This window comes from Uloborus diversus, chromosome 7 (genome assembly GCF_026930045.1).
Source record: "Uloborus diversus isolate 005 chromosome 7, Udiv.v.3.1, whole genome shotgun sequence".
In the NCBI taxonomy this organism is placed as follows: domain Eukaryota; kingdom Metazoa; phylum Arthropoda; class Arachnida; order Araneae; family Uloboridae; genus Uloborus; species Uloborus diversus.
In genome coordinates, this window is record NC_072737.1 from 55,591,604 (window position 1) to 55,663,692 (window position 72,089).

Sequence of the window (72,089 nt, forward strand, 5' to 3'; positions counted from 1 at the left end):
AACTTTTTTTTTATCCTGTCTGGTCCCCGATTTGCTGTTTGTGCCATATGCATTCTGGAGTAGAACATCGAAAATCCGAGGTCCAATTGAATTGGTAGTTTGAAGAAGGACACAAGCGTAAAAATATGGAAATTTGAATTTTAGCAGTAAAAAATTGTTTGAAGGGGTCCTCACAATGTAAGGCAAAAGAAAAATACAAAAACCTAAGCCTTCATGTGTAGAATTGAATTTACTTCCCTTGTTCCAACTGATTTTTGAAAACTCAATTCTACACATGAAGAGATAGGTTTTTGCCTTTTTCTTCTACCTTACATTATGAACCAACCTTCAAACAATTTTTTACCACTAAAATTCAAATTTTCATATTTTGCCGCTTGTTCCCTCTTCAAACTACTGATTCAATTTATATATCTGTCTCGTTTTCCGACTGTCTTTCTCTCTCTCTTTGTAATTTTTAACTAATGAAATTGCAACCATTACTTCGATAAATGTGTGCTGGGAGCATGGAATACGCTTTAAGCCTACAATTTTAAACACTTCCGTGCTGGAGATGCCTCTCCCTTTTTAATTTGATGATGCTGAACAACATTAAAACTGACTTTTCCCCGTATCTCGTACCGTTTCTGAGATAAGAACGCTAACTCCGAGTTTTGACTCCAGGTAGCACTGTAAATGGCTTCATTGTGTAGCCGCATGGTAACTTTATTATTCCTTTTCTTCACTTTTGTAACTACAGATCTTGTCGCTCAGAAATTATTGGGGTGGCACCAGACTTTAGCGGGACACCCTCTATTTAAACTCCACCATTTCAGCGTAATCAAGAACAACATCTCTAAAGTTGCCAGTTCTAGTGTCCGAAACAGGGCGGTTCCGATAAGTTCGGTTTTTAGGCTATTCCCTGCTCCACTATTTGTTAATTTTCAAGCTACTATCTAGTGCCTGAACTTCAATTTTACCTAGCCGGTGCAAACCTCGAAAGTACTGCCCTCACCCATCTTCGTTCAAATTTCTGTATCGAGTTTCAACGGAAAAACCCCCAGCAGAAATAGGGTGAATTTGCCGCCCCCAGAAGTTGCCGCCCAGGACAAGGCCTCGACTTGATTTCCCCTAGCTCCGGCAGTGGTACAATACAATCCTTTTCAAATGAAAGGAAAGAAGTTTTCTTCTTTATACTTTCAGTCGCCGTGATATAATGTTTCGAAATTTTCCCTTTTAAAACGGCGTTTCTAAACAAATTTTTACTGCTGCATTAACCTAGATCTGAATGATGTAGGTGCCTAAAAATTATTCAACTCACAAGTATGGTACACGTTTGATAAATCACGCTATACATCCAGAGGCAAAATAGGAAAGAAAAAAAAAAGGAAACGAAAGAAAGAATAGAAATGAGAATCTTCAAAGTTGAAGTTTTTAATTTAATTTCTTAGACTTCTACTGTTATTTCAAATACACATTATTTTAATCATTTTTGAGACTACCAATGTTAATCAGTTTATTCCAAAACTTGACTATATTGTTTGATTTTAACTTTATTGAAGTCTTTGCTATACTATTCTTACATAGTTACAATATTTTTTCGTTTTATATTTGTTTATAGTAAAATCGTTTATTTATATTTTCATATCTTATGCATGTGTTGCGTGGAATTATGAAATGTGACAAAGAAGCAAGAAAACATTTCTTTTTTATTTTTCAAAAAAATATCTAATTCAAACATTTGGCGTATCACGTTTAAAACAGTACTGAATACCGAAATTGCATTTTTTGGAGCGTAATTGCACTAACAACGAATACATTATTTATTTTCAAAGTACCGTGATAAAAGAAATATTAGCAATGCAATAACTACAAATGGTAAATTTGTTTATGCAGATTTTTGATTGAAGAAAGAATAGTTCATTAAAAATTGTGACTATACTTATGATCAAATTAGCAATCAATATGTTTTTTTTTTAATTAAATGATGTGTTTTTTCCCCGATTTGACATAAATTTATATGTGAGTCGTTTTTTTAAGTCTTAGTGTGCATCTTTCAGAGGTCTCATTTGGCGACATGTGGATTCAAAGTGAGGATAGGCGCCAATCTTCTGACGGAGCAACCCTTTTAAGACAAAGGAGTAGTCTCTTCCCCTTTTTAATTCCCCCTACTCGAGGAATAATTCCTTTCCTGCTTCCACCAGGGTGGCCATGTTCTGCAAATAGCTGCGAAATTAAGAGTTTATTGTTTTTTCATAGGCGCGTGATGAAAAAGGCGGGGACAGGGAAAGTTCCGACTTTCAATCAAAAAACTCATATTTCTTGTGTTAATTAAACTGCAGATGTTTGAAAGCCCATCATTTTCTTATGCAATGCATCTTTAAAAGAATGTATTAACTCGACGCAACTTGGGAGGTAATTCTTTCTTATCAGTCTTAGCACTTGGCAATATTTAGTTGATACGATACATTTTTTAACTATACCTGAATACTTTAAATGATTAATTATTATTAATCTGATGTCATCTGCAGAGATGAATTGAGCCATGCCTCGGAGAAAATGTTTGTACATAAAAACAAATTCAAATTAACATTTATTTGTCCCACTTTTACTCCATAAAAAAGTAGAGTAAGAAGTCCGTTTTGAAGTTTCCGATTTCAACAGAACAGGAAATTTCAAACAAATAACTGCATAGGTAATAAATGAACTAACTACGGTTAACGTTTTTACGAGGAGTTTTTGACTTTTTTGAGGAGGTTTTTGAGTTTTACGAGGTACAAGTATATACGCATAGAAGCGTGCACGTAAGGGGGGGGGGGGGGGTGACGCCTGTTGGCCTGGATCCGAGTCTGAAGGAGACCCAAGAATTTTAAAATGAGAGTTACGGGAAAACAATTTGGAGGAGGGACGTAAAAGTCACTTGTGACGGACCCCAAAATTTCTGTGCACGCCTCTGCATACGCACATACACACTCACCTTACGACAAAACTCAGAATCAACTTCAAGACCCCAAAAAATAAATTTCAGTTGTTCGTTCATTCGTACGTACATTTAAGTGTATGAGATGAAAAAAAATTGTAAAAATTGTTTCGCAGATGATTAAAAGTGAACATTTAATTTGATATCTGCGTGAAAATTTTTCCTAGAATAAAGTGCTTTTACTTTGCTCTAAGAAAGAAACGTGTATTTGCTGGAAACTATTATTCAATCAGTGTAATGTTACAAATCCTGTAAATAGTGTCTGGTAATGTACATACAACCCCCTAGCATTCGATTGCAGTATACGTTCCCTCTATTTCTGAATGATAAGATTCGTGAATGAATAAAAAGAAAATATGAGAAATAGTGGTAGAAAGTTTTAGAATTTTGTAGAACTTTCCAAAGCAGTAAAAAAGCCGTGTGGCATTTGAATGAGAGAGTTAGTTTTGCATTTTAAACTGTCTGAGATTCGTCTGAGCCGTTGCTCTGTTTATTGTGAGGCATTTGCGCTGTGTTTCTGCGTATTTGGATGTAAATACGTGTGCCTTCGTTGAGTTTACGGTGTAAATTGATATTTACTTAACTGCTCATGATTGATTTAGCAGTCGTAACTACATTTCCTGTACATAGCTGTAAATAAATCTCCTGTTCTTTTCTCAAGAACTGTGACGTCAAAGAAAGTTTAAAGTCGCTACGAATGCGCAACAGTAATATTTTTACTGCTATTTTAAATATCCACAAAAGAGGCCAAAAAATTTAAGTGCACTGAATGCTCAAAAGGAATAATAAGCGAATGATTTTTAGAAAAACTTTTCCATTATAGTTTATTTAGCGTCATTTTAACTAAATTTTTCAAGTAGTTTATCAAAAGACGAATAATATTGATACTAAGGACAACAAATAACAATGTCAGAAAGATCGTATGAAACTTACCGGAAAGATAGCAGGAAAAATCTTTAAATCGTCTAGACCATTTACATGCAAATGAATCATTTGTCAGTTTTAAATTTGAGCAGAAATCAGTAGTGTGCTGGTATCGGAGTCAGCAATGCAGACATTTTGCAGAAGACTTTCAGCTTTGCTTAACTTCTCTTGGATTATCCTTGTGAGTTCTAAATGAAATACAAAATTCTTAATTAAAACTTCTTTAATGAAGCTATATCTTTGATTTATTAGAGATATAACAGGTATTTTCGAAAGTACTGGAAAATGTAAACTAGCAAAATGGAGAACAACATAAATTCTCAGAGACTACACACTATCTACTTTACTCCTCAAGAGTTCATTATATTTAAACAGAGATCAAACTCCCATGATTATAAATAATATATGACCTAAGATTATATATTTCACGTCAAAAAAGCAGAGTTTACGAAAAAAAAATTTTCAATGTGATAAATTCTTCATTTCATTACAAATTAGGTTTATTATTGTTATTTCAGTGCTTATGTTCAAGGTGGTTTCCTCTCGTTAAGCTGAAATGTTATGAACTAATTATTCAATTATGAATGAAATGGAACAAGCACAGATTTCTTTTCAAAAAAATGTTTTGAGTGTTCAAGTAATTTTTTAAACAAAAAGTATGTGATAATAATATATGTCATCAAAATTGATGCCAATAACTGTAGCACCCTTTTTACTGCTTACAGTCTAAGCTCAACCGAAACAGAGAAGATGGTAAAAAACAATTGTGTGCAAATAGTAATAAAATAACAAGACTTAAGTTGATGTCTACAACGATAACAATATTTTATTATTTTTAGTTAAGTGCTGTAATGAACGTACGGTATTTAAGTATGCTTTTATCACTCAGCAATCACATATTATATTTTTGTAAATTATGGCTTCTCTATCACATTATTTTTCATCCAACTTCCTAAATTGATTTATGATGATTTAAATTACTACCATTTCATACAAAATACCATTTAAAAGTGTTAGTAAATGATTTGATTCAGGAAAGTTAGATAAGCACTTAAATGGAAAAATCCCATAACTATCAATATCCAAAAAATGTTAAGAACAGTCAGTCTGTTAAAATTAATAACCTTAATATTTAAAAACTATGGTTAAACTGCTGACCGCTTTCGCAGTGATTTCAAACTGAAAAAAAGTAACTTTACGCAGTTTTACGCTACGTTAATGCGAGAATTTATTGCTCTTTTTCAACATAAATTTGTCAAAAATATTTCATATTATGATAATAACATTTCGCATTAAAATAATTGCGAATTTTCGCAAAATGGGGAATGAAAATTAAACTTTACTAGCGTCATTAAATCTTGCTGTTTTAGGTAAATGATTTCAAATGGGAAAAGTAAAACTTTAATAAGCATTTTATAGCTTCTGTTCATTTATTGCCACATTTGATCTTTTAAACACATACCCATTTAGCAGTGCACGTTTTGCGTAATTTTTTAATGATGGCGATTAGGTAACAGTTTTAAAATTCAGGCTAAGCGACAAGAAGAAATATTTAGCAGGTATCATTTGAAAAGGGCATGATTTAACAGGGAAGGAATGTTAAATGAAGTAAGAGTAAAGGAATTGTCGCATTTTTTTTTCTTATTTTCCCCCCTTAATTATATAGTTAACAACCAGATCACGTTTGGGTATTTTTTCCCTGTTTTAAATAGATCTATTTGCGCAGTGGTGATGCAGATTAACTTCAAACTCTTTTTTTTAATTAATTTTTTCTACATGGCTATTTACAGTTACATCCATTGCGTTTGTCACCTTAAAAGGCAAAAAGCTTAAATCTGTTACAACATGCGTATACAGGGTGTTCCGTTTTAACCTGCAAGACCTTTATTTTCGAAACCGTTAGTCCTAGATGTATACTTCCAATTGCAAAAATGTTCGAAATCCGACGCAGAGTTAAGATATTGAAAGTTTGAAGCAAAAATAAAAATGAGTCAAAAATACGAAATTTAACTTTTTATACGGACTCTAGGTACCCCAACTAATATTCAGAGAAATAATCTCCATTGAAAACTATTACTAACACTAAAAACTTGACATTTGTGCCACCAAAACTCAAGGAGATATTCCAGTTTAAAGTTTTAAGGGACCATACAGAAGGTGAGATTGGAACTTATCGCTCTTTCAAAAGAATGATATCTCGTCAAAGTAAGAAAAACAAGATATTTATATTTTTCATTGCTATTCAAAAATAAATGCAAATGTTATGCCCTGATACCCAAAAAACACACTGAAAAACTTGAATAGTTTGAAAAATCACTCTATGCACACATGCAATTTTAAATACTGTTTAACCACTATATTTTCCCCCAAAAGGTGCTATTGACGGCGAGTGAAAAGTGGTATAAGTCACAAAACGCTGCATTTCATATCTTGGTGAATATTGGTCGTACTAAATTAAAACGTTTTGTGTTGGAATTGGTTTTTCAATGGAAATTATTTCCCTAAACATAAGTTAGGGGACCTGGGGCTCGTATAAAAAGTTAAATTTTGTATTTTTTGACTCATTTTTATTTTTACTTCAAACTGTTAATATCTTAACTCCGCATCTGGTTTTGAACATTTTTGCAGTTGGAAGTATACATCTGAGACTAACGGCTGCGAAAATAAAGGTCTTGCAAGTTAAAACGGAACACCCTGTATTATATTCGGATTTTAAAGTCCAAAGTCATAACGCTGAAAAATTTGTATTGAAACCTACGTGTATTTAATCATTTTATAACATATACATTATAGTTAATTGAATCAGCCGCTTTAATGATTCAAATCGTCAAAAACAGAACAAAATCCAGCTTTGTTAAATCAGCCTTTTTATTGAATCACCCGCTTTTTGGAATCAAAACTGTTTAGAACAAGCGTGATTCATATAAGCGTTGGCCACTGTATTTTTATTTTATTAATATATATTGTTATTTTATATTATTATTATTATTCCATGGGAGCGGGGGGGACGGCACTTGTCAGTATCGCCTAGGGCGGCAGAACTACTACAGTCGACCCTGATAGCACTATACAGTTGATGTTTGAGCTCTACTATGCATTCTAAATCCCACTTCTGTGGAAAACTTCGTATTTTCTGCCATCCACTTTCTTTTTCTTTTTTTTTTTAAGCGTCTTTTTCTTTTTGTTTTCCCCTCACCCTTTTTTTCTGACATATTTTTTAAATAACTCAAGTCCAAGTAATTGTTGTGGTTATGATAATTTTATGTATATTTTTGCCATATTGTTTGTATTTTTATGTGCAATTAACATGTGTTTTATATTTTATATACTTTACTGTACCTCTGTTTAAAGAAAGAGAACTTTATAGATTGCTCTTAATTAAATATAGTTTATTCGAATTCTGAAGCAAAATTTAATGGTAGGTTAGTAAATAATAAGGCTGTTCCCAGGCGCGCCCCGATGGGAGGTCACGGGAGATCATTGAGACCTCTCAAAAAATTCTTATTCGGGAAATTCTGTCTGACGATTCGGCAACTTTGGAGACACAATTGCCATATTATAACTTTTAAATGCTCGAACGTCCCTTTTTACTGAATGTACTTCGTGCGCATACCTGTATTTTACCAATCGGTATAATTTGAAATGCCTTTCGACAAATTTAGGATTTCTGACCTCCCGAAAATTTCAGTTCGGGGTTCTTCTTGCTGTACCTAAATTTTAGAAACTAACCGAGTTGAAGTAATTATAAGCTACTTGAAGAAGCATTTTCTGTGAAAAAAAGGCAATTTCATTGCTCCTTTTAAACGACAGTAGTTTTTTCTTTAGTGGCATGAAAAGTAACAAAATTTCTCTTTACTTCCGAATGAACTTTTCTCAAATATCAACTGATAAAACTTTTTATGCTAATCACTAGTTGCGCTGGTGGCTTAAATTTTCTTGCAGCACCGAAAAGCTTTCTTCAAGTAAATTCTAAATCATCGCTTCTCATCCATTATTCTTTTTCCGAACCGAGTTTCTTTGATAGATGGTTTTTAAAAATTCCCCCGATTATTGCATCTCAGTTTAAAATTAAACTTGCAAAACTCTCTTTGAAAGCATTTTCATTTGCCGATTTTTTTCCTCCCTCGCTTCCTCTCCTTCGAACGAAACCCTCTCTCTGATGTTTCTGTTTACACTGTAATTTGGCTTCCAGCACCGAACCCTGGAATTAACTGCAACCGAAACTTCTAACCCTCATCCATCACTCGTCGCAGCTCCGATACTAAGTTAGCATTTTGTGCTGCCCATCGATATGAATATCGAAAAGGCGCAATCGATTACTGTCGCTGCTCTTTTCCAAAAAGCGACTTTGTAAATAAGTGGAGGAAAGGGGGTGGGGGGCTACCCCTCGTGCATTTACCTCTGGGGGGCAGAATGCTCGGTGATTAATCAAGGTGGGAATTCTCGTTGCCATGGTGACTGACGATCTATAAAATGGCATTCGACACGAAGAACGGAACCAGTTTCATTATGCGGAACTTTGGGTTGCCGGATTAAATCCCCGCACACTGTCCTGAGAGCACTTTACCTACAAATCATACGCTATAAAGTTGGTAATAAATAATATCCTATCCGGGAGTGCAACAATTCTGCTATAGAATAGTGTCTTCTTGCGTTTTAATTAAGTTTTAGAGGGGTTGGCAGCAGGGCAGTTTCGTTTCACCATTAGGGGGAAATTTACGACTTGGAACTTTCTGCGGTCAGTGCGAAGTAGGAGGATAAATGACATATTTCAGCATTATTTCAGCTTAAGTGATGAAAATTGACAGTTACGAGTATTTGAGGGAGATATAGAGTATTACTTCCTTGCTGGATAATTGGGATGGCGCGTGCGTGAATGAAGAATGGGGGAAATTAAAACTCTACAAGCAGTGTGGGGCCATTGGGTGCTGTTGGACATGCCATGTTTTCTCGATATAATCAGTTAAAAGTACTTATGTAGCAATCACAATGATGTGCAGAAGAATTCATTGGAGCAAATTGATTGGTTGCGTTATATTATACGAAATCGTCGGATAAATGACGAAATAATTGCTTAATTTTTTCGACTTTAACACTTTTATTTGTGAGAAGTCATTACAACCAATGTATTTAATTTATAGCAAAAATTGTCTTTTCTGACTTTTTCCTTTAATACAACTATTGCTATTGTTTACCGCACATATTTTGAGCTCGACTGATTATAACGTGTGCACCAGAGTTCAACTTCAAAAGGCGGATGAAAACTTTTATCAAATAAGATTTTTTTTTCAATGTAAAATACTGAGCTTATGAATAAACCGACATCTGATAGTCTTCTTCTCTATAAACTTATTCATATCTCATTGAAAAAGGGCTTTGTTGTGACCCCCGAAACACGTGTAAGAAGTAGTTAGATCTATTTGAGCAATTTTTTGCAGCTTCGTTATGCTTAAGTTAGTGTTTTGTATTTATTTTGTTCAGTTAATTTATTTTTGACCTGAATAATTTTAAAATGGCGTTCGGATTTCGCTGGGTGACTAATAAATAGTATTTAAATGTTAAGATTTGGGGAACACTACGGTAACAGATGCACCAATTGTTGCAAAACCCGTTTTACACAGACTCTAGATATGCTAAATACTATTCGACGAGTCATTCATTTACATAAATATATATATATATATATATATATATATATATATATATATTTTTTTTGCTATAAAGGCACACTAATCTATGAATCATTCATTTGCATAATTTATTTTTATTTTCTTTGCTCGAAAGCAGCGCTAATCGACAAATCATTCATTTACATTCACCTATTTTCATTTTCTCTGCTTTTAAACAGCTGCACTAATCGACAAATCAATTCATTTACCCTAATTGATTTTTATTTTCATTGCTATAATGTATCCTTAATATGCGAATAATTCATTTACATAAATCTATCTTTGTTTTCCTTGCTGTAAAACACCAGCACTAATCGACAAATTATTCATTTGCATAATTCTATTTTTATTTTCTTTGCTTTAAAGCAGAACAAATTGCCAAAACATTTTCAAAAAATAATTATTATTTTTTCTTTTCCATAAAGCATAAGCACTAATTGACGAATCATTCATTCACATAAATCTTTTTTAAGTTCTAAATGAAAAATTTTCATTCATTACAGTAAACATACAGTTTGTTCATGGACGCAATGCGTAGAAATTTCAATAAATCCGGGTAGCCAGCTTTTGATTTACGCAGATACGGACTCCAACAAATTACTTTATATTGAAATTGCGAATTCAATATCGCTTGGGAATGCGCCATCGCAATTTGAGCTAATCAGAAATTGTCCTATCACCACTTCCAAAGAGTTATGTACGGTAAGCTTGTCTTTGAATATCGAACCCTTTCATATTCACTTTAAGTTGAAGGTAGTTATCGCATTGACGGCAGAGTGCATTAATTTCTGTTCGAATGTTGTTTTATTAAACTTTTCATTTATTCCAGCCGAATTCGGGTATCAATATCTGTTTGAAATATATTGATGTGAATCTGAGACGAAATGTGAAATAGGAGAATTTGATAATGGGAGAAGAGGATATACGAACTTAAAATAAGGTTTGTTTTACCTTTCATCTCTATGTTATTAAATTCCTTTCAACTCCATATTGTGCGTTTGTCAGTCAGGCACAATCTCCATCGCACTGTCGTTCTGTCTGAGATTGATTTAAGACCTCCAAAGAAAGTCCTTCCGTCGGATCTCATATGGACCGTTCCGTGCCAGAGAAATTAATTAAAATCGAAATTTTAACGACTTAAGATCCGAGTTGACACGAAATTTGACAAGATTCCGCCAAGTCATTGTCAAGTGGTTCTGAAATAAGTCGCCAATTTCCCAGCAGCCGTCTAAGGCGGCTATCAAGCGGGATGTGTGCGCTTGAAAGCCAAAATTCCCGACACAAAAGTTTCGACCAGTCTGTAGCCATAAATTCGCAGCAATCCCGCAAACTATTGCTAGGATAATATTTTTGATTACCTGGATATCAGAAATTTTCAACAAATGAATTTTATACAGCTGTATTTTAAGCTACTGCTGCTTTAATTTTTTTATTTTATTCTATTGCTATTTTATATCAACTACTTTGTCAACGCAAAGTATTTAGGCAAGACAAACTTTGAACTTTTCGTTCATGGTTTGGATGTTCACAGACGAACTTACAGGGGTACTTCAATAGAAAATTATTAAAACTATACAATTAAAAACTACATCGATACATCAGTCGCATTGTAAAATATAACACGTTCTTAATCAAACGTTTCTGGTATTATTTTTATTAGATGACTCACCTTTTAATTTCATTTTGTGGAAAAATCGAAAAAAAATTTTTAAACACTCATTGACCAGTTTCTTGTGTGTTTACTTACTTTGGATTGCCGCAGAATTGATGTGCTATTCAGCCTTCCAAAATTGGTAAAAAATGAATGAAACAATAACTTTATTTATTTGAATTGTAAAGTTTCTCAACTCAGAAATAAAACAGCATTTTGTTTCAGTATAAAGTAAGATACTTCATGAGACACAGACTCCAATAAAAAGCAATTTTCACAGCAATTTGTCCGTTTTAACATTGAAATATGATGCCACCAGTTGCAAACTAATAACTTTTCTTTTCCCTGTTCGTAATCTAATTGTGATATTTTACATATAATTTGATTAAAAGATTACTATTTGCAGTACCCTTCCCCCCCCCCCCCCCGAGCGCCCGGTGGGAAATCACGTAAGGTCATTGTGACCTCCCAAAAAATTTCCTTTCCGGAAAATTTTGTCTGACGATTCGGCAAATTTGGAGCATTAAGAGCTTATTTTTTAAAATGCCCGAATATCCTTTTTTATTGGCTAGACTAAAATATGCACACCTGCATTTTGTCATTCAGCAAATAGTAAATTTTCATTTTCCCAAAAATTTTAGCCCCCCCCCCCCCCCACTTTTTTTTCGAAATACGTAACTCGTTTTAGTATACACTTCTAACATGATGGTTTTAACATTTCCACTTCCTCCTTAAGCATTCCCAGGCTCCTTGAGCGCGACATATTCGCCTTAATATTTCCAGAATAAACAACTCTCGCACGAGAAGGGGAGCATAACTTATGTGCAATAAATCGCGTTCCTTCTCATAATGAAACGAAACTGCATCTTCGCCTTTTGCTTCTGGGACTTTCTGCTGGAAGAAACTTCGTGGCAAGAGCTTCGGATTGATTTACGAAGTAGAAATTCGACAGCAAGGGAGCATTCCGGGCTCTGCTCTAAGAGTCGTTTATCTTTATTTGAGTTTAAAGCATCACGCTTAAAAGAATTGCCTTCAAGAATAATTTTCTAGTCAAGAGTAGTTGCAGGGGTAGTAATATGACAGCTTGTTGTCTTTTGTTTTGAGAGAAAAAAATGCGAAGATGTTCTCGTAAGAAACAAATTACTTATTTGAAAATGTAGCAGTTAGTGCTCAGTGTTTTTAATGACTAATATAGTTTTAATTGCCTTTACGTTTCGAGAACTCCGTGAAAATAAACAGAAGTAATGTCATAAGTGGCGCTGCAATATATTGCCAAGTTTTTTTTATAGTCGCCAATTTTTTTTTATGGACTTGAAAACATATCGTCAAATTCGACTGAAAACATGGGTGGGATGCGGAACCCAGTGTGACTTTGGAGACATTTAGCGGAATTCTTTTTGCAGCAGATTCTTTTAGCAGTAGTTGGAAACAAGAAATTGAAACAAAGCTCTTGACGAAATATCACCAATTGGTAGCAATTTATAATAGTTTAGTTTGTATTTTTTTCGAGAGATATTAACGACCTCCCAGAAACAAAAAAAGACTAATTTTTACGTGCAAAGAAGCGTCAACTACTTAAGTCCGTATGGGTTAAATAAGTTTTTTGTTTCTTATTCCGGTGTGTAATTTGTGTATATACGGTGCTTAGATTCCATTTCGTGCCTGTCCTAAGTGGGAATATATTTGAATCGTATATTTCAGAAAGGGCATAAGTCCAACTAAGGCAACTATTCAGGAATCAATAAAAAGTAATTATTTCATTCAGAAATGAACTAAATTCTACGAAAAGTTTTATGACTAATCTAGCCACAAGTAGGATCATTACCACACCTTAAATTGTTTCATTTCGTCACAGAAATTAATTACAATTTTTTTTTTTAATTTGGACTTATGCCCTTTCCGCAAATATTTATCCTGAAAGACTAGTTTAGAGAGATGAAAATGTAAATCTAGTGAAACAGATTTGTTTAAAACTGATTTATGATAATAAAAATAATATTACAAAGTGACAAAAATAATTAGTAAAGTCCATATTCATAAATTCAATATCTAAGAAAATACATCGTGCATTTTTGAGCAATCACGATTGCTTATTGTTCTCATTTGACCGGTCCGTGCCTTTTTCAGCCTCCACCGTCACATGCAGGCGCGACGCCGCCCCCCGGTAGCCGTTCCTAGTCGGTGGCGTCCATGTCCTACACACATACATGCTCATTGCTCATTCACATACGCACTCACACATATACACACGCGCCTTTACACACATGCCAACGTGCATACACACAGGTCTACGCACACACAAAAGCCTACACATACACAACTAATACACACGTCTCCGTTCAAGAGTAGAGGTAGGCTTGGAGGAACAAGAGGCGCGTCTAGAAACAAGTGAATAGGGTAGTAACCATTGAGTAGTGTTCTGTCGCAACTCGTGATTGCGAAAAACATAATTTGAATTCAAAATTTCAGAATTCAAATTAAATTTTCCTTTTTTTTTTCTCTCTTTCTTTCGTCTTGTTTTAGTAAAATAATAGTCTGACGTAAAAAAAAAGAAAAAAAAAACGGAGATAAAAAGCAAAAGTTTTATTTGTGTATAAACCTATATTCATATTCATCCTCCATGGAAATCTTTTTTTCTATCCTTCTTTTGTCTAGTTTTGTGTACTAAGTTCGATGTACATATTAGTATGACTATTCAGTAAGTTCAGTATTCCACCTCCAGCTCAGTCACTCCTATGCCGTGCTGATGAGTGCTAATCAGCACGAAGCTGCAGTCCTCGGCTGGAATTGACTGTGCTGGCGGTGTATTTCATGTAGTATGATTATGTTCAAAATTGCCCTGAATAATCATGTTGATATTTGTTATTTCTTTCAACGAAATGAAAATTTTCCCTTTGTACTCAATATTGGCAAAGGTAGTTCAGCCGACAAGCGTTACTTTGCAATATTCTCTTGAAAACCGTCTGTAAAATAGCTAGCCTGAAACCGTTCCTTTGATGTTCTATCGAATATTTAAGCATCATTAATGTGGATAATTGAAAACATTTGTCGCCCAGTAGAATCTCTGAAAGGGCACCTGTTTAAGCAGTTACAGATTTCATTGTTTTTCAACAGATTTGAACGTGATGTAATTTCCGGATTTAACTTATAAGAGATTGGATTTCACACAGTTATAATCTGTCATTTCTGTTGAACATTCGCTTATCCCAAGATCCCGGTCACACAGGACAAACGAATGTCCTCTCTGAGGAAAGTCATCAGCATTCTTGTTAATTTTCTTCCGAGCTATTTCTAGAAGGCCTCCTGCAGTGCTGTTCTTATTTTGATCAGCGTAAATCTCACTGAAAGCATACAGTTTTTCCACAGTTCCTAGAGTGATGTTGATAAAACCTCTGAAAAGTTAGCGAATTTCATTCGGATTCTGTGATTTCGAGTCCCCCCCCCCCTCTAACCCCCGAACTTACAAACCTACCATGACCAAAATCATGTTAGATCAAAGAAGTTACTTGTTTTTGCTTCATTACGCCAAAAAATCTAATTATTCTATGATCTTGCCATTGCGTCTTAAAACAGTGCCGGCAAAAAAAAAAAAAAAATCTTTACATTTAGTTAGCAATTAAAAACTTTACATGCAAACTTCTTGTCATGATTTTATTTGGCTTGTTCCCCAATTACTTCGCCAAATACTAAATATTCGGCCAGATTTTGGCCGAATATTTGGTACTCGGCCAATTCACAAGGGAGCATGCCAAGTAAAATCATGACAAAAAAAAAGTTATGTAAAGTTTTTAACTGCTAACCAAACTGTTTTTTTTTCTTGCCAGCACTGTACAAACTATGTATAATTTATTTTTATATTTTTGTGAAAGTATCTGTTATACCCATGGAGATATAAGCATTTCTTTCAAAAATGCAAACTTTATTTTAAGGTTTTCGACTCATAGCACGCAGAGTTTTCCGTCAACTGTTACTAAACTTTCAGAATATTTGACAGCATACAACAGAAATATAACACTAAAATTTGAAATTAAAATATTGAAAGTTTGTTGAAATATGAACTTTTAAAGCAGTTGAAATTTCCCTGATCGTGTGCGAAAGATATCAATTTACAATCGTCATAATCCAAAGCCCAGATAGATCCTACACCTTGTGATAAAATTCCAGCTCGGATATCTTAAAAATCCAGTAAGTTATCAGCGATCTAATGAGACGAATTTCAATAATTCTTGGATAGGCGACGAAACGTAAGGGGTCGTTTGCAAACTGGTAACACTTGACTGCCGTCATTTAGTGTGATTCATGATAAAAACAGATTATTTGCGGACGATCCCTCACGAGTCGTCGCCTATCAAAGAATTATTGAAATTCGGCTCATTAGATCGCTGATAACTTTTTGAATTTTTAAGATATCGAGCTGGAACTTTATCATGAGGTGTAGGATCTATCTGGGTTTTGGATTATAAAAGTTATAAATTGCTATCTTTCGCGCATGCGTAGCGAAAATTAAATTGTTTTAAACGTTCATATTTCATTAAATTTTCAATATTTTAACTTCAAATTTTATTATTGTGTTTCTCTTGTATCCTGTCAAATATTCTGAAAGTTTAGTAACGTTTGACGGAAAACTCCGCGTGTCATGAGCCAAAATTTTTTTTTAAAAAATCGTATTTTTGAAAGAAATCCTTATATTTCCGTGGGCATAAGAGGTAAATTCCCGAAAATGTAAAAATAAATTCTACATATTCGTAGTTTGTACAATGCCGGTAAAAAAATCTTTACATTTGATTAGCTGTTAAAAACTTTACATAACTTTTTCTTGTCATGATTTTACTTGGCCCGCTCACTTGTGAATTAACCGAATACCGAATTTTCGGCCACAATCTGCTCAATTACTCGGTATTCGACCAAATCACTAGAGAGCATGCCAAGTAAAATCATAAAAAGAAGTTTGCATGTAAATTTTTTAATTGCTAACCAAATGTAAAGATTTTTTTTGCCGGTACAGTATTTCTTCCCGTCGTGTTTAGTGCAGAAAGAGCATAAGTCTTCCCCCTTTCTACACTAAGCGAAAAATGTGACCCCTAAATAAAGTGCTTTGTTGTACAAGAATTGACTTCCCTGCAGCGCAAGGCGAAGTCTCTACATAGAAGCATGGGAAAACCACAGCTAACTCAATTTTGAAAAAAAGAAAAAAATGTGACTTATGCCCTTTCTGCAGTAATCGATTCATTTTTCTTTAACACTTTTATTGGTGCAGTAGAGTAAAATAACAATCAGTAAGTATTAGACAGCTTTTTAAATGCTATGAATCTTGGAAAATAATTTCTCAAAATGGTGTCTACAAGGAGAGACTTAAAAGCAGTTTCTTCCAATTCCGATTGCCATGCGTTAATATCGCTGACGATTGAGTTGCAAAGACGAAGTCCAGGGTTGTCTTGATGGGAGGTCACCGTGACCTTCAAAAAATTTCCATATTCGGCAAATTTTGTCTTACGATTCGGCAAAATTTGGAGTTCTATTTGGCAAAGCTTGGAGTTATTTTCGGCAAAATTATCATCATTTGGCAAAATTTGGAGTTCTTTTTGGCAAAGCTTGGAGCTCCATTCGGCAAATTTGGAACTCGATTCGGAAAAATTTGGAGTTCCATTTGGCAAATTGAGAATTTCTGCCCTCCCAAAAAATTTTAAGTCCTGGGCGCTCCTGGTCCCCGTTTCTCTTTGTTGCACATGTGAGCGAGTAGCATTATTACCTTTCTAAGGAAAATTCAAAGAAATCCAGTCCATTTAAGAATTTCTGTGATGACAAAAACTCCCGCAATTATTTGAAATTATTAACTCGTGACTCTTCTTTAGATGTCACCGAATGGTGCTGTTATGGTTTTTGCTTGTAAGATCTGCGACTCTTTAGTGGTTTATTGAGAAGTAAATCAAGCTTTTGCGAAGATCCTTAACCTCTTTGCCCCCATGTTTTTTTGGTAGTTGGTATGAATGGAAAGTCTCCCTATAAGTTTCATAGACTTCTTCCTACTAATCCTTCTGATGAGCTCAAATCGTTGAGTTTATTCATCTTCGTGACCTCTAATAGAAAATTAGGACTGATTCTACAGTAAATATATTTATAGAAAACAATCGGCCCTCTTATTTTGTAAAATTCATCAAGAAATGCTCAGCGCTCACAAGCAGACACACGTTCTCTGTAGTAGCCAAACCTGTGGAGACTTTTGAATGTTTTAAAGTTTTATATGCTTACAGATAATGTTTCGTTTAACAAATGCAAACTTGCTTTTTTTCTTCACTTTAAAAATACTGAATTAAATACAAAAAAGAAATTTTAATAGTATCTACAATGCAAAGAATACAGGCTAAGAGTCATTAATGGTAATTTGCTTTCCTTACAAACAGTCCTGCTCGGCAGAACTAAGCACAATAGTGAGTTGTTCAAACTGTAAACATGTCAGGTTCTGCTGTCAGTTACCAAGTTACTTAATTAGTTCAGAGAACAAGATCATTGTATTACTGATTTTTTGAACAAGATCATTGGTTGGAGTTTTCTTTTCTTTTTTTTTTTTTTTTGCATAGCAAATACTTGATTTTTTTTTCTTCTTTCCCATGAGTTCAGTTTAAAGTTTTTTTTTAAATGTTGTATGTGAGTTTGCTTTTTATGAAAGGTATCTTTTTTATTATCACACGAAGTTTCTAAAAAATATTGCATAAGTGTCCACCATTTTTACCATTACTGTGTATTCATTTATCATTGCATCTAAAATTAATAACAGTTTTGTTGCTTACACTGCATTCTTGATATCGTATAAAAGTTCAAGTCCTCAATAAAATAACTAAATTTATGTTCGTATCAATGTTTATTGTTTCCAAGATGATTTAATATTTTTATGAGAAAAATGATGTATTACCCTATACATTTCTTAAAGAATGGCTTTATTCAGAAAACTTTAGATTTGGAGTGGTTTTCCTATATTTCAAAATATCAGCGAAATATCCTTTCATGTGCCTTTCTTGATACATTATCGATGAAACCGAGAAGATATTACATCTTTTAAGAGGATTACATCCAAGCTAGAGACAAAGAGTTCAATTAACTGCACACTTCCTAGCGGCTTAACTTTTACGTTAAAGCTAGCAAGGGAAAGCTAAGCTCTTGTCAGGTATTAGTTTGTTAAGGGTTAACACGCTTAAAGCGTCTACTTCTACATAAGACTACCTCAAAGTTAAACTGAATCGGATTATGTAGTTCCCATTTGCTAACTGTGCAATGTCAATATTAAAAACGCAAAGAAATTATTTTTAATAGCACTAGCTTTTAATTCGAAATTTTATGTTTATATTTTGAGTCTATAATGCTATTGAGATAAATGATTACGTGATTAACTGGAATTGTTTTTTCCTAAAATTATGTTTTTCAGCTCTTCATTATTTTCACAATGAAAATAAAGGAAAATATGTTTCCGAAAGATTGTTTTCAGAGAAATTCTTGAGTTGCTAAGGGCATGAAATAGACTAGGTTTACACCTTTGTTTTCAAAACGCAGATTTTCTTCCTTTTACAAGCAGAGATTCGGAGATTTTTTTAGCAAGTGAAACGTTGCTGCGAACTGACTTTTTGATTCATGTGTCCGCTGGTTAAAATAGTAGAAAAACAAAACTGCCTCAACATGTCAAAAAAAAAAAAAAAAGTAATAATACAATAAAATAAAAAATAATAAGAGGAACCTATCGATACCTGGTTTGTTCGTCAATTCTCCGGCATTCGGGAAGACGTTAGAGGAACATAGATATATAGATAGAGCGATACAAAGATACACTCAGTTTTTAATAGTATAAGAGACTGCGAGTCTCGAGGCCACGTCATGTTATCTCTGCATCTCTATTAGTAGCCAAATTATTGCAAAATACGAGGAAGGCAAGGATTGCGTATTTATTTATTTGTTTATTGCTTAAGTCGTTTTTACCACACCATCACAAAACACTAGTACAAAAATAAATAAATAAATAGATGAGTGAATAAATTTTAGAAAAATTCAACCAAACCACTTTGAAAAAAGCGATTGATTTGAAAAAAAAAATTCATTTGATCTTGATGCCGGTTTAACTACACGATTTTGAAATTATTATTTGAATTTTTTTTTTCTTTGTGATAACTATAGGAAAAAAAATTCTTACTTTACTTTTTAATATGAAGCTAATGTGGAGCGGAAGGAATATTGAGAGGGACCTCAGTTAAGTGGATATAAATATTATGTATTTACTCTAAAATGATTCCACCGCTTAATCGTCCCTTCGGCAAGTAACTAGTTGCACAACTCGTGAAAATCTTCCCAAATACATTTGATTACCAGTTTACATGTGAAGCACGTTTGATGAAGCCATCCTTGTCAACTTGAGTGTGAAACCAACTAGCAAAACAGAGATTGTTTCTCCGATATTATGCCATTTGAATCACTGGATTGGAAAGCGATTTTCCATCAAATCATTTGACCCGTCAGTTGTCCGTCTATGACATTTAAAGTGGAGAATCAACTAGAGAAATGAGAAGAACTTAATGGGTTAATAAGCAACCAGTTTCTGCCTAATTAAACAATATGTAGTCTTTTCACATTCCTGAAGAAGGTTATGACGAATTCATAATTACTCAGCCTTCACACATACTTGGAAGCAGATAAAATGTCAAACGATATCGATTTAAGACTTCGATTAAGTTATTAATATACAATATTGATAACGGCCCGAATTCATATACAAATGAACACTAACTTCAAAACTTGATTTAAGATGCTCGATTTCAAGCAATAAAAGTGTACTAAAAAAACTGAAACTAACTTATCGATACACTATCTGATTGCAATTGTGAGGATTAGAACAGATGATATTCATAAAGGAATCATAACTTCCTTGTGAGACAATGGCACCCCTCTTCCCCACAGATGGGGGGACACGACAACAAACATGACAACAACAACTGCTGCCGTGCTGTTACACAAGTGGAAGTTCATGAAGCAATAAAAAAAAAAAAAAACATAAGATAATTCAAAAAGAGAGGCAAAATATACGATTTGTAATGCTGCAGAAGTTTTTGGTAACTTTTTTTCAAATGCTGTATGGTTTTGGTAAAATTTCTCACATTCGCTATAGCAATAGAATTTTATGCATTTTTTAATAGTATACGACCTCTAAAACGGCTGAAAAATATATTTTACACAAAGACAAAAAAAAAATTGTTTTCACTGAAGCTTTGGATATCCATACATAACTACTTATATATAAAACTTTATTAAAAATGCGATACTGTTCTCATGGCACATTTTTCTCAAATTTTAATTTTATATAGTCTTCCCAATCATATTTTTTAAATTAAAAAATTCAAGTTAAATTTTCTACTACTAAAAACATTTTTTTTTTAATTCTTGAGTAGGTTTCATGTAAATTAAAAACAAAAAAATCAACTCCATAACCATAACAGTTTAGGTATAATAAGGAAAAAACTGTTTTAGCATTACAAAGTGATTTAATGTCAACGGATAAACCATATTACACAACGATTTTTATAGGGTAGTCTGAACACTAAATGAACCCTTAAACACAATTTCGTTTTCAAAAATACATAATTCCATCAAAATCTGCAGCATTTCGTACATGGGGGTAACAAACATATTTATTGACGCGCGTTACTATTTAAGAAAAAAAATCAAGATCTGGAGGAACTTTTCTGGTTCTACTACTGGGATTTTTTTTTTGGAGATTTTAGTAAAAAGTGGTACAGCAACCTAGTAAAATCAGTCTAATCAGTAACCTAGTCAAATCGATGAACTGGTAAAAACATTGGTTAGTTAATAAAAATGTGAGATTTTTGTTTCAAACCAAAGTTTCATTGAGGTTTCGTCTTGGTCTTTTATTCTATAGTCTTTACTTATTGCTCATCATTTGCTTTAATTAAATTCTGGTTCACTTTTTTTGCCTTTCAAAGTTGTTTTCTTTCATAGATTACTTTTCTTTCCGTTTCTTTTTATTGTGGTATGGAAGAAAATAATTGTTGACACATTTGAAAACTTTACTTAAAATATTACCAAGTGTTCATTCACTGAAAAAACTCTTGAGCGAAACTAAATAATCGTTCTACTTACAAATATGTCATAAAAAAGGGGGTTGCCATTTGAAATTTTGAAGCTGGTGCTTATTGTATCATGTGAACACCACTGCATTATAAAATTTTGATGTTAACATTTTATACTCCACATTATTCGAAATATAGCGATATATTTCAGATGAATTTAAGGTAAATACCATTAAATAAGCAGGAATTTGGTTCTCCCAAAGTTGTTCCAGAGGGAGTTTTCCAAAAATTCTTCTTCCCCATAAAATTCCCATTAATAAAAACAACATTCTAAGTTAAGTCATTAACGCTGCGACATAAAATTTCCGCAAGAAGTGTGATTAGAAAGGGTACATTCATCATTCCTAAATTCTTTTCATTTCCCCCATATTTCCATTAGAAGGATATTCGAAACGAAGCATTTCAAAGGACGCCCGGGAATTGCCTTGCAGAGAACTAAACCAAAGCAATTTAACGTTGCACAACAATTTATTTAACAGTTCGATTCTCGCAATCGTCGTTTTTCTACTCGTTCGGTTACCATTCGGAGAGAAGTAAAATAAAACGGCGTAAAATCTGTGATACATTTATATCTTTTTTTTTTCTGTTTTCCGAACGAGTTGCCGTGTATTGGCTCCATCCCAAAGGCTGTTCCAATATTCGACACTGCCTGGATTAAAGGCCGAATAGTACACAATGGAAGCTTTTAGAAATGGTTCGCCCCCCCCCCCCCAACATCGTTCCATTTGTAAATTTGGAAACGCTGCATCGATTTTTCAATCAAGAGCCTTGTTTCTGCGTTGTCGTCTGACAAAGGAACGGGGGGTGAGAGGCGTGGTAATTCATTTTCCATTCTGTGCCAAGCCAGCCCCCTGTGACTGCCCCTTCATATTCGAACTCCAGGAAAGATGGATCACCCCCTATGCATTGCTTTTATTTCCCCGAGTTTTGCCTCTAATGATATCGAATGACACAAAGGGGGTGCTGCTGCGAATTCACTCTTTAAGCGTTCCGACCTACCTCCACCCCTGGATCCTTTGAGGATGCTCTCTGGATGGCACTTTCCTTCACCATCGTTTCTTCTACCGTTCCCCATCCCCAGAGCGGCAGAAGAAAAGAGAGATGGGGGGGGGGGGGAGGACCCCTCGGATTTAATTCCCGTTATGTTTTGAATGGGCGTTTGAACGACGTAAGAGGGCCATTCAGGAGGTGCGAATTGCAAATAAATGGGGATGGAAGCAGGCGTTAAAACAGGAGAGCACTGCTAGGTGCCTGCGTGTGATCCCTTATCTGCGATCAGGCGATGCCTAAGCGGTGTGAGTATTTTAGAATCGTGGAAAGATCACGAGCTGCCTTATTGATTCCAGCTCAGTGTTTAAGAATCTTTCCATGCGTGGTTTGTTCACTGAGTTAGTACGAATAATTTAGGTATTCAATGAAATACCACCTTTAAAATCTGAACTTTGTTTCCTGGTGAAAAACATCAGTAATAATTTTTCATTACCAATGTTTACTGGTGAAAAACATCTGCATTACCGTAAGAGGGGTATTCAGGAGGTGCGAACTGCAAGTAAATTGGGATGGAAGCATGCGTTAAAAGAGAAGAGCACAGCCAGGTCAGGTGCCCGCGTGTGATCTCTTATCTGCGATCAGGCGATGCCTAAGTGATGTAGATATTTTAGAACCGTGTAAAGATCCCGAGCTGTCTAACCGATTCTAGCTCGGTATTCAAGAATCTTCATGTTTGATTTGTCCTCTCTGCAGTTGAAAGTTTAAATGACTGTTTGTACTAGAATAACAATTGATAACGGCAAGACCAGAAACACAATTGTTAAGAAGTGCCACCTTCATACTACCTGAGAGAAATTGACTCCATTAGAATATTTTCAATACCATCAATTACGTAAACAGAGTAGTAAAATACAGTTTTGTTTCTTAAAATCTTTTTAATTAAAAAATTCTTTAAATCATTCAGCCTTACACCACAGGGCGATAAGTACATAGTATCAATTAGTATTGCTCTTCGATATTGTGTAAACCAGTGGCACACAACCATTTTCTGCCCGAGGGCCGCACCTTACACTAAAATCATTTCTGCGGACCAGAAAACAAGCAAATGTTTTAAATATTTCATTTTTTTTCCAAATTAGATGGAAAAATATGGAAAAGGGAAGAAAATTACAAACCAATGTTTGTTTGTTGTTATCAGTTACGTGATGCTTATTTTATTAAAAGCATCTGTTTTTCAGAAAACAATTTTGTAATATTTGGCTACAAAATTGTGACAATTTCACTAATCGTAGTTTTAGCTTTGTAACATGGAACAAAATAACGGGCCACACAAATCAGCTTCTCTGGCCGGTTGTGGCCGATGGACCGTAAGTTGAACACTATCGATATAACCAAATACCCTTCTACATTTCTGCGTACAAAAATATACAAATTATTTCGTTCATAGCAATTTATTTTTGTGTCATATAAATCAGAACCTATTGCTAGCTAGGACTAACTAGCTAACCCTATAGCTAACTAGGGCTGCGGAGTCGGAGAAAAAAATTACCGACCCCGACTCCCACTCCTGGATTTTGAAACGTCCGGCTCCAACTCCGTCCTTTTTATGAAATTTTCGGGTTGAATTGTATTGTAAACCTAAGATGCATACAACGTTAGAAATTCAATTTGAAAATCAAATTATCCAACAGTTGCGATTTCTAAAGTGAGATTATTTAAATCCCATTTTTAAAAAAAGTGAAAAGGATTAATTTGCTCCCATTTCATGTTTAACAAATAGATGATCAAATCCTGTGCTTTCAATTTTTGAAAGGTGTAACTTGAGAAAAAAAAACTTTTTTTGCTAAGTCAAAAAACTTTTCAAAAAAAAAAGGGGGAGCGTTCCCCCCCCCCTCCTCGGGGCGACGCCCATCTGGTGGGTAACATCTCAACTTAATTTTAGAGTTTGTAAAAATTGAAATACTTTAATTCTGAAAAGTTCCCCGATAATAAATCTTAAATTTCATCTTAAAAACATCAACGAAAATATTGCTCGATATTGCGGGGAGAGGTCGGGTACATGTACGTCTGGAGCAAATTTTACACAAAATGCGGCGGTATACAGCTTTGTACGAATAGCTTTCACTATAACCAGATTTCTTGGCTCAATTTTTAATTTTAATTTCATTAGCAGCTTTCGAATTAACTTTAATATGAAGATTTTAGGATGAACTACAATTACTGAGTGTTGTAACCAATAAATCATGTACTGATTTTATTTTGTACTTTTTAGTGATAACCAAGCTTTCTTAGATAAAGTATTTAGATTTAAAAAAAATACACACACACTTTTTTATTTTATCTTTTGGATTTGCGCTTTCGTGTCAACACTTGAATTTACCAAGCACCCTCAGAAGTTTTCCGACTTGCTCAAGCAATACATACATTCAATTTTACTATTTTAAAACTGAGATCGAGGTAAAAATTATATGACTATTTTTATTTGAAAGTGATTACTTTGAAAATGTTAGGCAACATAACTGTTTGCTGACAGTTGCTATCACTTAAATAAAGTTAAAAAATAAGCAAACTAGGATACGGCGTAGGTAGCTGTTACAGAAAGTTCGATAAACAATCAAGCCAGCTGGTTGCCACAATGAGTTATTTTCTTAATAGTAGGCCTTTATACATGTAATCAAATTAATTGGTAGTCATTTTTTTAAAAAGTGCAAGGAGAGTCAGTGAAAATTAAAGGGAAAAAAAGAAACCTGGAGTCGGAGTCTGCATGTTTTCGAACGACTCCGACTCCTTTACCCCAAAATCAGTCCGACTCCGACTCCACAGCCCTGATTGTAACTGCTCAACAACTCTTGTTTGGAAACTAATAAAACTACAAAGACTAGCTGCAAATGGGAAGCGTGGCTTTACGTTATCTCTAACGCAAAACTTGACATCTGCTTTACCAGAATTATCTACGATCCCAAGACCGTGTTTTGTGCTTTGTTACAACAACAGACACAATTGTTAAGGAGTCATGGTAATGCAAATGAATGGTCTGTGCCAACTGGAAATTCATAATAGGGCGTTTCGCAAGCTGATAGTTCGACTCAGCTAGTGCTAAACTAGACAAAACAGGGAAACACAAAGCCTTAAGAGTAAACAATGGAGTCACAAGTTTGGAAATGAATAGAATCCCTTTTAATGCAAAATGCTTCAAAGGATACGTTCCTATGGTTTACTCCCACAAGACCAGATCGTTTTATTTTCAAGTTGGAGCTATTTATAATTTAAGATAGAGTTGCTCGCAATTTTACTTCGTAAAATGAATCGAAGGTTAATGTGATAAAACTCTTTTACTTCATACAAACTCAGATACTCAGAGCGATTTATATAAGCAGACAATCATATTTGACCTTGTATACTATATTCTTAAAACAGTGTATTTAAGAGGTGTTTCGCTGTTATAGCAGAGAAAACAAATGTGCACTCAGAACTGTGAAATTTCTAATGCTGTAAAATACTCTTCTGATTCAAAAAAAAAAAAAAAGTTGCACACAAGATGACTGACGTAACTTTGTCATTGCACGTAGTGGAAGTTTGGTCAAAAATTGAATATAATATATATTTTTAAACGCATCTTTCACGGGAACAAGTAGTAACAATTGCTCAATTAAAGTTTTGAAATAATGTTTTTTCCCCTGACGCTGTTAAACATTTTACGAAGCGAAGAAGTGTTGTGACTATTGTAGCTAATATAGCAAGAGCCCGTGAGTGCTAGACCTACGTCATAGTATAAAAGCCCAAACATTTTCTGCGTAAGCATATCACAGCAGGTAAGAACGGTTTGCTATATATTAAGCTCAGTCGTGGCTGGCTTTGGTAGGAAACAGGCAGCAAAGGTGCGTCAAAAACTGAATCATTTCATGTCAAGTTACCTCCTTGTCTCCAACCGACTATCCGCGATTCGAACGAAATTTTATAGAGGTGCACACCTATACAATTTTTTTTTTTTTTTCAGCTTCCACGACCCAAATCCTGAGGATTTAGGATCAAAAGGGCTCCAAAATGGCGGATCAGCTTTGTGAAACGAGTTGTCATGTTTAACGCGGTTCCCCAGCCATTTTGGAGCCCACTTTTGTTTTCTTTTTAAGGTATCCTAGATTATCATGGTTTTTGTCTTGGAAGCTGGAACTTTGGAAAAGTTAGTTTCAAAGGAATGTCTGCACCTCTCTAAAATGTCCTCCAAATCGGAGATGGTTGGATGGGGACCATCAGGTCAAGCGACGTAGAATGAATCTATGATGTTTAGTTTTTGCAGCAATTTTGCACACCTTTGCTACATTCGATCTACTATTTGGTTTCCAGTCAAAGTCTGTGCGACTTACCTCAAATGAAAGCGAACCATTCTTGCCTGCTATGGTGTTCCTACGCAGAAAACTTTTGATCCTTTATACTATGACGCAGGTCTGGCACTATAACTACTGAGTTTTCAAGCTGTGTTTAGTCAACAGTTGTTCCTTTCCTGGGTTAGCAGTAGCTGTCTATTTGAGATTTAATTTTCTGAAGCAGTTGAAAATACAGCTTCTATAAGAAGGCAACCCATCCGATGCGTTGGATTTTGGGCTGGCGTAAAGTGTTAGTACATGTGTTACCATAGCCGCTGTTATTACAAAGTAAAAAGGACAGATAAACTTTAGAATAAAGATTCGGCATGAGCAAACTTTGCAAAAAAGATGAACTTCTAACTCAATAATGGTTCATTACACAATTTTTTTCTGTTAAGAACAATGTCAATTAAATTTTTTGGTTGTTTTTCATCTGAACAAAGAAAGCATTTCTATCCAATAGATAATATAGATGAAGCAAGTGATCTTCAACATAAATTCAGGTTTCTTTTTTTTTACATTTAACATGAAAAACAATGCTTTGGGGACTAACTTCGATAAATTATCAAAGAGGCCCACATTCTCTATTAGTGTTTGAACATTACTCTTATGGCATCCATTCCGACTGGTGTTGTTATATTTCAGTAATGAACCCAATCAAAACCGGAAGTTAGAGTTTTCCGGAAGTTAGTTTAGTCCACCCTTTGCAAGTTGGCTTTCTTACTACAGTGCTAGTAGATAAAACAAGTACCCAAGTCCGTTTACGGTTAGTTTGCAGCCTCTAACTGTTTACTTTGGGGTTTAGGAACAATTATCTAAGCAAAGGAGCAAGAGTGACGGGATGCATGTCGGTTATGTCAGATTCAAACGTCACCCGTCTCTTTAGTGGACATTTATCAACAGTGACTTTTATCAATGGTGTTAAACAGTTCGAACTTTGCGCTAAGTGTTCATCTGCACAGGCCTCTCTTGCCCATATTTTATCCTGTTTGGGACTCGTCAGACGGGACCTGTTTGGTGATCCTTTACTGGTCTTGGACTTCCTCAAGGTGAATGGATTCATGGACCTGATCTAGCTCTGCGGATCTCGGGGATGAGAAACAACAAATTCAAACTTCAAGATTACTGGAGGAGGCAGAGTAAATTTAACCTGGCAGCGTCGTATTGTTGTAATCAGAGTCTGCGTAGCGTTTGAAAAGCTGCTAGGTTTGCTGTGACCCAACTAAGTTAGCAAAATATGAGAATTTTGATTAAATGTAATCTTATGTCAGATGTGGAAAAAAGTATCTGTAGTTGGGTACGAAATGATAGTTATGAAATATTAAATTATACAAGGCGAGACTAAACTTTTGGGCGAAACTGTAAAGGGTGTTAGAGGGTACGATAAAGTAGCAAGAATTCTGGAGGAAATAAGGTCGCAAATGCAACGTTGACCCAAAGCCAGAAACTCAGAGATGCAAAACATTTCACAAATTTATTACACGAAGAAGATTTTACGCAGCATTTTAGTTTTCAAGAAAGATTTAGAACACTTGTTCAGAGTTACGGCCTGTTCTAGCTCTAATTAGTGCGTCGCAATTAAAGGTAGATTGATGAAAGTTTGTCAAAATGGCTCGTTATTGCGACAGTGAGTGCTCTGTCATTGCGACAAATGTATTACAGCTGAAAGCCGCAAATTTGAGCAACCGCTTCAAACCCTCCTTAAAAACTAAAATGTTGTGTAAAATCGTCCTTTAGTAATAAATTTGAGATCGGATCTGTTTTGCATCCATCAGTTTCTGGCTTTGTATGCCAGTAACGAATCAGCATTGCGTTGTTCCCATATAGTTCTTGTTTCTTATCCTCCCCTTTAACACTCCTTAAAGGTTTGCCCAAGAGTTCACCAAAAGGGCGTAAAAAAAGTTTTTGTTAAAAAATGCAGTTTTCCATCTTTCAGATCATATTTCAAACTTGAAAATCTTAAAAATTACCTTATGTTCAGAAACCCTCCATTAAATACTATAACCATTAATATCTTCAAAAATCATCCTCTGTGTCTTTTCAGATTATTTCGACTAATTTCAAGGAGTGCTGAAGATAGAAAAACGCTTGGAAGTTGATTAATATATATCTGTTATTAGTACTCTTATTTAATTCCTACCTTTTCATCTCTTCATTCGTGAAGAATTTGGATTGTTAGGGTGGAGAAGAATTGCTGCACATCGTTTGCAGAATTGTTCTGACTTGATGACGATGGTCACGCGATTGCAGACGAACAGCGTTAGTTCTGCTGTTCTGGTTCCATGAAAAATGAACCTCGTATGCATCAGAACTCCAAAGTTTGGAACTGCAAATGGAGAAAGTATTGCAAGCAGGATTATTAACGATGCTGTGGCCAGTTGTGGTTTCCTGGGAGTTCCGTATCAAGTTTAAAATTAATAAAAGCATTTAATATCTTTTGCTTATGGGCAGCCCAAAAGTAGTTGTTGGTTGAATCTTCTCATTTGGTTGGAGGTATTTGAGAGTGCATACGTATTTACTATATAACTATCATAATTTTGATTTCTAAATTTGGACGGAAATGTTTTTAAAGAATTACTTTATAACAAGAATTCAAAATCTACAGTCCACGAGTGCCAAGACTAAGTGCCAGCCCGTGGCTTAGCCGTCAAAACGTATACAATAGCAATAACCGTCATCTTTCACTTAAAATTAGAACTATGTAGTGAAACTACACACGTAAGCAGCTATCCCTTCCCATTGATATTAGCAGTGTTTTTTTTGCGGGAGGGGGGGGGGAGTTAACTTACTACGCCAACAGTACAGACTTAGCCGATGAAAATTTAGGAAAATTGCCCCAGCCTTTCTTGAATTTATCCCAAAGCAAGCAACTTATATGACAACTGCAGTGTCTTTCGGGTAGTTCTGGAATCTTATATTGTAATCATACTCGAATTTTTATCTTAGATCAGACATTTAATGAAAAAAAAAGCACGCGGTTGCTTCCCAGCCACCAAAATGAAACAGGTTTCTGCTTGATTGTCACGTGACAATAAAAAAAATCGATAAATAGCATTATTACTCTATTAAAATGGCAACGGTGCAGTAGACATGGAACAATCTTTATGTGTCCGATGCGCTACAAAGTTTTAGTGGAGTTAGAATGCTATTCGTCATTCTTTTTGGCAAAAAGAATTCGTTCAACTAATAGTAACGAGTAACAAAACACTATCGCCCCGGAGAGTCACGTGACAATGAAGAAAGTGTCAGGTCTTTGTGGAGATTTTTGCGTTATTCTAAAAGTGTATAATTTCTCTACTAGGTCTACTTTATCCGAGATTTCCGTAGCATATTGCCTGCATTTGCTCACAAAAATTTTATCAAATAATTAGTACTTAAATATTTTTTCTGACATTTTAATATATCCTCACATCAATCAATTTTTTGATACTTGTTGTTATTCATGTTTATGACTAGTACTGGTAAGTGTAATCTTGTACTTCGTTCAATATTATGAAACATTTTGAACATAGTGTTCCGATTCGTTTTGTATTTCACAAATAATAAAAAAGTTCCGTTTTTCTTTTTTTTAACTAAATTAGAGATAGTTAATCTCTCCCCCTTTGGATGCACGGCATATATGTCTAAAAGGTTATTTTCGTCTGATACATATGAACAACCAAGAGTCATTTAACATAATATCCCATTTCTTTGAATTACTTTTGTTTTCTAATGAACTTCGGAGCAATAGGTTCAACTCAACATCTCTGTTAAAATACAGAGGTACTAACTCACATGCCAGGATGAGTAGAGCACCAACCTGCGAAGAAAGAGCGTTAGCACTACTTGATGGCAACTGTGAGAAACTGCAAAATGTTTTCCTTTGCGAATAAATTATTTAATTTAAACGGTTAATTGGTACCCATGTTACTCCTTGCCTTTATATATTATCTTATTCTCCCAACACAGTTATCGCATTTTTGAGACATCCTCTGTAGTACATTGTGATTATTAGTTTCTTCAAAATACAACCAACCTTTATCAAACCTAAGTTCTGTAGCTACTGGTGATGCTCTTACAGTGACTAAAATCAAACAACTGTTTCGTGGCATTACTACAAAGTAACTTTAAAAACGAATAACCTTACATATATTATGCACATTGCATTATGCACATTGCATTATGCATTGCTGAGTTTTCTACACTGAGGAACTAGACAGGAAAACGCGTTTTCAGACATCAAAAAAAGTTATCCATTTTATAAAGGCTTAATCAGCGAAAGATTTATCTTTCATGGTTCACATAACAAAACTTTTACACGATGTAAATATCAAATTGCATGGAATAGATAAGATCTTTGAGAACATGAGTGAAGAAGGTAGGACATTCAAAATGCGCGCGCAGGTAACTTTGGGGAAAACAGTTTGAAAAATGAAGATTTGACTCACTGCATCGTATGAAAATTACGCACGAAAAATTCTAAATCTTCAGACTGGAGTTACAAGACTTGTAGTTTTCAAATCTTTGAAAGGCAATTTCTCTTTTTTCCTTCGGTGTTTTTTAATAAATGACCGAAATCAATGTGATTAAAACTTGAAGTCATAATTTATTTAAGATGGCGTGTCTGAATTTTACAGATATTTATCAGTCAAGCTTGAAAATACGCAAAAATTGGTGTGGGCTGTAGGGAATCATTTTCCTGTCAAGAATGTGCAAGCAGTAATTTAGACTTATAAAAGAAAATAAATCGCATGTCAAATAAAGAATTAAAGGCGTCCACTATGGTCGCTTTTGCAAAGTAATCACAGCGAGAAATATTCACCCCGACGTAGAAAATACAGTGGCGATCAGAATTTTAAGGACATACAGAAAATTACACAGTGAAAAAATTATTTCAGAAATAATTTAGTGAAAAAAATGCATTTTTATGATCGAAATTATTGTGGAATGCAGATCATTTGAAAATACAAAGCATAAATGTTTTGCGCGATTAATTAAAAAAAAAAAATCATTGCTAAAACTGGATAAAATTATAAAGACAAAGAGAGTTTTGCCTTGAAAAACCCTAACAGTCAATAATATCCCACTTTTTTCAAATTACTTTTATCAGTTTTTGATGTCATAGAAGTTGAAGAACGTACTTGGAAATTTGTCGTTTCCATGTAACTTTGACTATAAATGATTACTAAGGATGCTATTTTCTTGTAAAAGATCACCAATTAGTAAAACTTTAGTTCACATTAGCGATAAATTCATTTAAAATCGTCAATGCACCCGTACTTCACATTCTTGCAAGGTACTATTTTTATTCATTTTGTTATCAATTCATGGGTGCCCATATGCAAAACTTTAACGGGGGGGGGGGGGGGAGAGGATTGGATAAGGCCACATGGAAATCGATTTCAGTACAGCTTGGAGTTATTAAAATTTGACATTTTTAGTATCTTATTCATTAATGGCTGGAAAAGAAATGTTTTTACATTTCTGAAAAGAAAAAAGTGCTAAAAGCAAGGAAGTTCTCATTTCTAAGAAGGGGGCTTGAGCCCCCACTTGCCCCCGTATATGGGCGCCCATGCAGGGAATTTAGCCACTGAAAGCCGTAAGATTTCTGCGGTTATTGCCAAACTTTTTCACTTGATGTGACTGAGCTCAACACAATAAAGGAAGCAACTGGAATCCATTCTTGCATATAAAAGCAGCTAATTGAGGTTGTTTAATTCAGGCATTAACATTATAAATGAGAAAAACTGTTTTCACTTTGATTACAAGCAGCCGTCTTAAATGTCTTTTTTAACGAGTTTCTCGTGCATTCACCCCGAACAAACAAAAGTCGCTGTCAGATTCTGTCATTAATCACTCTTGTTGACTAAGTTGGTTTCACAGAAAAATATCCCTGACGCCTTGTCCTGCTGGACAAAATCAACTCCTACTGTTCTTTTGTCGAACCGCCACAAGGACTTCTTGTTTTTTTTTTTTCCCTACATCTTTTGTCGTCGGCTTTATCTATTGGGAGCATGATTCTCTTTAAATGAGAAATTAATTTCATTAGAGTGGATTTTTCTGAATGACATAGTTTGATAATTATAAAATCTTTGTATGAATGAATACCCTGTATTCGGGATCTAACTTGTAAAAAGTTGCAGTTAAGGTTTCGCTGCTTTTATTAAATTGCAACAATTCTATTGTTTTAAATTGAGTGTAATTAACGTTAGTAAGGAAACATGAGGCAAAGTGAAATATTTACTCTGATTTTAACTCCACTTATCTGGTATTATTTTAAGTATATAGTACCATATGTAGTCTACTCCAGTCAGGAAAAAATACCGTCGAAGATTAAAGCATTTGGTATTGCAGGCAATTTTAAAAAATTGATACTCATATTGCATATTTTGTTGTAAGTCAAAAAAATTTTTTGTTTCTATAAAATGATAAATTTCTTGTTATTAATATTTTAAATATTAATTGAGACCTACTAATATTCAATGCAGTATTGATTTAGTTAATAATGAGCTTATTTGAATTTTAAATAAATTGTACAATTAGTCAAGTTCATGCGGGGCAAAGTGAAATATTTTCATTTACTCACTCAACCATTTAATATAAATCACTTATGTTTCCATTTATTAATTGATTCATTTACATTCCTTCTTTTAGAAAGTTACTTATTCATTCTTTTACTCGCTCATTCAGTTTTCTTCATATATTAAATTGAGTTATGCATTTAATTATTTGTTTATTGATTCATTATCTTTTCATTTATTCATTCAATTTTTTATTTACTGATTCTTTTGATCAAAAATATGTTTTATAATCGAATAGAATATATTTCATTAGAAAAATATTTTGTTTTCACTTTGCCCCATGGAAAAAAAAGGTGAAAATTTTCCACTTTTTTTTTTTTTTTTTTTGAAGACCCAAATTTATTACCAAAAATAAAAAATGTTGTTTCAACGCAAGTTTTATTATAAAATACAATGTTCTTTCTTTATATACTGTAATTTTAAAAATAAATTTCCGATTTGTTCATTTTGAAAAAACTCAGTCATCTTAACCATTTCACTTGCCCCACATCCCCCTACTTTTTTTTACTTCAAATATTTCTAGGATTTAAATAGATATGTTTTCTCTGATTAAAGAAGAGCGTACTTATTAAAAGTACTGTTTTGTCTTTCATCTTTCGAATTGTGCAAGAAAAGAAAAATTATTTCTTTCAAAGAAGAACAATTATCGTTTCTTCTACATCATCAATTATGTTATGAAACATAATTCGATCAAAATAAAAATATCCTAAAATGGCTCCAAAAATATTTCATTTTGTTTTTATTAACTTGATAAATGCAGCCCTAAAAACTGAATTTTTCTTGATCAAGACAAGCTCTTCGAATGTTTTCTGGATTTATGCCAATTCTAATTTTGGAGTAAGTTTGGTTCTTAACGTTTACAAAGGCTTCTTCAATAAATTAATCTTTCATAGGGTTTACACTAGTCTCAGCCACCCTAGAGAAAGCAGGCATTCAACGCATAATTTGTGCTATTTCAAGATTAATTGTTGTTTTCAAATACTTGGCTTATTTTAAATTGCGTGAATTTCCTAGTTTCATACTATTATTATTACTATTGTGTGTGTGTGTGTGTGTGTTTTTTTTTTTTCTTTTAACTACTTTTGAAAAAAAAAATTTCCATCGAGAAAGCAATTTTCCGATATAATTGATATTTTAAAAGCAGTATTTATTACAATCTTTTCGTTTAATAGAATGGTTCTTTCGGTTTTTATAATATCTCTCCCTGTAGGACGACATTCACACACAAATATGTTCATCTATATTGATGCGTAAAAATATTTGTATACACACACATAAGTGTTTGTACAAATATGTTAACATTGGTATAGAAAACAAACATACTATTTGCAAAAAAGCAGATAAAAACTTTGTACTAAGATATGAGTAAAATACTGCCGTGGGAAGATAAAGCGTATAGTATCTTCAAAATTTTCCCATTTCATTTGTTTTTTACATTTTCGTTATCTATTGCACTTTTGCTTTATTGTACAGCTTGCTTATTTGATTCACGCTGAAAACAAGCGTGAAATTCCAACACTAATTTATTGTTGGCATGGAAACCAAAGCACGTTACTTCAAATACAGTATACCCCCGATTTAACTATAGTCAAGGGACTGGAAAAAGTTATCGTTAAATCAAGGATATCGTTACATCGAGGAGCGTAGACATTTAATGCAGTCAGATCAGTGAAATGTATCATTGAATTGAGGAAATCGTTAAATCGGGTATCTTTAAATCGAAGATACTGTATCTCAAAAGCTCATTTCTGCACTTGCTGCGCTTTAACTTCCCACTGCAGAAAAAGAAAACGTAAATACAAGTACAAATAAAAGCCTTCAAAAAGAGTTAAACACTCATTAAACAGCTATTTCAATGGCTATCAAGCAAGGGCGCCCATATAGGGGGCAAGTGGGGGCTCAAGCCCCCCCCCCCCTCCTTTGAAATTAGAACTTCCTTGCTCTTAGTACTTTTTTCTTTGCAAAAATGTCAAAACATTTCTTTTCGAGCCATTAATGGATAAATTATTAAAAATGTCAATTTTAAATAACTCGAATCTGTATTGAAATTGGTTTCCATGAGGAAAATATCCTGATAACCATGGGGAAAATATCTGAGCCCCCTCCCCCTTAAAACTTTGCATATGGGCGCCCAAAGTATCAAGCTCTTCATCAGAACATGAAAAAAAAAAAGAATAGTTGACGAAAATCGAACAAACGGTCAAGCGAACTTGACAGCCGTCTTATTTTACTCTAGCAAGCTATTGTTCTTTAATTTGCATTCTACTTGCTGAAGAAATAAGTAAATAAATAAATAAAATCATAGTGACTTTTTTCGTCGACCGGAAAAACGTTTTCATAAGGTCAATCCCTCTGCATTTCGGCGAGATTTTCCCCGTCCTGATAGAGTCATCACATTCTCTTCCAGACCGACTCCAATACATAAACCTCAAAGCAGGCATTTCAAAGAGAATATTAACCGAACCATCGAATCCACACTAAACCATCCTCTGGAAATGAACCTGTGCAGCACGCGAGACATACGTATCAATAAAAAACCTCTTCCGCCACCGACAGCGCGAAGTAGTAAAAAATGTTTTTTTGAACTACCACCGCAGCAACCTTAAGAATGGGTCTCCATGTTATTATTATTTGTTTTTTTTTTCTTTTCATACCCCCTTCTGTTTTTATGGCCCCATCCAATATCCAAATCGCCAGAGAAGGCGTTTATCGCAGGGGTGTGTTGCTTATAGCACCTGCGGGTACGGTTACGATGCGCGCGTCATTACACCCCCCTTCTATAGTCCGCCCCGGCTTTTTTGGCGGGGAGGGAGGGATTTGAGGATGGAGAAAAAAAATAGAAGCAAGCCTGCTCAATCTTAAAAGGCAGGAGGGGGGGGGGAGGAGGAAAAAGGAAAAAGCGAGCAGTCAATATTTCCTCCGAAATTGCGGCTCTAAATTTTGGAAGAAATGATTCGGAGAAACGAGAGTTTCTCAAAAATGAAAGGATTCGTTGCTTCTTCATGAAAGGAGAGAGTAGAGATGGTGCGATGGAGAAAAGAAGTCATTAAAGATATAATTAGAGTGTGGTTTAAGCATCATCGTATTTTTAGTTGAATAAGAGGTATGATAAATGTTTGGATATCAGCGGAGAAATTTATGTTCCATGAATTTGACATTTTTATTCATACAAATATAATAAATGCACTGAATAAAGTATAGATATGTATTTTCGGGTCCTTCGTTTAACAAAAATTTTTAGAAGAAAGATTAAATTTGGGATTTTCAATTTCGTTGCTAATTGTTTGAGAAAGAAAAATAGCACATCTTTGGACAGAAATATTTTGTTAGGCCCGGAAATATAAATAAAATCTGTTCTTCAAGTGCGAAGCTCTATGCTTACAGCGCTTTTTAGTGGCAGGGAAAACACGTTTTTTGTTGAAGAAAATAACTCTTATTGCATATTTTAGATTTATGTTGTCTTTGATTAGTTGAAGAAGGAGAGTGACACATTTTTTGGTTTCATCTTTGATTAGTTGGGAGTTACTCATGTTTTTACTCATTTTTGATTATGGGTGCTCAATGGATGTTTTAATGAAAACTTTAAATTAATGCCAAACTTAGAGTGTACTTGACAAACTTGAGTGTACATTTTTTGATGGAAACTATTCCTTTTCCATAAACTAACAAATTTTACGTATTTATTTCAGATGAAAATTTGTATCTTGATATGAAATTTAAGTTTTTTTTGTTTAAAACCAGTTGAAAATAACATGGAAAGAACGTTGAGGGTTCTTACGAAAAAAGAAATGCTAGTTAAAATTTAAATTGGAGTGTGATTTTGATGCCATCACTCATGAATTTAAAAATAAAGGTGAATAACACGTTTTTAATGCAACATCTAATTACACACATGTTTGTGATCACAATTAAAACACTTTTTTAGCACAATACCCTACCAGCCCTGTATCGAAAAGTGCAATCACCCTTTAAAAGACAGGTGGCTAAAAGACATTAGCTTAAACTAGCTAATGAAAGCGTTGCGAGCTAATAACAATGAATCAAAATTTGCATTAGTCCCATAGTTGTTATGATATTATATGGTCTACTTGTTAGGACTATTTCTTCTTATCCCAGCAACCTTAGCTCGATTCCCAGTTAAGAGCATTTTTGGCCACTTGTCTCGCGTCACGAAGCAACGCAAAAGACCATTTCACGAAGAATGGCACATTTTGTCCTTTACGTAACAGTTCTCATATAAGGTAAACACCAGTAGTAGCCAGTTCTTCAGTAGTGGCCACTTCAAGTTTACTTATGTGCTTTGAAGAAAGAAATGAGTAATAATAACGTGATTTTTTGCTGGTACTTAAAGTAGCTATCATATTGAATCAATTTTATTCTTCAGTTATTTGAATTTAAAGTAAGTGATGTAAATTTTTCGGATGAGAGAAAGTTAGATGGTCATTACTGAAATTTTCAGATTTTGGAGTGGTCATTACTGGATCAAATTTGAGGTTTGGGAAAAAATGGTTAAAAAAATTGAACAAATTGAAATTTTTGCATTTTCAGAAAATGGGACGATTAGGGAAGAGTGGGATTACAATACGCTCATTGATTTTCTAGAGAGGTTATTGTTGACCAAGTTTTAAAATATACTTCACTGTGGCTACTACTAGTGTGTTTTAAACCATGAAGTGGCCACTGCTGAAGATACTACTGGTGTGTTTACCTTATATCACGAAAAATAATATTTTAAAAGGATAATGAACAAAAGTTTTGTGTTTAAAAATGAGCAAACGTATGTGATTTCTTAAGAAAAGGTTTTGTTCATTATCCTTTGAAACTATTACTTTTTAGTAAATTGTGCAAGACAAGATGGAAGATTTTTCGTAGAATGGCTCATAGCTGTTCAAAAATTTCATACTAAAACATAGAGTGTTGTTTAGAAGAGTAAAATGTTTGAATTCGCAGAATTCTCAAGTTTTTAAAACATCAACTGTATCTTTTGCGCAAAAAAACCAACAGTTTAGCTCGCATTTATTTTTTTATGTAAATAGATTTAAAATTTTCATTGTACAAAAATAAATTTTTTCAATGAACAAAATTTTATAAATAAAAGCACTTAGACTTGCAATCAAACTATGCATCAAAGTATTATTTGCTGAATAACGGCAAGTACTTAAATGTTTGGAAGCAGTGTCATTAATATTCCAGTCAAATACAACCCTAAAATTCGCAAAAGCGAATCTGGCATTTTATTTCCGAGTTAATGGCTTTAAAAAAGTTTTAAGCCCCCATTTCCTCTTTTTAAGTTCACCACTGGTGTTCAGTTGCAGTCACGGATGACCAGGAAGTCGTAGACTTTTCTCATTCAAATGAACGACTTCCGCTTCTTTTCTGGTTACAGTTAATTCATGAGGCTAAAAATAAATTGTTTATTGGCGTCAACACCATAATATAATTTATTTAAAATGTAGTGCAGCATGAATTCTTGCTCGAAATAATTTGTATAGTTGTCGAGAGGGATATTTTTTGGCGAAGACTGCACGACATACTTTACGCAATTGAAGCGTTTAGTTAATGGTTTTTCAGAAAATGGTTGCTAATAGTAATGGTTACGTGAAGAAGTATAATTTTTCAATCGTTGTCAAACAATGTAGAAAAATATGAGCATGAAAAAATTAAGAATAAAAATTAAATATTTGCATCTCGATCAGCACTTACGCAGAACGAAAAGTCATCTACAGCGTTTTATTTTGTGTCAAAAATAAAGCACTTCAAATTTCCTAAATCGAAACCGAATAATTAGTCAACTTCATTAACATTGCTAAGTCCAAGGTATACATGTACTACCTTCTTTATACTTCCAACAATACATCTAAGGAAAAATTCGTTACAATTTCCACCATTGTGAAAAATCTTTACTACTAATAAAGCTGAAAGTCGATCGATTTTCATGAAATTTGGCACAAAATAAGTTCGTAGTATTGGGGTGAGCACCTCAAAGCGATTTTTCAAAAATTCTATTTTATTCTTTTTGTATTCCAATTTTAAGCCCATTTTACTGAGCAGATTATCATAACATGGACTAGTAAATGATAATAACATGGACGAGTAAATTATCATAACATAGACGAGAAAATTACCGTTACATAGGTGAACAAATTAACATAGCCACACTGGCGAGAAAATCAACATCCATTATTTGTAAATATACCGGCGAACTAAATCATCTTTCTATTTTCTACTGCGGGCAAAGCCGTGCGGGTACCGCTAGTAAAGAAACAAAACTTCAGAGTAAAAAGTACAATTTTTCATCTCAATTAATCATTCATATCAACAAAAAAGTAAATTAAAGTTTTTTTTTATTTTTCTCGAAAATAGATTAATAAAGGAACGGCGAAATTATAACGTAAATGAATGTAATTTTGAAGAGAGTAGCTGTGAATAAATGTTTTCACAAAAAAAAGAAAGAAAGAAAGAAAGAAAAAAGGCATATTCGTCCTTTTACGTTATTCTGACATAAATGATTCCCATAAAAGGGGGGGGGGGATTATCTATTACATTAGGAATTACAACCGAAAGTAAGACACAAAATAAAAGCATTAACATTATTGTTGTAGTGATAAATTAATAGTATTACAGCGAAATAATCTTTCAAATTGTTGTGATAAATGATGAAGCGTAGAAAGTAACCATTTAATCAAAAACGAAAGTGGTACAACAAATTAAATGCAGCTACAGAAACAAAGGTGTCTAAAGAGCTAATTGCAAAGAAATTATCATAAACAATAACCAAGTGAACAGTTCTAATCTATAGTTGGGGCAAACCTGAACCTGGCAGCGTCTTATTGCTGTGGTTCACACTGATACCAGATTAGGTTTACCCCAACTAACATAAGTACAGTAGAAATTCTTTTACTCCGCAGCCTTTTATCCGGACCCCAGGTTTATCCGAATCAATCTTGTACATTATAAAAATACTTATATTCACTTAAATAATAATTCTAATTTATGATAGCAAGAACGGAACTATAAATGCGCCAAATATTCATTCTTTGACTTTAAATATACAAGTCCCCCACCTTGCTCGGATTATCCAGATTTTTGTCCGGATTTTAGTCCGGTTAAACGAAGTTGTATTGTAATAAACTTTCAATGAGCACTTTAGACTTTCATGTTGGTGATGATACTAGAAACTTTTTCAATGGAACGAAACGCAGCTGTAGATTTAAAAAAATCGTACATTGCATTTTTTTCATATTTACAGCTCCATCTTTTTAATGGCGCGATACAACTCGACGCGACAAAAGCGGATGTTTCATCACCATGTTTAATTTTGGACAAAAACATCAAATCAAAAGTTTATTTTTGCCCCTAAATCTATTCATTTTTACGAAAAATAATACCCTTATTAATACGAAAAACGCAATCATCATTACCAATTTTATCTTTACTATGTCGGATTTTGGTCAAAAATATCGTATAGTGCATGAATGTTTGTAAGTATAGCTCCAATTTATTTTCACGAAAAAATAGACCTTTTAAACTCCGGAAACCATAATTTTCATTACAAATTTGTTTTTGCCATCGAGTTTGGGGCAAAAATATAAGGAGCATCTATTGTTGTCGCTATAGTTATATTTATTTTTTTGCAGAAAATAGAACCCCTTGCCAACCTCTCAGAAAGCAATTTTCTCCACATACTTGTCCTTTACCGAGTAGAATTTTCGAACAAAACTCAAAATGTGGCAACTGTCTTCGTTTCCGAAGTTCCATTTATTTTTAAAGAAAAATGAGACCCTCACTATTCCGAAGACTCCAATTTTTGTTGCAAAATTGTTCACTGACATGTTGGATTTTAGATTTAAAAAAAAAAAATATGATTCATACAATTTTGTCCCTGTATTTGTATTTCAAAAAGTTAGCTTTGCAACTTCGGGAAGAACACTTTTTATTACAAATTTTTGTTTTATACCATGATGGTTTTCGGAGGGAAATATCATATTGTTTTTCTATTTTTCTTCCTTATAGCTCCACTAATTTTCACAGACAAAAGAGCCCTATACCAATCAGAAAAACGCAGTTTTCATTAAATGTGTTTCTTTACAGCGTTGTAGCTTTGGCCAAAATATCAAATGGTTATTTATTTTTGTTCCTTTATCTTCATTTTCTTTAGAGAAAATGGAGATGTTTGCAACCCCGAAAAAGTCAGTTACATTAGAAATTTGTTTATGACCGTATTAGTGTTTTGGACAAAAGCAACATTTGTAAAGACAGTTTTATTTATTTTATGTTTTTTAATGTGTGAAAATAAGTCGACATTTTTGGAGTAGTGAGACGAAAGATTACAGAAAAAAAGCGATGTGTTCTATTTCTGTTTCAAACATTTAAAATGCTAGGACTTCGTTTTAAGAATAACAGAACAGTTAATATTTTCGAAATTCCAATTGCTTTTCCACCCTTTCCCACGATACTAAATTTTTATTCAAAACATACAAATTTGTACTTTTACCACGGAGGATTTTTTTCCACCTGTACTTCCCAAAATTATCAGTTGAACCAAAGATTTAATATATCTAGACAAGAAACATTTTGAGGTGTGTTTCCGATTTTTACTGTGGGAAATACGCTTGTAGAGGCGTTTAAAATATCTATGATTGTAAGGGTTTTATATCTATAGTTATGACTATTTTGTTCCTGTCGCTGTAATTTTATTTCTACATAGAAAGAAGCCCCTTACTGCTCCGGAAAACGCAATTTCCTTAAAAAAAAATTTCTTTTACCACAGATCTTTTTCCACCAGTACTGCCCAAAATTATCATTTGAACCAAAGACGCGATATTAGCTCACCGAAAAAGAGACTTACAAGCAACACTGAAATATTTAGTTTATCCAGATCCCACCGTATTTTATACTTAGTGTTCATTTCTTTTTTGTTTGGAGACTTCACTGAGGACTGCTGAGGAAGCAGGGAAGTTCAGCAGCGAGAAAGCATTGGACAAAACAAATGCGACCAATAGATCATCATGAAAACTACATGAAGTCTGGAAAGTAGTTGCCCGAGGCCACGCAACGCCTTCTGTAAAAATCTTATAATTCTCTTCGAAATGGGGGGGGGGGGCGAGCAGTGGAGACGTAAAGCGTTCTTACCCAAAAGGAAAGACCGCTCCACTTAGCCAGACACTTTCCCCCTCGAGAGAAAGAGTGGGGTTGCCATGGAAACGATCCCCATCCCTCATCCGAGGATGCGTTAACGATCGACCTCGGGTAGGCAAGTCACGCGGCGACGATTCGATTCTCGTTCTGTTGTCTTGCTTAATTAAAATTCGTTCTACAGGAAAAAGGAGGCATCTGAACTGAAAAGGGAAGGGGGGAGGGGGATGTTTGGAATAAAAGTTTTGTTCGCCTTGTTTGTGTGCTTGGGAATGATGCCTGATTTTTCTGTAATGAAATGCGAGATTTGAATGCCATCTTTAAATAATGCATTGATAAATATCAGTTCTGTTATTGAGTTATTTGGTTGTACAAATGAAGTTTTGTGATCTCGGTAATACGTGATGATGAATACTTTTCAATAACAGCTTTTCAAATGCACTCTTTTCTCGTAATAAGTATCTCTTCAGAAAGCGAATTTACGAAGAAAAATTTTCTAATTCCCTGTTTCAGTATTAATTTAGAATTAAGTTGTTCCTTGAGTTTTAAGAAAACTATTTTATTTGTTAAGTTTTAATCTGAATGATTCAGCGGAATTGAAAATTAGTGACTTCAGAAATCTTCACAATAAATTTCAGTTGCGCAAAGACAAACATCGATCCTTGCTGGCCTTTATGAACTTTGAATCTGGAATGACGAATAAACGTGTTTTTGACATTAAATTTAAAAAATAAATAAACGAAGACATACTGAAACCTTCAAATTAGTTTTAATATAAATACCAAAAATATACTGAACTGTTTAATGAATAAATTGGTCTTGAATTCTTTATTACAAGGGATCTGCAAAACCACTTATCAAAAGTTTCTCGTACATTCTTTAACAGAGTAAGATAATCCATTACAGTGCTTTTATTTTATTATTGTTAGAAAACGTACATTATATCATATGAATAAAAACTACTTCAATATTTAAAAAGTGCCTATGCAATATAATGAAATTAATTAATTTATTATTCGCAATTTTAAGTGAAAAGAAACTTTGCCATTCGCGATTGTGCGATGAACGTTCATATTTTGGTACTTACGTATTTCTTGTTGATAAGCACGATTCAAGTTAAGTTAAAATGCACTGAGTTGTCTCCTTTCCCAAGAAAGCATTTATTCTAACTAAAATATGTTGGTTGCCGACTCAGACTCCAATCTTTGTCACTTTTTGAGTAATTTTCAAAAAAGAAAAATAAAACTAATTTTTCTCGGGCAAAACTGATTTCAAGTGTGTTTGTTTAAATTGCTATATTATAATTTATATCAGATTATAAAATGTGTTATCCTGTGTAAATTGAGTACAATTATTTCGCTTTATTTTATTGATCATGTAAAATTTTCTAACCTAATTAGAAAATTTTACATGATCTTAAAGAATCTGTTGGATTTGTAAAATCTGTTATAGTACTTAACGTTATAAATATGGGACCGCAGTAATTAATCATTTTTCTGGCATTTTCTCTTCGTTTTTAGTAGACTAATCTATTATTTCTAAATGGTTTTGTCTATCAGTTTTTGAAATACAATAAAAACCATTTATGTAACAAAAGCTTTACGCTACTTTTTTGTTTTATCTACAAGCACAAGTTTTAATGCACACATGTACACATTATGCTTTCAATTTATTAAGGAAAGTTCTTTCCTTTTTTCAATTTCGCAATGTGCATTAAGTTTATTAGGTTCAAGAATTTCAGTAATGAGAAAAGTAGAGCAAAGACACTGACTGGTGCTATGAAGTTCCTAAATGAATACATAAAAAGAAGATGAAAGCTGGTCGATTGACCAACTTACGACTTAAATTTATCGTTTAATACTATAGAAAGCAGAAAATGACTGAACTCATGGTGAAACTGAACGTAAATGTATTGAGGAGACACATTTCTTTCTTTCTTTCCTTTCGTTTTTTTGCAAAAAAACTTAAGTTTATTCTTTGGTATGTTTGACGCATTGACGACATTGTGGCGTATAGTCGAGGTTAAATATGATTATTGTCACTTATTGTTCAGTTCCGCTTTATAATCTTTCATCTTTTTCTTTAATCGACCGTATCTTTAATTGACCGAATTAACTAGAATAATCATAAAACACCAAGTCATTTCTTGTAAAACAAATGTTCATTGAACTTTTTCACAGACTAGACAGGGCTCTGACTTCTGACCAAAACTCTGCACGATTCTTAACTAAAACAGTTGGTAGTCGGGACCAGGGGTGACCCGAAGGGAGATCGCGAGAGGTCACTGTGACCTTCCAAAAAATTTCTTTTTCAGCAAATTCTATCAAAGGATTTGGCAAATTCGGAAACAGGATGAAAGAAAAATGCATTTTTAATGCTTGTAATTACAAAAATTTAATAAAAAACCTTTTATAATGATTCTTAACTTTCTTTTCTCATTAGATGCAGGCATCTATTCGTGTTTTGCTCATGTTTCATCAGTCGGTAAAATTCGAAGTTTCATACGGCAAATTGAAATTTTTCCCCTTCCAAAAATTGAGGTTCTGGGCTTCCTGATCGGGATCTCCGTTGCAGGAGTGAATTCGTGAAATTTACAGTACTAGAACGCCAACGAGAAGTTACTGAACTGTGAGAAGTAAATAATTCTGTGTAGGAAAGGAATTTATTTTTCCAGTTAATCAGTTCCGGTCGCAATTTACTCCTGATCTATCTACCAACTACAAGTGTCAAAAAACCATCATATAACTTGTTACAATCATTGTGTTAATTGTAAAAACTAAAACAGGAGTTTTTCAGTTAACGCCAATTACTTATTATTAGACTTCAAACCCCAAAAATGAGACTGAGTTAACAGGGTAGGTAAACTGTTAGTCATCTTTTTACCATTTATTACATGTCAAAAAATCATCATTTGACTCGGTAAATTCAGTATTGTCAGTAAAATCTAATAATAAAGTCTTTCAATTAACTTCAACCCAATATTAGACTTCATAAACCAGAAACGATAGAAGATTAACAGGAGTGGGTAACGAGTTAGTTATCCCTATACCATTTATATGTGTCAAAATATCCTCATGTAACTTGGTAAACTTATTACGCTGACTGTAAAAGCTAAAATAAAAGACTTTCAACTAACTTCAACTCATTATTGGACTTTATAATTTGAAAACGAGATATTATTAACAAGAGTGCGAAGCGAGTTAGTCATCCCTTGACCATTTATAAATGTCAAAATATCCTCGCATGACTTGGTAAACTTATTGTGCTGACTGTAAAAGCAAAAACAGAAGTCTTTCATTTAACTTCAACTTATTATTGGACTTCATAACCCAAAAATGAGAGAGGAGTAACAAGGGTGGGCAACGAGTTAGTTATCTCTTGACAAATAATAGATGTCCAAATATCATTACGTGACTTGATAAACTCTTTGTGCTGACTGTAAAAGCTAAGTAATAAATAAAAGTATTTCAACTTATTTTTAGACTTCATTCCCAAAAATGAGGGAGGATTAACAGGAGTGAGTAACGAGTTAGTCATCTCTTCACCATTAATAGGTGTCAAAATATCCTCATATGACTTAGTAAACTTATTGTGCTGACTAAAAACTAAAATACAAGTCTTTCAAATAACTTCAACATATAATTAGACTTCATAAACCAAAAATGAGAGTGGATCAACAGCAGCGGGTTACGAGTTAGTCATCTCTTGACCATTTAAATGAGTCAAAATATCCTCACATGACTTGGTAAACTTATTGGGCTGACTGTAAAAAGCTAAAACAGAAGTCTTTCAATTAATTTTAACTTACTCGTATTATTGTACAGTATTACTCAAGAAGGAGAGAGAGTTAACCGGAGTGGGTTAATTATCTTTTGACCATTACAGGTGTCAAAATATCCTCATAAACCTTAGAAAATTTATTATGCTGACTGTGAAAGCCACAATAGAGGTCTTTCAATTAACTTCAACTTATTATTGGACTTCATAACCCGAAAATGAGAACGAATCCAAGTATCTCTAAACGATCTAAGTTTCAAACATATTTATTTATTTCAAGTAAATTGAGTACAAACTTCCGTCGACATTAAGACTACAAGATAGTCAAGGCAAAACATTAGTTTGTTAATTAGAAACCGCCTGTCATTCATTAAACATCCTCCTCTGCTGCTAGCAACATGCAACATATTCATCAGAACACATTAGACTAACAAATACATATTTATTAGGGTCAGAAATTTCTCCGACTTGCGTGCAGTCTGCCAAAGTTTGCGCAACCGTTATTCCAATAATTTTCGCCCTCCTAATAGATGTCGACTTCACACGAGTAAGCACTCGTTTAGAAAGAGGAAGACAAGTAAACCCTTGGCGCATCTCCAATAGTTTGTTTGCGCTGTCTACCCTGGCTGTGCATGACTTTTCGCAGTTTGGCGGGGAATGGGCAACAAATGGATGTTTTTGTCCGTTACGGTTACAGATTAATGTCACGGAATAGCATAATTTAACTGACTGTAGTTGCTATAAGGCGATACTTTGTACTGCGGGTGTCGAGCTGTTAAGCTCGGCCCAATCGACTGTGGTGGAGAAACGTTTATGCAGATAGGTAGTTTTCCATTATGTTTGGATTTTTTGGTGATGAAAAGGTAAAAGTTAAATGGTGTGAAAAGAACACGAATACTATTCTTGTTTAAGTTTTATACATTCTGTAACACGCTTATGAGTTATTTCTTTTTATTTGAAAGAGACATTTGCTTTTTTTTTTAAATTTGTCACTGAAATTATTTATTTTTCTTTTCGTTCTATTTTTTATATGGTTCATATGCACTTTTTAAAACTACCTTATATTTAGGCTAGCCAGATTTCTGAAACGTTCAACCGGGACACCGGAATGCCCCCCCCCCAGCGTCACTAGTATTCAAAGGGCACACACCCCTGGCTGATTTTTTGGGGGGGGGGGGTTTTAATAGGGCGACAGTTTATTCGCAACGCTATGAATAAACGCTATGAATGGGTTACTAATTATGAACCTAAAACAAGGATAAGAAAAAATTACAAGCAGATGAAATTTGAACTTTTCACTTCCAAGACGTAAATATTTAAAATTTATTTTAGATAGAAAAAACACTTTGACTGAGGAATGAAAAATTGAACAGTATTAAGAGATACGTTTCATTTTATAGGGTTTTTTTTAGAAAGTCTTTTTTCTTTTTAATCTAGTTGTGCAAAACCTCACTAGCTAATCCGGTATTAATTTTACACGTCAATGTTACAAATACTAAAGTAATTATCCTAAATAATCCTTCACAGTTAATTAATTTTTGACCTTTTTGTTCATTAATAATCAAATTTTTCTTTTTCCGGGACGTGAAGTAAACCGGCCGGGACACCGGGATTTTGTTTGAAAACCGGGACTCGGGACGTCTGGCAAGCCTACATATTGTACATTTGTTTTAAAAAATCGAGCAACATCCTACAAACGTACCAAATATTAAACCTGATCTTAATTTACCTATTTTTCCAGAAGGAAATTTAAAGGGAACTTTACAAATACAAAAGATTTCTTTTTCCTTAGCATATTTTTTTGCAATAATATTTTCATTTTCTCTTACTTTTTCACACACACACACACACACACAAAAAAAAGTTTTGAGTAACCGCACAGGTAACAGACAAGGGTCCAGTAACAAACAGTCATAAGTTAGGATTAAAATAATGAGAATTTTAGGCGGGAAAAACTGATGTTGCTGAGGCCCATGAGTACGGTGCAACCATCTAGTGTTATCAGATGAATTTTATGAGTCAGTTGGTATTTACAAGGCAGTGGTGAAGGTTATGATTAGCCACCACGAGGTCAGCTGGTGTTTCATGTTCATTTGAATTTAATAACGCCTTAGTTCTAGAGATGAGAAAATTTTGCACATTTTGGAGAGAAAAAGAGAATTTTGTCCATTACTCATCCTATCTGTTACTAAGTATCATCAGATTTTTCGTTGTCTGTTACTGGGGGTCGGACCTTTTTCCTAAATTGAGCAAATAAAAATAGAATTAACTAATTCAGAGGATTCAGAAGCAGTCAAACATTAAATGAGATGTAGTTGCATGAGAGAAAAATGGTTTGAAAAGTCTAAATACATTAAAATGCTCCGAAAACTGAGCTAACCTGAGAGCGAAGTCTTAAGCATGTCTGTTACTGGTGCCATTTCCTTAACACTTATGAAATCTATTATCGTTAGTTTCAAGATCCAGAATTATTAGGACTGGTGCCTTTAAAAGAGCCACTACATTCAACCGAATTTCCTAATGCAATCATAAAACGTTGACACTATAAAAAAAGGTGAATTCAGCAAGAACTGATAGTGGAAGTAAACAAAGCAACGTGGCACTTAGCAATACCGTTGTCTGATTGCCGATGGGATGGCGAAAACAGAGCCAATTTGATAAGCGACATATTCCTGATAAGAATCGCCAATCTAATGAGTAATCCTGAAAGTGGCAAATGGTGGCGCCAAACAGCAACCCTCTTTGTTTATGTCGGCTATCAATTCTCCCTGAATAAAGCATAGTTAAGTAGCTCTGACATCAAGCATCTAAAAGGATTGACCAAAAACAGCTTACAGGTGTTGGTGGTAATAATGAAATGAAAATGAAATCAAGTTCAAATTGCCGCCTCTTGGGCAATTCAGTTCGAGGAGGGATTTTTTTAAATATTATTTGCCAAATAACATTAATGACAAATATTTCCGTACGTTTTAAAGTAAATCGTACACGAAAAAAAAAATAAATAAAAAGATTAAGACGTAATCTTAATTTATAAAATATTTCTCATATTTAATGACTGCTATTATTATGTTAATATCTTCACAGAATTCCCCTCACACATCCATTAATTGGATTTTTATAGCTTCCTTGAGCTCATATCGCTCTAAAGGAGTAACACATTCTCTTTCCAACGTTCTCATTGACCCGAAGACAGTGTCACCTTCGTCAATAAACCAATGGTCGAAAAGATCGGTATCGATGCTTAAGCAAGAAAAAATATTCCTATCATCTTAAAACCCATAAATCATTATTTAGCTACATAATAATATTTATCTTGCTACTTAGTTTTCAAGTTAAAAGGCATACGTTAAAGCTAGGAAGGAATAAATAAGCTACAAGCTTTTCTGCTGTCATTCCAGTACAATGGGCTGTGGATATAAATCTGAGAATAATTAAAAATATCCTCACGTCTTAAAATTAGTTGTTGACTCAAAGAGTCTCTTCAGTTTATGGCGTCAGCAATTAGCTTCTAATAGCGAGGCGTTTATCTTCAGATGGTTAATATGTTTCGTTTTTTTTTAACTATCTTTTTACATCATTATGAGATTTTTTTATTAATACTGTTATTTCCTTTGTGTAACATAGTTAAAAAGAGTGTACTTAAAAAATGTGCCCTTAAATGAAATTAATGGTTAAATATTTTGATTTTGGCTAAGATCAGAGTTGCGTAACAGAATGGGGCATGACGCAAGCTTCGTCCTTGCAGTTTTTAGGTTTTAAGTTATTTATAATCTTTTTGGAGGGTCTCGATGCTCCAAGGCGGTGGAGGCAGGGCGTGCACAAGGGGAGGGGGGAGAAGGGACTCCTGTTGGCCCGTGTCCCAGCCTGAAGGGGACCCGAGATTTTAAAATGAGCGTTGAAATATATGTAGAGACGTAGGAGTAAACAATATGGATTAGGGTCCGTAAAAGTCATTTGTGACGGGCCCCAAAATTTCTGTGCACGCCCTAGGGTTGAGAGGGGGAGGGGCACCTACGCAGAACACTAGAGCTAAACTATCTTTTTCGGAAAATCACCTTTATGTGAGTTTTCTGTATATTTTTCGTCGAAAGTGGAGAAAAAAATCTGTAAAACTGATGCTCTACTTATAAAATTTGATGACATATTCATAAAATTATGGCGATCTCACAAAAAAAAAAAACATCTTTGGGGGGGGGGGGGGGGGGGACTGATAAAAAAGTTTCAAATTTTATTTATTTATTTTTGTTTGACAGAAAATGAACAAATAGGCACAGTGTAAGTTATTTTTTGCAGTTTTAGTTATATGGGAAGTCTGGAGGTCACTAGACAGCGACGTAAAAGTTATTTAAAAAATATGTTATTCAAATAAAGTGTAAACGGTTTGATTGCATGTTTACTTTAAAGCTCAAAATATTATAATCAAACTAAACCGAGTTGTCACATTTACAAACATAAGAATGATTAAAAGTTTTAAAAAGTCTTTTGTAAAAATTACTTTATGGTTAAGAGTTTACTTTTCTGAGATTTCACTCGATAAAAATCGTTATAACACCTTTACCACACCAAAGAAATGCTTTATCACAATGAATTCCCAACAAATTTACAGCTAAATATCAAAACGCACAATTTGATTTTTCATAATGGAAATGCAGCATACTGGTGCTATCAATGATAAATAAGTTTAATTATGATCTATCCTACCTTTCAACGAACCTGATACAGCCATTAGAATTAAATTAACTCTAGACACAATATCGCCCATGTGAGCAGGGATGTCCCAAATGAAAGGCCGAGAGAGGACCTTCCAAAAACTTTTTCATTTGGGCAAACTTTGACGATTTGGCAAGATTATCATCATTCGGCGAAAATTGGCGTTCAATTTGGCAACATTATCATGATTCGGCAAAAATTGGAGCTCTATTTGGCAAAACTATCATAATTCGGCGAACAATGGAGTTCTATTTGGCAAAATTGTCATCATTCGGTATGTGCAAAAAAATTTTCGGTGACAATCGCTTGTGTCAGACACGGGCAAATGCATCAAGTAGTTAATACATTCAAGCAGGGGGGGAAAAGGTTTCCCTCGGTTTTTTATTGCTGCTTACTTCGATTCCCCCCCCCCTTGTTAGTAGAAAATGATTAAGAGAAAGTCTCTGCACCATAGTCGCCCATAAGTGTAATTTTAGAGGGGGAGCTAAGTTTTTTTTTTAGGTTTTAAGCCTTTAGTTTAAAGCTTTTTTTTTTTTTCCAAACTTGCCCTCAACTAACTTCTTCCTTTTCTGATTCCGATGGGAATTTTAAGTCGCTGTTGTACTTATTGTAATCTTGTACATGTTTTACAATGCTTAATGGTACTTAGGAACATATTGGTGACGACCCCACTAAAGAAGAGATTCATATTTATATTTTTGTTAGAAAATAAATCTACTATCTACAAAATAGCATTAGAATTCTGAAAGTAAATCCGGTGCAGTATAAAATAACATTAAAATTATTAAGCAAGGAAATTTTGAGCAAGTCATTCCTTGATGGCTGTTGTGAAATGTTTTAATATTTATGTTCAAAATTTATCTTACAAATTGGCAGTTCTAATTTCTAGAAAGTCAGACGGGGACTCGGGCCCCTGTATTCTCATCCTTACGGGCGCCAACGCTCTCCATTCCGATGTTTTTGTGATCATTGCCAAGAGAGACATTGCAGCTAATTTTTAACTTGAAGACGATTTGATCTTCATCCAAAGATCCGAAACTCGGAATTAATTTCATTTCATGTAACTCCAGTGAATGTCTACCGTAATGAATAACACCCCACACCATTTGTTCTCTTACACCAGTTTTGTTCTCATTCCTCCTTGCACGTTCGCACGTCATAAATAAGAAATATTTGCACTTTATATGAGTCCCATGGTGACAGTTAACGAGGCTCGATTAGCGACTACAACTGAACGGATTTTATTTGCATTAGATCACTTTCTGAGAATGGGTTGGGAAGCTGTTCGCTTGGTTTTATTCGAGATATGTAAGAAAAATAGTTCATGTCAGAGAGACATGATTATTTTACTCCTGAGCTGTAATTGCCTATTAGTAGCATTAAGTTTGAGCGTTTCAGTTGCTTTAACGTATGAATCTGAGCATAATTGTCAGTAGAATAATTTCGCAAAAGCATGTTTTTAGATAGATTTTGGAGCAATGCTCATGTGTCAGCAGATTTTAAAGTAAATTAGATCATTTTCTGAGTATACGTCAAAAATGTTTTTAAATCATCATTAGATCATTTCCTGAGCATGCACCAAAAAGTTTTCAATACAATCATTGGATCATTTCTTGATCATGTGCCGAGTTGCTTTTAGCGTCACAATTAGATCATTTTCAGAGCATGTGTCAAGAGTCTTTTAAATTCACCATGAGATCATTTTCCGAACATGCATCAGTAATCTTTTAAAATTATCATTTGATCATTTTTTGAGCACATTTTAAGTATATTTTAAACTCACTGAATCATTTCCTAAGTAAGTGTCAAGTTTCTATTAATATCACATTAGATGAGTTTCTGAGCATGCGTCAAGAACCATTGGAGGATAGATGGGCACCCCACTACACAATAAATGTCTGTGCTCGTTTCTATGAAACATAAAAATAGTACCGAACACAAGCAATATAAGATATGCAAACAATCAAGATTTATTCGTAATAAAAACTGGTGAAAACTTCTTTATTACTCTCCATGAACAGTCTTCTGATTAAAAAGCACAGAATTTGTACCACTGTTTTCTCAAAGTAAAATATATACCAAGCTGCTGATTCTGTACAAAAATTATGTTAGAAGCATCCGTCTATAAATAGGTTATCGTACAAATAATCACTGTGTCGACAAAGAAAACAAGTTGATGAGGGGACTGGGGTAATGGTGGTCAGCGGGTAATGGCGGTCACTATGATTTCTTGTAAAGTGAATAATTCAGATTTAAACTAATTGAAGCTGCCATTTCACGGCAGTTTATAGATGTATTACTGAAGCGATGGCCATTTTGCCAGTCGTCGTTTGCCCGTTGTGTACAAAATACTATTTTGACGTTTCGCCTTATAGAAAGAGAATAGTTTAATCTCCTATCAGCTGTTACTGCGTTTACCTTTCTTTGAACGAGACTAATTTCATAAGAACAAGGTAAGGCATATTGTTGTATCACGTAGTGTTTTATTAACGTTTTAAGCATTGGTATTTGTTTTTTTTTACCGTTGACTGAAAACATGCGGTTGGGGTAATGGCGGCGCACCCTGAGAGTTATTTATGTGACATGAGATTTGGAAAGTAAAATTAACTCGAGCTTCTAAAAGCTCATAAACCTGTGTAAACATATTGGCGTTGCCTTTATATTTGTAAACCCTTTTTTACCATAGGAAGATATTTTTTTAAATCATTGATTTCATATTATGTTTATACTTTCAATTCCTTTTTGTAATATCTAAAAAGCGGGATTATGTAATAAAATAAACATAAAGATTTCAGTTTAACACGCTTATGCCATTGAAAATTCTTATATTTCATATTTTATAACCATTAGTAAATGACATTACTGACTGCCATTACCCCAGGGTAGGGGTTTAATTAAGGCTCAATTTTTGAGTCTGCAATAGGTAAAATATACTATATGCAAGCAATTCTGCATGATTGCGTTTCAAATTTAACACAAAGGGAAGTTTTGTATTCATTTCCCCTTAGGTGACTGCCATTACCCCAATCTCCCACCCCTCTACACGTATTTTAAATAACATTTGTGAAGTTAGTTTCTTCTACGGGAGGGGGTGCAAAGTGGGCTACATCACTAAAAATTCATCAAAAGTGGGTTTCAGGGTGAAAAAAAGTGTCATTAAAACGATTTTTATTAACCTACATGGGACAAAAATGGACGTGGACCCGTGGTACAATCTGATAAAAGGGCTCCGTAATGAATGTGGGGAGAAAATAAAGTAACAAATGTGGAGATATATTGACACTTACCCGGTGAGAGGTCACAGGAGGTCACAGTGCCCTCTCAAAAATGTCCTTATTGGGAAAATTTTGTCTGACGATTCATCAAAGTTGCGAAATCGAGATTTTTTAAAAAAAAATTACAATTATTCTACAGTCATATTTTATCATTCGGTAACATTCGGCTTTTCATTCAGCAATTTGAAAATGTCCCCCTTACATAAATTTAACTTCGTAGTGTCTCTGACTAGTTTCAGTCTCTCTACAGGAACGTTGGCCTAATCTATTTAGAGCAGACTGTCTGTAACCGGAGTAACTATTTTTTTTTTTTTAAAGTTACTGTGAGTATTTTGTTACATTACATTTCCTTATAGCCCCCTATCTGGCTGTAGTAGAGTATAGAATGTCACTTTAGGCATCGCGTCCAAACGTCGCCCTGTTTTCGAAACTGAATTAGAATGTCGTCATAATAAACAAACACATATATTCTCACTGGGTTGGTTGGATCTATGGATTTTTTTTTTTTTTTTGAAGCAAGAGCCTTAATAGGCTATGTTGCACCAAATGTCACTAGGACTACATTAATAATGAAAATGATCATAATATTCTTGTATAAATTCGATGTCTTGTTGAGACTACCTTGCTGGACGAAATGTTGTTATCACTACATGCATTACTTAGCACCGCCATGAACACCATGCAAACGAAACTTTTTTTTTTTTTAAATGAAATACTTTAATTATTTTCTTTTAAGACTTAATTCACAAATAATTTTCCTCTTTCAGAAAGTAAATTTCATTATTAAAAACATAGAATTCCTTTTAATCACTTTTGGAGCCCAGAGATGATTTATTAACTACCTTGCATAGAAGTACCGATATGAACAGCATGCTTAAACCGAATTTTAATTACTGCTTTTATAAAATGAAATACTTCCTTATATTTTTTATTCGTCACATGGTTTCAGGATTCCAACATTTATTTTCTTTTGGAACGTTAAGTTAGGCACGGCAGTACTCTTTTAATAACAGCCCAGATTTGTTTCGTAAACGTTTTAAAATGGTTGTCAACGTTGGGACAACTATTTTAAAACGTTTCTGAAACCTTTAAACGTAGAGCGTGCGGCCTTAATAAATGCCTTTTCGAGTTAATTAGTAGAAAATTGATTGCAGTAAAGAGTGTCTTGGAAAAAATTAATGTACGTTGGACTATCTTTTGAAATGAAATTTTATTTTTTTACGAATGAAATTCATTATTCTGTGCAGTTTAGAAACTATGCCTTAACATAGTTTTAAACTTCTTAAATCTTTTTATTTTTCGTAAAAGTAGCTAAGTAGTTCCATCCTCTTTTTATCATTTATTTATTTTCTATGATCCCAAACCTCTTAGGAATATACTTGTTAAAAACTCAATTATCACCATTTTTTTATGAAATATATTTCTTCAAAGTTCAACACTTTCTATTTTAAAAAGGGCGATTTAGTAAGAACATGTAAATAAAATATTTATATGCAAACACTGCTGAAATTGTAACAAATATTTGAGGAGACGCACTACTTTTTATTGGGTGAAGGTCATTGTTGACGGATTTTTAATAGGCCAAAAAGTTCAGTTTCTATTACTTATGCACGCCTTAATTTTAAGCTTATGTTATTTTTTAAGATGGCTTGAAACCAATTTACTTTATTTTTTACTATGAAAGCCAATTATTTTTTGTTACGGCGTCCTCCACCCCAAATTACAGCATTGAATGTAGGGGCAGATATAAGGGAGGGGCGAGGGGGGAGATAGCCCATCCGGGGCAGATCAACCCTCCACCGGAAATTTTTCGAAAATGAAGTTCAAAAAAACGCAAATTTAACCGAGTTTCATTGATGTTGGGAGAATTGAGGTTTAGGTTTGGGACCATATCCTGGAACTGTTTGATGCCGAATTAATGTTTCGGCATTGAGAAACAGTTCCAAACCTTTGTCTCCAAACCTTTGTGATCAATATTTTTAAATCTATATATATATATATATATATATAAGTAAAAAAATTAATCTCCCCTCCCTTGAAAAATTTCTGGGTCCGTTCTTGATAGTATGAAGGGCTCAATTTTTAGTAGAAGAGTGCATTAGCTCTATATTCATCAAACTTACTATCATTCGCATGAATGAATTCCGTCTGATCTGTAAAAATACATTTAAAAATAAAAAATATATTAGCTAAGCTCCAGTGAAAATTAATCCTGTTTTATGTGTTTAAAAAAAATTAAACTACAACATAATTTTTGTAACTACGAAAAATTCGGTTCTTGCTCACAAGAGCATGAAAATTTAAAGCGTTTTTCATCCATAACATTAACTACACAAAATTTACTTCCTGCTTCTTATTATCTCTCTCCTCCACCCCTTTAATTTTAACTCCCTCTATGAAGATAATTCAGTTTTAAGAGTTACTCTTCTGAAGCAAGACATGAAGATGTTACTAATTATGTTTTAAGAATGTACGCATTCAGTAATTATTATCAAGTCTCATAATATTCTTCTGCGTAAGGTTGAATGCAGACATTTCTAAATAAGGCTCAGCAACTTACGTAACCACAGGAAAATTTTACACATTTTTATCTCCCTCAATGTAATGTTAAATTATAGCATCTTATTTAACAACGTAAAAGTTTTTTAAATAATTATTTTCCTCGACATGAGGGGGAAGGCATGCATTTCTAAAAAAGGCCCAAAATTTTACTTTAACTGGAGAACGTTGTGTAAATATTAATTTCTATTGATGCAAGGTTAAATGTATGCATTCTTAAATAAGGCTTATTATCTTACGCTGAAAGTTTATAAATATTCATCTTCCGCAACGTAAGGTAAAACTGATGCATTATTCTATAATGCCCAGCAAATTATTTAACTACTTGAAAGTTTTTAATATAATTATTTCCTCCGATGTAAGGTTGAAGACATGCACTCTAAAATAAAGCTCAGCATCATATTTTACCAGGAGAAAGTTTTATAAATATTAATTTCCATCAATGAAAGGTTAAGTGTTTGCATTTTTAACTAAGTCTCAGTCTCTGATTTAACACCTTGAAAGTTTTATAAAAATTAATCTCCTTCAACGTAAGGTTGGGGACATGCATTCGTAAATAAGGCTCAGCATCTTATTTAACCACATGAACGTTTTACAAATATTAATATCCCTTCACGTAAGGACAAGCATTTCTAAACCATGCTCAACATCTCTTTCAACCACGTGAAGACTTTACAAATATTGTTTTCTCTCAACGTTTAGTAAATTGCATGCATTCCTAAATTTGATTTGCTACCTCATTTAAACCCTTGTAAGTTCATTAAACATTAATCTCCCTCGACGTAAGGTTGAAGACATGCATTCGTAAATAAGGCTCAGAATCTTATTTAACCACATGAACGTTTTACAAATATTAATATCCCTTGACGCAAGGGAAAGTATTTCTAAACCATGCTGAACATCTCTTTCAAACACTTGGACTTTACAAATATTGTCTCCTCTCAACGTTTAGTAAATTGCATGCATGTCTTAATTTGATTTGCTACCTCATTTAAACCCTTGAAAGTTCATTAAACATTAATCTCCCTGGACGTAAGGTTGAAGACGTGCATTCGTAAATAAGGCTCAGTATCTTATTTATTCACGTGAAAAGTATATCTATAAATATTAATTTCCATCGACGTAAGCAGTAAGCATGCTTCATGCACTTAGAATGCATTCCTAAAACAAGCCTCGGTCTCTTATTTAACCACGTGAAAGTTTTATCAATATTAATTTCTATCGACGTAAGGTTAAGTGCTTGCATTTCTAAATAAGTCTCAGTCTCTTATTTAACCACGTGAAAGTTTTATAAATATTAATTTCCATCGACGAAGGTTAAATGCATCCATTCTTCAATAATGCTCAGCATCTTATTTCATGCTTGCAAGTTTTAAAAGTACTAATTTTTCTCGACGTTGGTCTGAATACATGAATTACTAAATAATGTTCAGCACCTGATTTAACTACGTGATTTTTATTTTAAATATTATTCTCTTCTGCGGAAAATAATCTTCAATGAAACGGATCTCAAACAGAGTATTATTAGTAAAGACATGTAAACATACATAATTATTATTATCAAGAGATGTATTGTAAAGAATGTAAAGCTGTCATAAGGTTAGACATAATGAAAAGCACTTGTATAGAAAAATATTTTCTTATATACCTAAATATATATATGTATATATATATATAATCTTCCGCCCTCTAGGAAATAGATATCCCTTTCAAGAATCACTGATATTTATTAATTGAAAATTGCTGTCAATAGCATCTTACAAGATATATTATCAATAGCAACATAGTAGAACTATAGTTGGGGCAAACCTAACCTGGCAGCATTGTAAAGGCTATGCAAATCCAACTCATAGCATTACGACGCTGCCAGGTTAGGTTTGCCCCAACTATAGGCAATTTTCATGTTGTCAAAGCTTTCAATCTCACAATATTCTTCGCCATTTTGAGATAAAATGAATGCTTTGCTAAATTTTGAGTAGCGTATTTATCCACGTGATTGATTTCTTTGCATTTATTTACGACTCTTCAAAACAGACTATCGACCCTTTTTAGAATCACTGAACTAAAGAAATATGGTACTGTTGCTAGTATAGGAGTGAACATACTTTTAATATTATCAAGGAGTAAAATTTCTTGCTACGTAATGAGCATTTTACTTAACCACGTGATTGATTTCTTTAAATTCATTTACGACTCTCCAAACAGAAAATCGTCCCTTTTTAGTATCACTGAATTGAAGAAGCATGATATTATTGCTAGTATATGAGTGAACATACTTTTAATATTATCAAGGAGTGCAATTTCTTGCTAAATAATAAGCATCTTACTTCACCATGTGATTGATTTCTTTACATTTATTTACGACTCTCCAAACGGAAAATCGTCCTTTTTTAGAATCACTAAACTGAAGAAACATGGTATTACTATTGGTATGGGAGTAAGGAGGTGAACATACTCTTAATGTTCTCAAGAAGTAAAATCTAATCCTTCGTCATAAGATAAAATGCATGCATCTGTAAGTAGCGCTTAGCACCTTTTAATATACCGGATTTTTTTTTACCATGTAAGTGATATTACGCGATTAATATTTTGCATCGTGGTGTGTGTCCAAAATGTATGTATAAATCTGCTCCTCACATTGATGAATGGTTTCACTGACAAACACCAATTAAATGCTAAATATTTATGTTGACGTATATACGAACATAACGTACCTTTTTCACGGTTTCTGCTTTACAGCAATCCCATAAAAAAGGCATGCAAACATTTTCATGCACGATCCATCTGTAAGTGAGCTGACATATTTGGCTTCCACACTAGAATCACGCACGCTCTTGTATGCGCCTCTTCCCTGCACATCTCCTTTGACAAGCCGCGGTGCACTCTGGGTCATAAAAATCGATAGATATCTCGGGTATCCCTCCGCAGAATCCGCTTCACTACCACTCGCTGCCAATTGTAAGCGAGATCTGGTAGCACGAGCTGCGAAATATAGTTCGCGAGTAAAAAGAAACGGGAAAGACCTATACGTATTTTTTCTTTTTCTTTAACCTTTCTTCCGCCAGTTTGGTTCATGTTTTATTTTTCTTTTTTTTTTCTTCCGGAAAGTGAATGCTCTCAAATGCCGTTTTTAAAAATTTACCTTAATGTCTCCGAATGGTATTATACCACCGTTTAATGGGTCACATTTTGTGGTGAAGTGCCCTTTTTATCACTGCAAATGTAGCATTTGCAACTAAGAATGGCTCAAATCATTAAGATTTTAGTAAAATAATATCCTATTTAGAAAGCCCAGAAGACGTGGAATTAAACTAATGCAAATTGGTGCATTAGCTTTTAGATTGTTTGACAGTTTGTTGTTGTATAAAAATGAATACTGTTTAAAGATTTTCCAGCATTTATGTTATTACTGCTTCAGTTTATTAAAGAAAATGATAAATCTAAATACTTCCCTTAAGAAAAAAATCTCTGAAAATTAAAGAAAAAAGAAATCTCATTGATATTTTTGTAAAAAAAAATTAATGTTTTAAATTTATTCATTTACTTGTACACCTTTTCGATTTTAAAGGGTATGTACTTGGCCCGATCAAGTCATGGTGGGTAGCGGGGCATGGTCGTTAAATTCCAATATTTCTGCAATGAAAAAATAATTTTTATAATGTTACCAGTAGGCTAATTTGAAATCAAGTTTCTTTCCTGCTTGATTACATACATTAATATGTTTCTTTTACGGTTTAGTTAAAGCTTATCGCCAGCATTTTGCTCCATTACTGTTCGATAGCTTTTTCAGGCCTTCATCAGCACCTGGTGAAACTGGTAGCTCAAATAACTGTTCAGTAACAGATACTTTTACTTTGTTGCTAATTTTGTGTAAACAAATTTTGTGGGTAGAAATTTCTGCACCTCCTGTTAGGTGTATTTAATATCAAAGCAAATAGCGAAAAAAAAAAATACGTATGTCATTACCATCCTTACTCGTTCAACCTTATTGTCAAAATTTTCTTTTTATGCATGCTTATATAAAGTGAACCTTTGTTCAAAATCTGTAAAGTTCTAACGAAGTCTTGTAAAGTTAAAATACGTTAAAATTGATTATCATCCAAGTTATTTCCACCCAGCGCAAAATTTATAAACTTATGGATGGTAAGGATAGATTTAGAGCTGCAGAAAGCCAAGGCGGGCCCCTTGTCAGTTACGTCGCCAATCATCTCCCCCCCCCCCCCAAAAAAGAAAAAAAATGAAGAAAAAAGAAAAGGGGAAAAAAAGCGAAAAAAGAAAGAAAACGGTGAAAAGAAAAAAAAAAGAGGGAAAGGAGGGGGGGGGAGAAAAAAAAATCAATTCTGCTTTCTAGAAACCAATTAACTCTACATTAAGTTGCACAACAATAAATACCAAAGGAGTAAATTTTACTTAATCCTCAAGTTTTCTCTTATTCGAAGCCCCGCCCCTACCACCTTTTTCCGTCTTCCTTTCTTTTTTTTTTTTTACTTCAGTGTCGCCGGGCCCCCGCAAGGCTCTGGCCCCTAGTTTTCGACTAGGCTGGCATGGCCTCTCGTCGGGCCTAGATAGACTGAGGATAAAATGATACTAAGTGCATTATTAGTTAAGGAGTGTCTTTAAACTTTTCAATGCTTTAGTGGAATTTTAAGCATATTTACTTCGATTTTAGATAATACGTTTAATTCCAAATAAATCAATCAACTGATTCATGAAGCAAAACAAAGTCTAGAAAAAAATTGCATTCGTAAAATTTATCACATTTTTAAATTCAACCTTCAGTATCTCTAAAATAAATAAAGATGTTTTGTGAACTTTTGACGTTTAAAAAAAATGCATATCTTATCTGTTTAAAAATGCCAAACAGCACCCCTTGTGGAAAGTTGAAAATTTGGAGCATAAAATAACATTTCTGGAGAATTGCCCTCATATAATAAGTACATAGCATATAATATAAGTAACTGGGTATGTGTGTAAATTGACCATTTGTTCTCAAAGTGTTTTATAACTTTTGCACTATATAACTTTTGTGCTTAATGGTGAACTTTGCGTTCCATCGATTATCATAAAACGTAAGCTAATTACTACAATTACCAAAGGAGAAATAATTTACATTTTGCACCGCGACTCTAATTGAGTTAAGCGAATATCATAAATGAATCGTTTGCTCACGTTAGGCAAAATAGACGCCGAAATCTGCTGTATAGATTTAGGAACAACATTCTAAATGAAGATAGAAGCACAATATTTCAAAAAGTCCTACCATTTAATGAAATTTTCTAGCTGCATTTGAGTTCTATTTGTTTTAGTGAAGCATTAGTATAAATGGTGGGAAGTATGTATCACAGAAACGACACTCCTGCTTTTGTAATGGAATTTTGTGTAACTTTCATTAACTAAGCTGTGAGAGATCTTTGCTCTAATCGCTAGCTAATCAGTTTAATTCCGAAACATACGTTGTTCGTATGCATCAGAAGCGATGTAAATTATAGTTACATGCAGGTATAATTTCATTTTGTTTTACCCTCTTGATGTTGAGCAGGATATTTAATTGGAGGTTTAATCATTTGCTTTGATTAAAACTCTGTTAGGGTTTGTTCTTTACAATAACAAAATTTTCAAATCCTCTTTATTCAGAAAACTTTGATATTTATTAATTCTCTGCGAAGTTTATAGTTATTAGGAGTGCCCACAGGGAAAATTATGGCGTACGTTGTGCCATAAGAGTTTGATGGGGGGGGGGTATTTTTTTGTTTATTTATTGAATTATTTTTAATGTAAACTATTTATTTTATTTTATTATGTTTATTTTATTTCATTTATTTATTTAGTTTGTGTGTGTGTGTGTATAACATTCAAAGTCGGAACTTGTCTAATAAAATAATAATAATAATGATAATAATTAAAAATGAATAAATAATATTTTTTAATAACTAAAATAAAAAAATAGCTAAAAATTAAAAAATAAAAATGGAAAGGAGGGTTGAGAATTATTGAGGGAAGGGGGGATTTGTGCCATTGAACTTGGAAGGGGGGATGGGCAGCCCTGATAGTTATCAGCAATGAAATTAATTACTGGAGTTATTTGAAATACAGGTCATTTCTCATTGTTTCATTTTCTAATGTGTCAATTTTTACTTATACAAGGACAGTTATGACCAAATTCTCTCCTTTTCCCAAGAGGCACATTCTGGCTGTGCTAGTGCCTAGGCCCGTCATTTCGATGTTTTTCTGGGGACATTGGGGGTGGGGGAGAGTACATACTCAATGCAAATTTTACCGAAAAATAAACAAAAACACGCTCACACTATATATATATATATATATATATATATATATATATATATATATATATATATATATATATATATATATATATATATATATATATATATATATATATATATATATATATATATATATATATATGTATGTATATATATATAAAATATATATATATATATCTCAGAGCCAGCGGAGTTAGTTGGCCCCTAATGACACCTTAAATGACGGGCCTGCTAGTACCTGGTTTGACTTTGAAAATCGTCGAAATCTTCTTAGAACTACGAAAGGTTTTCACATAGAAAATATATTAACTCTGTGCGAAACTTTTTTTATATGAGGATCAAAACAACAACAACAAAAAAAAAGTGTTTAAGTATGAAATAGTTTTTTAATGAATTTTCTTCATCAATGCACAACTTAATAAACGACCTGTATGTTAAGGATACATAAAACGTGCGAATTACTATTTACGCTTCACAGTTTTCATACCTGGCAAGGAAAAAATATATGCATAGTTACATTAAATACTAACAAAAAAGGAACATTATTTTAGAAATGTTTCAATGGTTTATTATTTAATAGCACTAAATACAACGCTTTTATAAGCTCATAAACAGATTTGTAATGATAATGATATGCTTTGTGCCTTTCTGAAGTCATTTTCAGAATTTGCTGAAATTCATTAGGCTCACTAACTGTGAATGAGTCACTCATTGCCACGAAGGTTCTTAGTAATCTTAACTCTTCTTTCTTTGAGAACTCGAGGTTGGGTCCAAATGTTCGCATTTGTTTCTTATTAGTGAGTAAAAGGCTGTGTTGGTAATTTTCAACAAGAACAGTGGAGTGTAAATTATTCAGAATATTTTTTGTAAGACAATGACATTTTTATCCATCTGCTTGATATACGTAACAATTAATATTTCTACTCAAACAAGAAGTTCTGTCTAGAACTAGACGAGCCTACTTTCTCGTATACCCATACTACTTTCTAGTACCTGATCAATATTCTAAAAAATAGCTAAAATCGCAAATTTTTCCAAACATTTTTTTTTAATATTTTAAGCTGATTTCTAGGAATAAAATATTCCATACTTTTCTTTAAAAAAACGAACAAATAAAATAGCAGCACCTTTTAAACAAAGCAGCTAATACACCCTTTTCCATTTAAAAAAAAATCTTTAACAGCTTTCAAAACGAAAAAATAATAATTATAAGTTCATTAAAATAAATACATCATATAAAAAATCGTTTCTTTTTCCCCTGTGGCCAAAAATAATTTTTTAAACGAATTAATGCACTTACCAAAATAAATAAAAACAATAAAATGTCAACTTAAAGAAATAATTTTTATTGTCAAAAAAAAAAAAAAAAAATCGTCTGCGCATATCTTTAACATAAATGACTCCGAGTTTATTCGCCGAAAACTGAATACCTAAATTCAAACTTTAGCGTGAAAACAAAAACAAGTCATATCAACAATAATTATTTCACAGTTAAAACCACAGCAGCGGAGTTGGAGTCGGAGTCAATCTCATTTTGAGATAAAAGAGTCGGAGTCGAATATCCAAGAATTGGAGTCAGTCATTTGTCCTCCGTGTATAAATGTTTGCCAAAGCTACGAAGTCAGAGTCGAAGTCGGGGAGTCGGAGTCCGATTAATTGTCGGGCACAGGAGTCAGAGTCGTAGTCAGGTGCCCCTAAATTCTCGGAGTCGGAGTCGGGAGTAGGTCGTCAAGAGCTATTTCCAACAAAGTTTGTTTGAAGTAAATCAGCCTTTAAGTTCGGAATCTATATTGACTTTCAGTTTCCCCTCAGGCGCTAATGTTAAGAGATTTGAACTGTTCAAAATTGAACGAAAACTTGTTCAAATCAAAAAGATATTTTCGATACATGTTTTTCATTAAAAGCTTTTCCCTACAAAGTTTGTTTGGAGCCACTTCGCTTCTAAGTTCAAGATTTATTTTTGATTTGAATTTCCCCGTAGGCGCTAATGTTAAGTTTTTTTTTTGAACTGTTCAAAATTGAACGAAAAATTGTTCAAATCAAAAAATGAATTATGGGAATGAGATGCCCTCGCCGAGATCTTTCTAACAAAAAAAAATTTGTTCGAATCGGACTATTCATTCAAAAGTTATTAGGGGGGGACAGACCGACAGACATTATTTCCCATCTCAATACCCTACTTTCCAATTTTTAATTTTTCAATATTTATTTAACTATTTTATTTATTTTTGAACTTTTTTTGTTTTTCGGGATATTTTTAAGATGTATTAAGCCTTCTTTTATGCCTTTTTCTTCTTTCTCTGATTTTTACTCGGAAAGTAGGCTAAAAAGCAATACTTTGCGCTTTAGAGGAGCGATTCTTAACCTGTAGTCCACGGACTACTAGTGCTAAGTGAACAAAATTTATGAGGTCCTTGAACAGTGAAAATTAAATCCATACATTTTTTTAGGCGTACTTAAATTTATTAAATAAAACTTTTAGATTCGACACATTTTTATTAATATAATTATTGTGATATTCTATGTAGTCTGCTTTAGATTCGGAAAGGTATCAATGATCCTTAGATGTGAAACAATTGAGAACCACTGATTCAGAAGGCCTCTTTTCTTAGAAAAGTAGGAGATAATCCTTTCTTGGGCAGGTAAATGACAGTATTTATAAAAATTATTTTTAGATATAGTTAAAAAAAAAAGGCCTTTTTGTTATTTCTTACTAACACCGGTAAAACGTTGAAATTTAAGGAACTTTTCGTGCTTTATTTTCAGAAGAACCAAATAAGCATGTTTGTAGAATAAAATTGAATAGATGAAATGAGATTAAAACTTTAATTATCTTTACTAATAATAAAGCAGAAAGTCTCTCTGTCCGGAGGATGTCTGGATGTCTGTAGGATGTCTGTAGGATGTCTGTGACGCGCATAGCGCCTAAACCGTTCGGCCGATTTTTATGAAATTTGGCACAAAGTTAGTATGTAGCATGGGGGTGTGCACCTCGAAGCGATTTTTTGAAAATTCGATGTGGTTCTTTTTTTATTCCAATTTTAAGAAAAAAACTATCATAAATTACGAAATTATCATAACGTGGAACCGTAACATGGGTACAAGCCAATTGGCGAGAAATTTCACCATACATTATTTGTAAATATACAGGCGAACCAAAAGACCTTTAATTTTTCTATTACGGGCGAAGCCGTGCGGGTGCCACTAGTAATTTATAAAATTACATTTATAACAAATTATTAAAAATTATTTAAATTTAAAAACAACACAATTTTGTTAATCTTTACTAATAATAAAGCTGAAAGTCTCTCTGTCCGGAGGATGTCTGGATGTCTGTAGGATGTCTGTAGGATATCTGTAGGATGTCTGTAGGATGTCTGTGACGCGCATAGCGCCTAGACCGTTCGGTCGATTTTCATGAAATTTGGCACAAAGTTAGTATGTAGCATGGTGGTGTGCACCTAGAAGCGATTTTTTGAAAATTCGATTTTGTTCTTTTTCTATTCCAATTTTATGAAAAAAAAAAAATCATAAGATGGACGAGTAAATTACGAAATTATCATAACGTGGAACCGTAACATGGGCACAAGCCAATTGGCGAGATACGAAATTATCATAACGTGGAACCGTAACGTGGGCACAAGCCAATTGGCGAGAAAATTCACTACACATCATTTGTAAATATACAGGCGAACCAAAAGACCTTTTAATTTGCTATTACGGGCGAAGCCGTGCGGGTACCACTAGTATGTAATATTTTACTCAGAACAGGAATGAAATGTCTATGATTTATGTATTTCTAACTAAGGTTACTAAGGGTGTTAGTCCGATATATGCAATTATTTAATAATATTGCGTTCAATACTTATCAAGGTTTCTTCAAATTAACATCATATGCTGTCCGAACATAATAATAATGGCTTTCAGCTTGAATAAATTTAATAAACGCTGCACAGCAGCTTAAAATGCAAATAGGAAGTTTTCCTAACATGCAAGCGACAATCTGAAAAATGGCGCTATCCTGATTCCATCATTCTAAAACTGATTAATAAGAACTTTTTTTACATGGATAAGATGCCGAGCCAGGGAGTCTGGGGGTTTGTTCAGCTTCTCAATATTTGTTTAGTAAATTTGAATTTTTATTAACTTGAATGTGAGAGTTTTCGAATTTCAGAGCAATAATACAAAAATAAATAAATAAAGAAAGAAAGAAAAAAAGAAAGAAAAGAGTAGAGTCATAGATGCTGCCAAATGCCTGTCAAAAGCAGTATAATCTTAGTCTTAAATGCTTACTTTTTATGCGTAAATAACCTGAATTCCGTCTATTATGTAGCACTTCACATAACGTTTTGAAATATGTTCGAGAACTGAGGTCACGTGAGCTCCCATGAAAAACATGCGGCTACTCTTCAGTAAATTACCGCCCATTAGCCAGGGCTAAAGCAGAAATACGTGAAATACACCGCCAGCTCAGTCATTTCCAGCCGAGGACTGCAGTTTCGTGCTTATTAGCACTCAACAGCCCGGCATAGGAAAGTGACTGAGCTGGAGATGGAAAACCTCTTAAGGAAGCCATTCTACTAGTAAGATCTAAATATAGTCGACGGCCACTATGACAGGTCGTGGGTTGAATGCTACGAATAAATGAATAGAATTCAGCTTTTTTTCCTTATTACTTCGAGAAAACTCAACAAATGAGTGTTTTTTCACAATTTTGGGTTAATGTGTAGACTTGATTTAAAAGTCAATAGGCGGCCATTTCTAAATTTAGTATTTATGTCTGCTTTCGAGCAAAAATTCGCAACGAAAGTGAAACATTATTTTTTTTTCCAACTTATCAGTTACTTAGTTGTAATACTCAGATGACGAAATTTCTTCAGACATATACATAGTAATTTTCTTCTATTTTTGTGCATTTATTTGAATTTTATTATTTTGACTGATTTACATTCAAGTTTAAAGTAATAATTTATCATTTAATTAGTTTTCAGGGAATAAATATATTTTTTTATTTTTTTTACGTAAAATGGTCAGTGGGGGGTAAAAACAGGGGGGGGGGGGGGGGTAAGATGGTCATACATCAGAAGAAAGGTCACATTGTTGAAAAGAAAAAAGGAATGGGGAAATTTTTTCTTCTTTTAGATTTTGACATGTATGAATTGGTTTTGAATTAAAAATTTTTAAAATGACAAAACTTGATTTGGTTAAAAAGTCGTTTTCTTTGCGTATGACACATTATAAAATTTGGGCCCCTCTTTTAACTTCTCGAAAATTTTGTCCATTAGAAGCTCCATCAATTGACTGTGCAGAGAGCTTCCTACATTTCTCAAAAACACGTCTTCATTAACAGCTAAGCTTATGTATTATTATAATGTTTATAATATTTTCGAACAACTTAAGTAAGATATTGCAAAGTGGTTATAAAGTTGGCTTAACATAAATCGGTTATTAAATATCACTTAATCTTATCAGGCAAGTATCAGCTAAATGCTAATTTTACTAAACATATACTGTTTCAAGGTAAACGGATTAAAAACAACTGAGCTTAAATACAATATAAAGATTTAATTGTTGCAAGTGTGTATTCTATAACATTTGACTAATTCTTAGTACTTTGTCAGTAGCTACAGATTTTAATTTATTCAAGAAAAATATTTTACGCTAAAAAAACACTTCTTAATATGTCAAAAGAGTAAAAGTTTGGAACTCGAAATATTTCGCATGCATTGATTTATTAAGATAATCCTTAATTTATTTTTTTTTGCTTTGTTTCTTTAAGAAAGTAAAAAATTTTCGGAAGTTTCTTTGGGTGTAATAATTTCGTTTTATCTAATTATATAATTTAGACACTATTCAGATGCTAATTTTAATATATTCCTATAGAAATAAAACATTGAAAATTTCCACCCCTTAACACCATCCCTAATGATATTAATAAAATCGAGGAAACAAATATGATTAAAATTCTTGGTGAATCAAATTTTTGATCATAGTTTACCATCACAAAATTGTATTTTATTTAAATAAAGTCGATTTTTTTAAGAACTAGATGTGTTGAAAATTGAAAAAATTATAGTTGCTGTAAATGGTTTTACAGTTTTTTTAGGTATGACCACTTTACCCTACCCCAGCTCATAAGCACATTAAAAAAAGAAAATGTCACATTACTTATATAAATTTTTTTCTTAAAAAAAATTATTCATTATAATATTAATTTTTTTTACAATTAAATTGAATTTTACTTAAAATTCAATGCAACTCGTTTTCAATAATGTAATGTAAAATAACAATAAAAGAGTTTTAAAATTTCAAAGAATTTCTTGTACTTATTACCCACCTAAGTTGAAAATACTGGATTTTATGACCACTTTACCCCACCAGACCCAATTAATTCCAAAACAAACTGATAGCAACATAATGGGCATTGTGCAATGCTTAAAATTATTTTATTCAGTACTAAAACTTTCTTCTTACTTTCGGGAATAGTTTAATTTATTTATTTACTTTTTAACAATCTGAAAAATAAAAATATTTTAATCAAATTTCTATTTTTCAGGAAAATTAAAACTGCGAAATATATGAAGATATTTTTAAAAGTTTTTCTTTTATGACTGAGATAAGATGCATTAGTGTTGCAATTATGGAAATCCTTTATTTTTTTCGGATTAATAGATGCAGTGTAAAAAAAAATATTGATAAGCCGAAAATGACCCTTTTTATGCAAGTTTGATAATGCAAAAAATATTTCATTATTATTATTATTTTTTAAATTTCAGTTAAAGATGCTAAACACTTTTCTTTTATCCTGTTTTCGTACAATAGAAAAATAATTTTCATAAAACGAATTTTTTTTTTTACAATATCTTAGATTTCAAAATTTCTGAATTTATTGTGTGTTCTTAAAATTTGCTCACAAAACATATTTTTTTAAGCAAAATTAACAATTTTTTTTCTTACGTTTAAAAACTATTTGTTATTGGTTACACAATGCGATAAATAATCAATTCATTATTACTTTTTGAGAACGATGAAGCAAATAATACGAAAATGAATTTGAATAATAAAATGATGCAGTTGTTTGAAAATCTCAAGAGTTTTTCAGTTCCTGCAAAAAAGCATGATAAAGAGAAATAATAATGATACAAGAAAATGATAAAGCGCAGATGTTGAACATGGTATTACGAAAATAGGTAGGATTAAGAAAACGGATTATTTTCAAACAAAACTGCTTGATTTAATTGCGTTAAAAAAATCAATCAATCATTTTTCTCATAATTTGTTTATTTTGTTCGTTATTTGTTTAACATCTGGTTTTGAACTGATAATATTTTTTTTATTTGGAATACTAAGCGGAACAGAAAGTATATAAAATGTCGTTTTCGCCAAACAGTAAGTTTTTATTTTTAATCGAACAATAAAGTACTCTTGTTATCAACATCCTAACAATCTACGCTTTGGTTGGATCTCTAACAATCAGTAAGCTTTGGTTTGGAGGACAGTGAGCGCCGGATATTTGAATCGGCGGTTAATTGAATCAGCCGCTTTAATGAATCAAATTCTCAAACACAGAACGAAATCTAGCTGTAACATTTTAAAACTTCCGGATATTTGAATAAAACACGCCGCTTAAATGAATCAATAGTATTTGAGTAACCATTTCCCAGAAACATGTGGTGTACCAGCGCAGTCTTTTTCTTTTCATTATTTTGGTAAAATTAGTTTTTTTTTTTTTTTTTTTTGTAAACAGTGAAAAGATGGGTATGCAGAATGTTGCACACTTTCAAAGAATTTTCACGGGAAAGTCCAAAAGAAAAAAAGAAAACAAACAAACAAGTAAGATGGACAGACATGGTGTTGATGCAACCTCTACGCTCTAGACTTGATCACCGATAGCGTTAGCATTGGAGGAACGAGGAGCGAATTCTGATGCTTGTAGTTAATTTTATGACGTTGAATAAAGAGTGCCTAAATGAACTGCTACCTATTTGCAGCAGTCAACAGCAGATAAAATGAAATTTGAGTTTTGTAATTGCTTTTTCATGCTGTTTTTCAATAAAGTTCTTTCAATAATCAAAGAATCAAAATTTTGAATGAACGGCATACTTTTAAAAATTACTTTATCTCGGTCGACAAATGATTGAATAAAGTTCTCTTAAGTTGTATGTAGAATTCCACATTGGAAAAAACAAAGCAATTTTGCTTCATTCAATCAGTCGCTTTATTGAATCAAAACTGTTTGAAACAAACATGATTCAAATAAGCGGCGGTTACTGCATCTGGATATGGCATTTTCGATGTCAGTCAAAATTTCAAATTTTTGTCACATGTAAAGCCGTAGTAATCGGAATAAAGGGAAATCAGATGGTGTAATGTCCTTTAAGCATATTCTAGCGATTGTCAATGGAAAAGGTGATTATGAAACACGATTATGCAAAACCACACTGGGAAAGACGAACCTACGAAAAAAATAATAAATTATGGTGAGCAACCCCCCCCCCTCACCCATCATGCTTACTCGACATTTCACCATCTGATTCCTATTTATTCCTATAGCTATATGGCGAAAAATTAGAAATTTTGGCGGATATACAAAATGCCATTTAGATATTTTGCTTCAAAACCAATTGGTTTTTATAGCTCTTTTTTTGAAAATTTATACAACTGATGGCAAAATGATGTTGATAAGGAAAGTAATTTAAAAGTTAATTAGAAACAAGAATTTGTTAAACAAATTTTGACTAAAAAACCGACATTACATTAAAATGAAATAATTGTCACGATTCAATGCTTCAAAGATACTTTTAGGGTACAGTTCTTTTCCTGCGTACTAAGTTGAATTGTTTTATCTCTTAAATTAAAGTTCCAGAATGCACTTCATATTTCAAACGTTCTATGCAGTGCATTTGATGCTTGCAGGGAACAATAGTATTTCGCAGAACATATAAATCCTCAACTGACAACATTCGAATCGTGTTCTACTTTCCAACACCACTCGAGAAATCAGTTTGCTTGGATGGTGGTGCATCAAGAGCTGTGAAATAGTGGGGTGCATCCAAAAGCATCCTCATCTTTCCGCCCACTGGGGATGGCAGACGACTTCATATTTGATGT